We start from the raw sequence: 71,189 nt of genomic DNA, 5'->3' as shown, positions 1-71,189 counted from the left end.
GGCAAAAGTTCACTTACAGTAGGTGTTCCGTCACTCCACTCATAGTTGCTGTTGTTCCTACGGAGTCCTACGGAATGATATGGTCCGCAATATTTAAGGAGGAGGGGCCATAACCTGCCTGCCACCTTCAACTGAAACGAGTGAACAAATTGAATTATTGAACAAATCGGAAACACCTCCAAGCGAGCGGAAGAGCAAGACTTGGATTCAAACATTCATTTCTTGCATTTTTGTGCAAAATTTTTTCTACAAAAAACTCCGATCATTAGCGTTCCGGAAAGCTAATTTGGGTTTTTATATCTTCAACAGTCATTGAGACAGAAGCTCACAAAAAGTGCACAATATTTGGTGTGCTCAGATCCCCTCATCTTATCTGCCATGGCGTCGACATTCACTTTGAAGCCAAGGACTGAAGTGTACCTTCTCATATGACATCTTCACTTGGGCCAAATGGCAACTTTTTGGGAGCACTGCAAACATTTCACTTACTGTAGGTAATCTGTCACTCCACTCATACTTGCTGTTGTTCCTACGGAGTCCTATGGCATGACTTGGTCCAAAGTGATCTTGAGGAAAAGCACAACAAGAGCGTTAGCAAAAGAGCAGCATCCAACTTGAGGGGCACATATGGGATTTTGGAACTGGGCTGGGGGGTGTACATAATAAAAACCTATTACGCAATTCTGTCATACTTGAAATTTGGGCTATACAATAATCATTAAAAAAAAACTGCACTTGATCAACTTTAGTCATACAGTACGTGACGAAACTGTCCTCCATAGACCGAACTTGAAGGCCACGACGTAACTTTGCGTTTGCCTCCACTAGGGCTGCGCAATTAATCGAAATTCAATTACGATTTGGTATATTACCCTCCACAATTGCAAAGTTGGCATAATTGTACAAAAACAATTATTAATAATACAGCTGTATCGAGTCCTCGTCATTTCTGCCTCGGACACGCGGCAAGATATTCATAGTCAAAGCTAACGGCAGTATGAATGACAGTACACGGGGCTAACGCTGAGAGAAACCCAATTTCAAAATAAACCTTACCTTACCACGTAGTATAAGTAGATCAATGCATTGCAGCGCTTTTATTTTGAAGTTGTTTCCGAAAGCATGTCGTCGCGGTATAAGGGCTGACGACGTGCTCGTCTATTCAGAGTTTGTGAACAACGGCAATAGAAATGCCCCAAACTGTTGCGACAGACGTCAGTAACACAGCTTAGTCCTGAAGTCATGTTCAAGCTCCAGTTGAGAGCGCTAAGACATAATTATGATGACGTTATATTGTACGGCGCTTTGTTGCCAGCGTTTAGCGGCGACTGCTATCTAACAGCGAGCTACCAACAGCAAGCAGCAAGCTAGCCGCGCTAGCTAGCAGCGGCAAAGTGCTCCAGCCGTCTGATTACTTTACAAAGGCGCAAACACTACAGTCCGTGGACAGCTGCGGTAGGCTTCAGCGCGACCCTCGTGAGGATTAGCGGTTCCGAAAATGGATTGATGGACTGTGCACACTTTGATGCTGACGGCCTGACTGATTTGCCGTTCCTACTGATCACGTATTAACAAACCAGGCTTACTCAACTGTGCTATTTATTTAGCCGACAAAATCGCTATTGTGGGTCTGACGTCACTTTAGTTCCATTGACCAAAATCGATGGGGAGAGATTTGTCTAAAATCTCAGTTTCAGAGGAAAATAGTTTGCTGACAAGCAGTTTAAGTCAAAAGAAAAAGGAGAAAAAAAAGTTGATGATCTAAAAATGAAAACCAGTTGGTTCATTATTACATGCAAATGTGAGCGAAGAAGAGGAAAGGCCGTTGGCCGTTTCGGTCTGTGGAGGTTGTCAATCTTGGATCGTGAGAGTGACTCGGCCTTACACCTCATTTTTTACAGTGTGCGACGCTATGTTCAAGTTCCACTGAGAGTTGGAATTAAGAGCTTGCACCAGTGGTGAAGTGGGTATACTCTCAATTGGCTTTCTTTTAAAAACAATGACATGTAAGAATTAAAAATCTGTTATTTGTACTTGCTCACAATAATGAAGTCATCATGACTTGTTAAGGACAGTTTGATAACACAAGCAACCTGAAATCATGTCAAATGTATTTATCATGAGGCAAACAAAGTATATGTTATAAAAGAAATGACCATATTTAGTGAATAATAGGGCTGGGACAAAATATCGTTTGGCAATACATCGCGATACTTGCTCACACGATCGGCAGTATCGATCCATTAAGTGGTATCGCGATACTTAATTGATAGCATACATTGCCGTGCAGGCGCAGCGCATCCGCCGTGCAGCGAGGCTGCATTACAAGTAGCCAGCTATATGTTAATCTGCCAATCCCAGAGGGGGAGCAGCATTGCGCCACCGCAGTTTAGAGGCAACTCAAACAAAGACAAACGGCGCTTTCCTTCTTCACTCACTGCTATTGGTCAGTTTCTTTTCCTCTCCTTTTAGTAATGTGCTTAAATTCAGCAGGTGGTCAGCGAGGCAGTCGGCGGTGTGAGGGATTCGCCAGCGTCCAGGTTTCAAAGTGGTCCCCTGGGGCCGCGGCTTGAATATACCGTCCTTCACCGACAGCCGCCGCTTTAGTAATACATTTCAACTCCGCGGGAGAGGCTTGGAGGCGGCCACCTCAGCAGCCGCGACGTGGGCTGCACGCGAGGGAACGGGTCGTCTGCACCGGCATTCGCCAGGAGCTCAAATCGGCCTGCCACAGCACCAGCCCAACGGCGAGGCGCCCCGCTCTTGATCCATGGGAAAGCCACGCTCAGAACAAGACAGGTGCGTTACAACTTCCAAGTGTCCATGATCAACATGTCTTGCAATTTGTTTTTCCCCCTGAATTTCCAAAACAGATGGAAGGATCAATCAATCCATCAAATCTTGATTTCACCTTTCATACTTTGAATGCAACACATAAAAAAGAAAGAAAGAAAGAGAACAAACACTAGGAAAATCCAAAACACAAACAGATTCCCTCCCACCCCCTGTAATCTGTGGTTCCCTGGAATGCCCCACACAAAGTAGGTGCAGCTTAAAATGCAATGTATAAAGCATGGCTGCAGATGAAATTGAAAATGCATGCTAATATCACTTTCCTGAATTTGAGTTTGAGTGAAAAATGGGCCATCCTGGCAGGATGATGATCCCACATTTACCAGGATCCCGACTGGATCGTGACAGAAGTGGATCGTCCCAGCCCTAGTGAATAATCAACAAAAATAGTGAAAAACTGTTGTGAGACTTCAGTACTGTTTTGTGCGGAATCTTCAACTATTTGTCCCCATTCTTGTGTTTTAATTGACCGATACTTCAAAACCAAGTACCAGCCTATAGCAACTGTTAAACTTAACTAGAGCATTTGGTTAGTGTGTAACCGGCAGCGTCCATCCCAGGAACATGATCAAGTATCCCGTGTACGAGGGCAAATCAGTTCACCTGAGCCACATTTCTGGGTCACTGTTGAAGGATAGTTTTCCTGGACATGACCCGCCCTACTCTGCCTCTGATTGGCTCATCAGTCCTCATGCCAAAAGTTAGCCAATCTAATCAGTGTCGGCAGGGGGCGGTAGGCCATGGCTGAACGGTGTGCATCACGGGGGGAATTAGAAGCGGCTATACTCAATACTGACTGAAAAATAAATGGATATACCGGCGTATACCCTGGATTACACCACTGGCTTGCACCAAATCAAACCTGGGGTCGTCCTTTGGCGCTGTTACGGCCTGGGGGGCCCTGAGGTGTTGCGCTTGCTCTGTCCTGGCAGAGGTCGACGGCTCCCCTCTTTGATGGAGATTTTCATGCACGCCAGATCCACCACACCAGCATCTATCGAAATTTAGACACAATCTGCTTCTTCCTCAGGTCGTTGAATCGGTGGAGGCTGGTGTCTGTGGATCTCACTCTGCTTCGTCTGTCTTTCTTTCCTTTCCTCAGTCTCTCCTTTGGTCTCTTGAGGTCTCCCTGATTTGTTGAAATTTTGATGTTTCTGGGGTTGGTGAAGGACTCGAGTTGGTGGCCCGGTGGGTGGTGGGTGGTGTCTGGTCAGTGCTGGATTTCACTTTCCTTTCTTTTCTTTGGTCCTTCCTCGGGTCTCCTGACGGCCTCACGACTCTGGCTGGAAGTGTTCGGTTTAGGTGAACGGTATGGGATTTTTTAATAGGTTTTAGGTGAACTAAAGAATACACACACACGCACATACACATACAAAATAAAAAATAAATAAAAATTATAAAAAAGAGAGAGCAATGATGATGACATGCCAAATCGGTAAAATTACCGAATGAACAATACTAAGCTCTCCAGAAAAAAATTAATTAAAAAAAACTCTGCCTCTGATTGGCTCATCAGTCCTCATGCCAAAAGTTAGCCAATCTATTCAGTGTCGGCAGGGGGCGGTAGGCCATGGCTGAACGGTGTGCATCACGGGGGGAATTACAAGCGGCTATACTCAATACTGACTGAAAAAGAAATGGATATACCCGCGTATACCCTGGATTACACCACTGGCTTGCACCAAATCCAACCTTAAACCCCCCCATCCTCCACAATGCCATCTGCGCCCATGAATGCTGTGAAGCATTGTGGGACTACAGCTGGCATCATCGGTTGGTTGGTCGGTCGGTCGGTTGGTCGGTTGACACTCACCAGACAAGAACTTAGCCTCATGCTCTGAGTGGACACTGGCCAGGTGACCTTTCCGTGCTTGGCAAAAGTCCTCAGCTGCCTGCCAAGTTTTACGCGAGTCCCCAACATAATAGCAAGAGTCACCGTACAGGAAGCCGCCAGGGTTGCAGTCGAAAGCTGAAGCCACAAACAAACTTTTGGTTAGAAAACCGTGACGAGACGGTGCAAGTATAAAAAATGTAAATAAAAAAAGCGTTGCCGAGACGCACTGTCCACTCGATTGTAACCGTAACCGTAGTCTTTGTAGGAACACATCCGTCCGTCCGGGCAGTCTGCAGGAAGACGACACGATTGCACTTTTCTCCTTTCAAAGTCAACATGGCGGACATGCAGGTTTACCGTTCAGCGACCGCTCGCACATGTACGTCAACGGGAATGTGCACAGGCCGTGTCTCCAACTGCCATTGAGGACGTACGTGCAGGACTCAGTTCTGGAGCTGTCGGGAGAAGTGGTGGAAAGCGAGACACGCATCTGACAAACGGGACAAATTGGGAGACTTTTCTCTCCTTTCTGATGAAAAGTCAACAAAAGCCTTTTTCTTCCTTGTCACATTTTGGAAACGGGTTCCAAAATCTTGATGTTGTCCCGCCTGACAATCAAAGGACGCCAGGCTTCTTACCTTCCGACATGACCTCCGGCCCAGTTGGCGTAGGTCGCCGTTACGCGGGCGTTGGACCACGTCAGAGTCTCTCTTCCCGCTTCATATTGACACCAGGCCCTGTCGCATTTCTGTGGAGACCAATCCCGGTTGTCAATGGCATACCAGCAGAGAGTAGACTCTTGCGCTTCCGTCTCACCAGATTGGAGAGTCCGATCCAGAACAGCGTTTCGTAGCCCATTTGCTCCTTGACGAAGGTTTCCTGGTCCGCCGAGGTGATGGAGACCAGGTCGCCGCCTTCCCAGACGCAGTGGTGACGGGCCCCCAGCCAACCGTTGAAGGCCTTCATCTTCTTGTAGCAGCTGGAGCCGTGCCGGTCCCACCCGTTGGCCATATCGCATGTTGACCTCCCATCGGCTGGTGACACTTTTGGAGATTATTCTGACATATTAGCACAATTGCCTTGCGCATGCACAAGTCAATACACCCCATGGCATTATGGGGAAAGGGGAGAATGCTATGCTTGTAGCATTTAGCCTACAAGTATGTTTGGTTCGAAAGCATTTTCGATTCCAGCTCCATCGCTGAGGGGGTCATTTGGGGATAGAAGCAGGTTCATAAATGGCCGTCACTCCATTAGTTTGGTTACACGTACGTCCGCTGGCAAGCCTCGTGATTGCTTCTGTCCGTTCCCTCGGTTTCAGGATATTGACAAAATAAATGAAAGAAATGTTTCCATTTTAGCCTCTTTTAAGTCCGTTTGGATCTTCCTTTTCTGTCTGGAAATTGGGAAGAGTGAACGGAGGTTTACAAGCATACACTTCCGTCTTCTCGAGCTTTGCAATGGTGTTTTTGTTTTTTTGCCTAAAAACTCCATTAGGACAGTTAAAAAGTACCTGTCGTTTTGGCACTTAAGGCTGAAAGTCGGCTGAAAGTCGGCTGAAAGTCGGCTGAAAGTCGGCTGAAAGTCGGCTGTAAGTCGGCTGTAAGTCGGCTGAAAGTCGGCTGTAAGTCGGCTGGCTGAAAGCCGTTAAACAATGGTTGCAAGCAAACTGAAATCAGATCAATAGAACTTTGTCTGAATTTTATAAAATACTTTTGCCCATTACATTCAAAAAAAAATAATACTCAAAATGTCTAATATGGCCGGATTTAGCAACACAACTTTAAGTGCAATATAAGACGAGATGCATACTTTTCTTTTTTTTATACATGGTGCTGTATAAAATAACAAGGTATCCTGCCTTAAGTTATATTGCACTTGAAGTTGTGTTCCTAAAATCCAAATGGTCATATTGGACATTTTGAATATTTTATTTTTTAAAGCTAGTGTTTTATAAAATAATTATAAATGAAGGCAAAGTTCCATTTATTTGTTTTTAAGAATGAAAAATACATCCAAGTGCAATTTAAGGCACATTCCCTTCGTTTAAACAGGGAGAATGGATTACAAACGCCGGAGAATTGTACCATATCGTGCAATGACGGCGTAATTAACTTGTGGTTTCTTCGTGTCCTAAATTAGCTATTTAATATACTGTCGGGGTGGCATTACGATCATGGTGGTAGAAAATATGTAATTTCAATAAAAACGTCGATAATGCAGGCCAAAATGTCAAAGGGAAGTAGTCAAGCGAGCGTTCACGCCACCATGTAGGCAGACTTCAAAGTCAAATCCGGCAAGGCTGTTGCATTGGTGTCAATGTATTATTTGGCCAGCTTTATTTTGAAGTTTGCCTTAGAGTAGGCGGCGTGTGTTTGACACAGACAAGAATATCTTAAACAGCATTGTCAAAGCGTGTTCCAAGATTATTGGAGCTTGTCAGAGAGACTTGGGCACAATTTGGGAAGACCAAGTAGCTAAGCTAGCAAGAAGAATTATTAGCCAAAATGATCATGTCCCATCTCAGGAATTCTCTCTTATGCCTCCAGGCAGACGTTAAAAGTGCCCCAAAGGAAAACCAATCAGTATTCAAAGTCCTTTATTCCCTCTGCTATTAAGCTCCTAAACGCAGACCATGCTCATTTTAAATGATTGTTATTTTACATTCTAAAGGAATAATTGAGTGAATTATTTCTTCAACAGTTTTTATTGTTCTTATTATTTAGGGTCCCATGCTTTGATGTGTGTCTTGATGTATGCTGCTCATTCACTTATCCGTTAATGGACTGATTGTACATGGGTGTGCAGACTGGGAAGCTACAAATGAATTGCCCCTTGTGGGATAAATGAAGTTGTCTGAATCGAACTCCGAACCCTCCAAATGGATTCCAAGAGCACGCGAGTGGATGTGAAAAAAACGACAGGTCCAAAGTTAGCACCACGAGCAGGCTCCACTCCACGTGAGTGATTTCCTCTAAAGTGAATCTCACCTCACCTGTACAAAACAGGACGAGCATCAGGAGCGCGGCCGGCGTCCTCGTCCTCATCGTCAAGGAAGGAAGAAGCAGTCCTGCCCGATGCCGGCAGGCCACCAGAGAGGAGATTCCGACGCACGCGCGCGCGCGCGCGAGCACGCACGCAGCTCAAGGCTCGAGTGGTTCTGCGAGTGGACACGTCAACTGTCGTAGATTAAAAGGCCGCAGTGTGGTGACGGGCGTGACGTCACCCACGTGACATCTGACGCACACAGAGTTCAGCGCCAATCAACTTTATTTACTTTGAAACAACACTATACAAAGTGAAAATTAGTCAGGGCCTTTACTAAATCTGATTACCAAAGGCCATTTAGTAATCTGATGGCCAGTATTTAGCGTCGTGAGTTTTTATTTTTATTTAAATATATATATATCTTAAAAGCAAGGTCTCTGGAATGGTTTGAGCTGACATCGATGCTCCTTCAAACGGACCACTTGGTTTCACCTTCATGCGTTCTCCTGATTGCTATAGTACACAAAGTCCAAGGCTTCAATCAGTCTTACAAAGACATGTGACAAACTTCCGTTCTTTGGCTAATCCAAATGGACACAAACATCGGAGACAGAGCAACCTGTTAAAAAACACAACATTGTATTGTCCGTTGTAGTCTGTTCCAACATCCGAATAAAAATAACGACCAATGATGAGTGAACGAACAGTTCTTCACGCTAGTTCAGATTCCCAGCGCCTCCTGGTTTTCCCACACCTACATTTCCAATAAATATAATAAATATATGTGCCATAATAGTGCGTGTGCTTAATACACCGATTGGCTGCGCGAATGCTAGTATTTCACACTACCGTCCAGAGTGCAACCAGGGTGAGAAACGAAGAGAGAAAGTGTGAGGGAGGTCTAGATTAAAACAGCAGTATTATTATAGTTTGCTTGACTTTAAAACAACTTATTTTGTTAGCCTCAATACTTCATTGCAAGCTTAAAACAAATAGAGCTCAAATTCTTTTTCATATTTTCGAATGAGTACTAACAGTCAGTTGGGATGAGAAATTCGAATTACCTTCTGCAGCGCAACCAAATCTGACTTAACATACAGGTGCTTGCTTGCCAACAAATCTGAATATCCTCGAAAATTTCAATCATTTCTGTAATTCCATTTACAAAGTCAAACTTTCATAGATTATAGATTCGGGGCCCGCAACGCAAGTGATTTCAGGCATTTGTTTATCTTTACATTATTTGGGCTTCCAGCTCATAAAACCCACAAAAACAGCATGTCAAAAAATTTAAACAATGTGAAGAAATCACCATGCATACGTCCCAGTGTTTTGCATGCGAAAAAAAGTATGGATGGGCGGATGATATTTTCAAGACGATATGTCAATCTTGAGTAATTCCCTTTTGCCTTGATCACTTCCTCAATGCGCGGTGGCATTGCCTGGGGGTCTTGGAAGCCCACGCAGGCTTTCTTGATGCTTGCTGTCAGCTCTTTGTTTTTGGGTCCGGTGGCCCTCATTTTCCTCTTGATAGTACTGTATTGTGGCCCTTTGTCATGATTATTTATAGCTTTTGGGGCCACGGACATACTGATCTGGCCCACGTGAGATCAAATTTGAGTGAAAATAGCCCCTGAATTAAAATGAGTTTGACACCCCTGTTTTACAGGCTTTATGGTCAAAAACAAAAACAACAACTATATGGATAAGTGATCATCAATGATGAAGGCAAGAGAGGATGAAGCACAGCAGCAGATCCGGGGATGATCCATGATGGTTCTTTGGACAGCTGAAAGTCAACACAGACACTGAAGCAGTCAATCGGGAGTTCTTTTATGTGAGAAGACCAATAAAGTTTCAGGACACCAAACGACTTTTTATATTACTGCCATGCACTATATATATCTCGTTTAGCTCTTTCACAGACCTCCAACTTCGAGGAGGGCACATGCTATGTCTACTTGAACTTGCAAAACTTCAGCAGAGTGGGTCTGGGTGTGCATGAGATCTCTTTTGCAAAGATTTTCTTCCGCAAACTGTAATGGCATTTTAGGCATTCTGTTACATATTACTTCCAAACAACAACAGCAACAACACAAGTTCATTACAGAGACCGTTCATTAAAATCTTCACCTTTAATACCAAAACCCCACAGCTACTGCCGTCCTGCCGTTTATGGGGGACAGTTTTTATAGTCCAGGTTTCTCGTTGGACCTCACAGCCCGCCACCCTCCCTCAAGAAGTTCCTAATTATTGTTTAAAAAGCATGAGAAGAATGAATAGGAGACACATTCTCATCATATATATAAAATAAAAATAAAAGACCAAGAGCCTCAAACTTTGAACTTCCATCTTAATACATGACCTATGCTTTTAAATGTCAAACTTTACAGTCTCTATTGAGGATTTTTACTTTTCAAAGCAAGTGTCATAATTAGGCTCCCAAGAAACAATATTGTGAAAAGCTGAGTGAGGTTAAATAAAACAAGCAAACTGCTATCTGATAAAACTAATGATAAATAAGCCATTACGACATTTTCTATAGTCTTTTAAAAAAAAACATACTCACCGGCACCTGTATGGCAATTTCAGAGGGGAAAAAAACACTGAAGCCATTTGCATTATTTTCATTTGGCTTCAGTGTTGAAGGCAAATGTGTATGTTTAAGAGTCTAAGAGCCTTTTTTTTTTTTAACTGTTTGCAAAGCATACATTGCAAAAATACTGACATTTATCAAGAAATTGTAATATTTAAAATCAAATGATTAAATACAGAGGATAAAGGGTTGAGGTTCAAATACCTGTAGCGGCTTAAAGATTCACTTGCAGTAAAAACGTTTCGTTTTCATTTTATTATGATAGTAAGAGTACAGATACTTGAATATAATGTTAGTCAAAAGCAAGTAGCTGAGTACTGTCCACTTTTGGTTATCTTGTAAAACATTCAATAGGGTTCTGTAGCTCTATAGCAATTTTCACATCTAAGCACTAAGTAGCAGTTTATGAGGTATTTTTAGATTTTATTTTATTTTTTTACACGTACAAGCTATTGATCGTATGTTTACACTGGTAGGCTTCAAATCTTGAAATAAAAATCGTGATTGATCGTATGTTGACACTGTCTCAGCTATGACAATACAAATGGCCCAGGTAAAAGGAAATACATTCAGGACAGAAAGTCACAGTCCAAAGGTAGGCTTCAAATCCTGAAATGAAAATCGTGACTTCAATGTGTTCAGTTTTCGTGACAATTAACAACACGAGATGAGCTAGCAAGCACCGGATTACGAGCTTTGATCCTCCAATAAACTAATAAACTCTCATACTAAAACGTCTTTCTTTCTGCCCACTTGGAGTGCTCTGCATGTCAACCAACGTTTAAGCTGTTCCACACGTTGTTCGTATATATTGAACCATGTTGACATTTTCACGCCTGGGACGTCCTCTTCTTCCAAAATGACGCGTAAACTGGTGTGGCTACTCTGTTTGGAATTTCGGATTTGTGCATATTAATGATAAAAACGTGGCGTCATTTGAGTTCAACCCACTGTCGGTCTCTCAACCAATGAAGATCCTCCAGAGCCCGCCCTCTTCTTCTACGAGTACAAATCACGGTGCTCTACAAGTACAAATCAGTTTTGCACCATTTGTAGCGAGAGATTTGATGCAAAAGTCACGTGACTGGACAGCAGCAGAAAAAAACACTTGTGACTCCTAGTGGCGACTTCTTTGACTGCAGCAGAAAAAACACTTGTGACTCCTCGTGGCGACTTCTTTGACTACAAGTGGTCATTTCTACAGGTACAAATCACAACTTTTACAGATACAAATTTACACTTTTTTCTACAAGTACAAAAAAAAATTTGTACAGGTACAAATCATGGTTTTTACAGATAATTTTTTTTTTACAAGTTACTTTTGCACCATATTTACCTCCATACCAATGTTCTTGATCTTATCTTCTATTGTGTCTTTCTGATTTCATGTAGTTCACGGCGACCATTAACACACTTTCACACAATACTTTTTATTATTACTATCATTATTATTATCATAAACAAAAACTCCTATCAATATTTCATTGTGTTTATAATGATGATATGCGAACAAAAATATTCCGTCCTTATTTTATGCAGTATTTAAAAATGTGATTTGTATGCAGTTCTATATATATAATATGTGAATCTAACCTCCTGTACGGAGTTTGCATAAGTAGCCCAAACTGACGTAGAAAGACATTCTTAAATTGCCTATAGGAAATGAGTAGTCCTGGCTTGCAGGGTTCCATGAATTTTCTGTAATAGGTAGAAGTGTTGATTTTGTCCAGTTAATAGAATCATCTGATAACTGTGAGAATTTAGTTCCCCTAACGAAATAGCAGGCTTTTCTAAATAAAGTAAAATATCATCGGCATATAGATTACTTTTATGTTCTGTTACCCCAGAGTGAATTCCTTGAATCCTTCTTTCCTGGCGTATACCTAATGCAAGCGGTTCAATAAATATTGCAAATAATAAAGGGGACAGTGGGCATCCCTGTCTTGTGCCTCTGTAGAGTAAAACTCTGAGATATAATCCCATTAGTAGTAACTGTAGCTTTAGGAGAATCATATAATACTGACACCCAGTGAATAAATGACTTCCCAAACCCAAATTGATTTAAAACAGCAAAGAGGAAGGACCAGTTAACTTTGTCGAAAGCTTTTTCTGCATCCAATGATTTAATAACTGCCTTTTTATCATGCCGCTGTGACATGCTAATAAGGTTAAAGAGCCTCCTAATATTATTAGTAGAGTGACGCTCTTTAATAAAGCCTGTTTGGTCGCTATGAATGATTGTCGGGATTACTGTTTCTAGTCTAGATGCGAAAGCCTTAGTGATAATTTTAATATCAGTGTTAATTAGTGAAATCGGACAGTAACTTGATGGTAGGGTGGGGTCTTTTTCTGGCTTTAATAAAAGTTTAATTGCTGCTGTATTCATGTGTGGGCGTATGTGACCATTAGTTTTAATTTCTGTTACTACTCTTAAGAATAGTGGAGCAAGCATTAACCAGAAGTGCTTAAAAAATATAGCCGGATAACCATCCGGGCCAGGTGCTTTGCCATTTGGCATACTATCTAGAGCACTGTACAACTCGTTTATAGTAAGTGCCGCATCTAACATATCTTTATATTCAGTAGTTAACTGAGGTATATTTAAGCTACTGAGGAATGCCTCAATATGCTCTGGGTTAGGCTTGTTAGTTTCTGAGTATAGGTTGTGATACTAGTTGTAAAAAATGTGATTAATTTCTTCTGGTGATTGTGTACATTCACCAGTTGTCCCTTTAATAGCGGTTATAAGCGATTTTTCCCGATTGCGTTGAAGTTGGTTTGCAAGAAATTTACCTGATTTGTTATTATATTCAACGTTGTTGTATCTCAATTGTTGTATTATAAACGCTGTCTTTTTAGTTAGCATATCGTCTAACTGTATTTTTGTATTTTGTAAGTCAGTCCATATTTGGTTATTTGGGTTTATTGCGTACTCATCCGTCAGTTGTTTAATTTTATCTTCCAAGTCTTTTTCTAATTTTTGATCCTGTTTCTTTTTATAAGATGAATATGATATCATTTTACCTCTAATTACTGTTTTCCCAGCTTCCCAGAGAAGAGATGGAGATAGGTCTGGAGAGTCATTTATTTCCAAAAAGTCTGCCCACTCTTTTCTTATAATTTTGTCAAATTCTGCGTCGTTTAGCAGTGAGATGTTAAAACGCTATGTCGGTGGTGGTTTAAAGGTATAATCAACTTGTAGGGAAAGGGAGACTGGTGCATGGTCGCTAATAATAATAGGATGTACTTTTGTAACAGTTTTATCAGCGTTAGAGTTATTTGTAAGAAAAAAATAAATTCTTGAAAAAGACCGGTGCACAGCGGAAAATAAGGTAAATTCCTTCTTATTTGGGTTTTTAAGTCTCCAGCTGTCGATGAGGCCAAAGTCATCCATATATTCCCCTATTACTTTTGTAGATTGTAATCGTCTTATACATGTTGTATTATTAGAACGATCTACTAATGGATTTAAGACTGTGTTAAAGTCTCCTCCAATAATAATAGTAGAGTTCGCTGCTAATTCAAACAGCTTAGAGAAAAATTCTTGGAAAAAGGCCGGATCATCATTATTAGGGGCATATAAATTACCAAATGTATATATTTTATTAAATATAGTCACCTGAATAATAATGTATCGGCCCTCTGGGTCTGTTATTGTATTATTTAGAGTAAAGAGTCAATTCTTATGTATGAGTATACAGACTCCTCTTTGTCTACTGTTATAAGGGGCAGAGTACGCTTGGCTAAAATTCTTATCAATAAGTAATTTTTCTTCAGATTTTTGTAGGTGGGTTTCTTGTAGGAGGCAAATATCTTGCTTTTAATTTTAAGAGATGGTCTAAAGTTTTTATTCTTTTTGCCTGTGAGCGAGCGCCACAAACATTCCAGGAAACCAGAACTCATTTATGCATACAAACAATATAAAGTCAGTCCTGTGTATATATCTGTATAGGCCATTTGTCAATACTGGCATGTTATAGGATAGAATCAAAGTGGTTAGGTGATTTATGTAATTTGTGTAAAATATGAGGTAACGTGTAAGTAAATATAACAGTGAAAAAACGAGTAGGGAGGTGAAAGTGAAGGAAATTAGCAGGGGATTAAACATAACAATACACCAGTAACTGGTAACCTAAGCGAGATTTTTTTGTTTAAATATACTTTAGATATAGTTGTGTATTAATATTATATTTATAATATAGCCTAAACATAATGAGTATTCATATTTTTGGTTTTATAACCACATATACAGTATATGTATACATCTAATAATCAAACTAAGTTTAGTTCCACCAATGCCAATTAGAACAGCCAGGGAGTGGAATTGGGGTTCCGGAATAGTTGGCCATCGATATATAACTTATCAACGGCTATCGTAGTCCGTTTACCCTCCTGCCTATTTTGTTTCATTATAGGAAACAGTACCTTTCGCCGCTCATTGATCTCTCTCGGGAATTGATCATTCATTCCAAATGAGGTCCCTTTAAGCTCCCGTCCTTTACTTTTAACAAATTATTTCTGTTTAAAATGCTCAAACTTGGCGATAATAGGACGAGGTTTGTTGCCCCTACGGGCTCCAAGCCGATGTACCCGGTGAAAAGAGATGTTATTTACCGTCTCCTGAGGAATTTTTAACGACGTTGTCATACATTTTTTTTATCTCAACGTCTGGGTTGTCAGAGGTATTCTCAAATATGCCTGAGAATATTAAATTCTCCTGCATGCTACGGGATTGGACATCCAGAACAGTTTCTTTTAGCGTTTTATTCTCCTTTTTAATAGTTTCCAACTCGGCTGAAACAGCCGCGAGTGAAGAGCGTAACTCGGCATTATCCCGTTGGAGGTCACTTACCTGTTGGCTGACTAATTCCAAGCTTACCTTTAATTCTTTGACGTCCTCGCGGATGAGGCAGAGGACATCAAGTTTTTTATTTATGGACTCCAGCATACTGACTGAAACGTCCGTAGTGGTTAGGTTGTCCGTGTCCGTCGCTGAGTAATTTTTCCTCTTCTTCGAAGGTTTCTCGACGGAAGGATCCTCCATCGCGCAGCTGTAAAAATATCCGTCGATGAAACGTTCAAGGTCCTCCACGCTGGGTGGTATTCCAAATCTGCCGGATGAAAGAGAGAACAGAAAAGCCAAGATATATGATGGTTAAATTCGGATTAGTTTAGCATAATAGAGCTAGTTCTATTTTAGCAGCAGGGTGCCGCCATGTTGGGGTTTTCCCGGTCTCGCTGTAGGTCTCGCGATAGTCAAAGCAAACTGGAAATCTTAATGCGATCATTTGGCGAATTTTTACTTTTAGAACTACCAAAAATAACTTGGCAAAAGATGCAGATGCACATAAAAGTACTCAAGCTTTATTTTCAATTTTTTTCTAAGAAAGACAGAAAGAAAGACAGAAAGAAAGACAGAAAGAAAGACAGAAAGAAAGACAGAAAGAAAGACAGAAAGAAAGAAAGAAAAAGCTTGTTTTTATTGTCAGAGATAGGTGGTATGGGAGGTTCATCCATCTTATTATCACCTGTTATAGAAAATAATTATTTAGCATGTGTTAACATAAGTTTATACTGTACTGTATTGTGGACACCTGTATTTTCTTGAACTCTGGGCATTTCATTTCTTGTACATGGAGCAATAACAAAATGACCTTGACTGACAAGCCTGCTGAGAACAGACTGCTTGCTTTCCTGTTTAGCTGACCTCCCTTTCTCCTCCCAAAACCTAACCAGGCATCTTAAAGAATCTTTCCATGATTCTTACTGCGCACTCTCTCACAGACCACTGTCTTGTAGACTGCTCTGTTAGACCTGTGTACCTTTAAAGCATCAAATATAAAGAAACCCAAAAGACAAATTGTTTTCCAGACTGTTTCTTTCATCTCGCCTAACTGCTGAAAATTCCACAACAAGCCGTATCAAACCTGAAGTTTTCCTGGAAATTCAACAATAGTAAAAATAATTGATATCTCAGCTCCTGAACCAGAGATTAGAAAACTATTTTTTTTTATTGACAAATTCTTTCAGTGGTCGTTTATTTGAAAATGTACAATGGTTAACAGCTGATTATCACATCACTTTGAACAGCTGGAGGCAAAGACAGAGAAACTGTCAGTGCCGTACATTAATTCATCATTTAACATCCCACCCTGCCTTTACAGTATAACATCTTTCTGTACACCAGTGGCCAAATGTTTTGAGAATGACATTGATTTCCTAAAAATCTGCAGTGCTGACTTATTATTATTGTTTTTTTATGATGGCAATTTGCATGTACTCCAGAATGTTATCGTGATTAGATGAATTGCAAAGTCCCTATTTGCCATGAAAATTAAAGTAATTTCCTTTAGTGACCTTACAAACTTTAAATGGGCACCCAAGAAAATCCAGCAAATGCCAGGACTATCTCCCAAAGTTGATTCAGCTGCAGGATAAGGACATCACCACCAGTATAGAGCTTGCTCAGGAATGGCAGTAAGAAGGTATGAGTCCATCTACACCCATGGTGAGGGAGTAAGACTTTTGGAGGATGGCCTGGTGTGACCAGTGAAAAAGGGATTCCATAAATACAGACCAAAATAAGGAGGAAAGGGTTAAAGTTATTTTTTTCTGATTAACCCCCTTTCCATCTGTTTGGGGCATCCGGAAAAATGCTTGTCTGGAGAAGAAAAGGTGAGCGCTACCATCAGTCCTGCTTCATGCCAACAGTAAAGCAGCATGTGACCATTCATTTGCAGGGTTGCTTTTAAGCCAAGGAATTGGGCTCGCTCACAATTTTGCCAAAGAACGCATGCATCCATTACTCAAGTATAGTACCAAAACATCCTCGGACAGCAACTGTGTGACAGCAGCAAGGTTATTTTATTTACTAAAACAAACATTTTCATTAATGGAAAAAAAAAAAACTTTAAAAAACAGAAACTGAAATCACATTTTACGATTACAAAATGATCTATAATTCTAGCAATAATATCCTTTGTTTTCGTCTGTGGTAATTCATTTAGTATATGAGCCTTTGGGGTTAATTTTAAATGTGATCTTTTTTTTCTTTTTTTTTGACACTGTAAATCATAGAACAATAGCCACTCTTATCAACAATGTTCATAATCCAACGACTGAACCAATTTTTTGATTTAAATGTGATTTATTAGATTGCCCGGAGTACGGAAGTGACGTCATCTAGCAGCCCGATAGAGAACCGCCCCCGGCTCTAATTACGTCACGAGACGTGATGGCGTGCAGCTGTGCTGAGGTAGGTTTGAAGCTCAACATTTTCCCTCCAGAAACTTGTTTCGGAAACTTTTTTTTTTAATGTTGGTTGCTTGTGTACATTGCTCCCTCGTGCAATTTCGCGAAAATGAATCCTAATGCAAGTCCAGTGTAAGTGCAGCTATGCTAACGTTAGCATACCTAACCATCTGTTGATTATGATGGATGCAGCTAATTATTTAGAATTGCTACGCTTTTGTAAGCGACGATTAGCATAGCATAGCATAGCAGAGCTAACCGTCTGTTGAGTAAGATAAATATGAAGTGAAATTATTAAGAGGAAAGCAATAACAGGCTGGTTTAATAGGCTGGTTTGTGATGTGAAAATATACAATGGTTTAGTATTACCAGTACAGTATAAATGAAGTATTGGTAAATTGCTGCATTTGTGTTTACTTAAATTTGTTCTTTCAATAGAAATATTTCAGTAAAGTCTGTTAGTGTTCATTACATTTAATTTATGCAAATCTTTAGCAGGGCTGTGCTATCCCCACTGTATTTTATTTTCGTTGGCACATTTACTGCACACTGCACAGGCTATTATGGTAGGCTGAAAGTCAACTTCAAAACATCTGCACCAAGTTACCGATCAAACTGATTGAAACTCATTTTTTGCTATAGCTTTAGATCATTATCTTCAGTGAGATATGTCAGTCATGAAGCCACAGAGGGCAAAAGTTAAACCCCAAAGAAGAGGCAGCATACTTTTCATCCTTAGGTAAAGACAAGGATGGCTTCACCATAAAATAAATTAATTCATTCAAAGGTGAGTATTAGTGAAAGATTCTTTAGTATGGGCCTAGTTTTCATTATTGTTATAATGAAATATTTCTGTTGTATCCTTTAAAGGTCGAGGAGTGTTCAGTTCCTGCTCCTTTCAGAAGGGAGACTTTCCTACTGAATATCGAGGAGAAGTTATAAGCAAACAGGAATGTGAAAACAGGCTGAGAGTGTATCATGATGCCCACAAGCTAAAAGCACTATGGTATGTTTATATGGTGTGTTGTCATACTTAATTTTGTTTTTTTGGGGGGATATCGTGCAAGGTTTGACAAAACATAAAGGATTATTATATATTATATAATATTATACAGTAAAACTTTGAACCACTGAGCCAATAGAAACACCCAACGGTAAAAATACTGGCCGACTCTTTTGTCACTGTTATGTACAAAAGCACCTTCTTTTCTCAATATCATTTTTTTTGTTTTTATTTCATTTTTTACAATATTGTGAATTACTGGTCGCACATTCATGACGACATTACATTATAGCAGTCTAGTCTTAGTAAGAATTTAATGGTATTGGTATTTTTCTATTCATCTGCCCTAGGTTTCCACTGAAGCACAACCTGATGAAGACACAGCTATCACAGACTGCGCCAAAGTTGACCAGGTGACTAGATTTATTTTTGAATGTTGTTGAAATGAGTTTTCAGAAGAAAGACATTAGTGGAGGGTTGAGATACTAGGGCTGCACAATATGTGGGAAAAATCTTGGCGCACGAATGGCTCATGCAATATGTGTATTGCAAAGACGTGCAACAAATAAATATTGGATTGATTGTATACTTTAGTCTGAGGCTAAGCGATATGGCCAAAAAATAAAATAAAAAGTATTTTAAACCAACCATCCAGCATTCTGCCACCACTTGTGCAAAATTACAACTCACATTAACATCTGGATGTAACAGAACATAATAACAGCTTTTAATAATCCAGAAGACAAAATAAATTTCACGATTTAGCAAATTTTCAACGATTCAATTTTAATTAAATTTATTAAATTAATTTGATTTATTGCCCAGCCCTACTTGAGTCAGATTTTGACCAATCAGAGACAACCTTAATTGCGCATCGCCATACAAGAGAATTGTATCGGGGGGCATTACTAACAAAAAATAACTTGTTTGGATAAGACTAGATCACAATGAGCAGGATTATTTTTCCGCACGTGTACGGAAATACGTGTATTTCTTTAATCAGATTATAAAGATATATATATTAGGTCCATGTTCAATGTCAAAATAATCTCCATCACTGTATAAAACACCCATGTCGCATGTTTTGTCAACACTGTGCAGCCCTCGCAGATACATAGTCCTCACAATGTCGTAGTTGTGAATAACTGACTCTCTGAGGACAGTGTATTTATACACTGAGTGTAAAATAAGTTTTCAGGGCTTGGAGTTACAGATACAGTCCTCACAATTCATACTCTGGTCAGGTATGGACTCTCTGAGGACTGTGTATTTTCTGTTAATTGTTTCATTGTGAAAAATAGACATCACCAATTTACACAAACCGCTAGTGCTGACGGATTATTTATTTTTGTAATGGCAAATAAAATGTGTTTGCATTCACAATACTTTAACCTATTCATTGTTCTGTATGTACTGTAAATGCACAGGTATAGTCTTGTGTGTTACTAAGAATTGAATTTTATTTGTATTTTTCTCTTTATCGGTACCAGGTTTCAACTGAAGCACAACCTGAAGACATAGCTGAAGACATAGCTGTCACAGACAAAGTTGACCAGGTGACGAGATTTCTTTTTGAATATTGATGTTAAAATCAGTTTTCAGAAGCAAGACGTTAGGAGTGAAGAGTGTAGAGTAGATGCTAGGGCTGAACTATATAACTAACAAATATAATCACAACAATTGTTTATGCAATGTGTATTGCCAAGACGTTCAAAAAACTGTATCCAACAATAAGCTTGTATGGGACTAAAATTCCAACAAGTCAACATTAAAAATATCACAAATTGAAGATTTATTGGAAGATTGGTGATTTAGATTATGCACTGAACTCGCTATCACTTTTTTTTCTTTTTTAAACAGAAGTGTAAACATCAGGTGGTTTATTCGCTTCTATCAAGCTTGGATAAATGTGCTTTATGTTTTGGACCTTTCGCTGCACTAAAATGGACTGGCATGATGGGTATTTTATCTTGTGTGTTATTTGTATGTGCAATGGATCTTTGTTTCACGCAACCAGAATTAATAGTGCAGGCATTTTCATTGAATGAATAAAATTTAGTCAAGAGGATATATTATGACCCATGTTTATACCTCTGTCTTTAGTTGCAAGCAGCTAAATGTTGAGCAATTGTCTCAATCTTAACGACTGTCTGACTCGGTAAAATAGAAAAGTCTACTGTAACTGAAGGACTGTATCACACAAGACTTGTTTTAGGGGAAATGCCATAGCTTAAGCATATTAACTATCCCTCTTGTTAAATGCTTCATCTCATCTTTCGAATAAATGTGGTGACTAGATTTATAATAATCTTTAGTATATGCACAAACTTTAGGTTCTAAATGCTTTTCTAGTTTGCTCCAGCATCTGGCACATATCCCGTTTTAAAAATGCAAAACTGCTTGATGATGAAGACCACCTATTTTTGGTAAATTAACTTTAGCACATTAGCCCATCAATGGCGGGAGCTACTTCTGCCGCGAGCGCTCGACACTTGTCTCGAGCTTCTACTTGGAGCTGTTGGAAAATCGTTCTTTGTTTTCCCGTGCTCATAATGTTGATTATCAAACTCAGACAATGAGATCGGTGAAATCAGGATTTATTTTTACATAAGCTTATGGACACATGAGATCGGCTGAACGCCGCCATTCTTCTCCCTCATGTGTAACGCTCCTTCCCCAGATCCAGGCACTAGTATCCTTCCGTGACTCTTCAAACCCCTCCCCGTCTTCTTCTGCCAATCCACTCCTTCTCAGACAGTCACATGATACATCAATACGCGTCACCGAAATGCTCCCCCTCACTCACAAGATACAGATTTACGTTGTTTTCAGACCAAGAAGAGATGTCACCAAACCCCCCTCCTGCTCAACTAGTTGTAAAATACAAAGGAATCTATTTAACACATTCGCTTCAACCCCCCCACCCCAACTTGAATTCTCACACAGAGACATTCTGAGTAAATTAAAGCAGTTATGTCCACTTCTAAATAGTAATATTATAAATCAAACAGTTATAATTAAATTAAGTCACTAAAGAGCGTAACATCACTAATTAACAGCCAAGTAAAGCTAGTAAATATTTATGACCACCCGCCAAAATGAATTTTAACCCGCATCTGGCCGGTGTTCATTTTAGAGCCACTGTATATATGCATATGTGTGTGTGCGTCTACTCTATATTTGTATATCATTGCTGTCCTGTGAAAAAGACGTTTTCATTTTTAGGCCGCTGGCTGCTCTCTGGTAGCGATCCTTCTTGGCGACACGGCTTGTTTCACGGCGCGCTTTATAGTCTGGAATATATGGTGGAAGTGTTTTTCACAGGACAGCGACTTTATGTATATGTATGTCTGTATGTAATAATTGTTTTTGTTTAAAAAATGAGGTTGCTGATGTATCCAGTTCGAGTGAGGATTCATCAGCAGAGGAATATGTTTCAGATTCTCACAGTATTTCGGACACTTCCTATATTGAACCTCTTTCAGAAATCCAAAGGTAATCCAGGAATCAGATATGAGAAAACTGCTCATCCTTTAAGATGAGAGGTATTCATGTTTTGAAGAATAAAATGTTCATTGACTCTTTTGCATCTGGTTTCATGTCTAGCTTATCCATTCCAAAGCTGTACTTGACCAAAAAACCTGTTCACATAAGAAGCATTGTTTTATTAACATACCAGTTTCAGTCGGTCCTAAAATTTGAAGTTGTCACATGGTGCTCAAGGATCAGGTATGACTTTGCATTTCACAGTTTTGTTATGCACAACAATGTGTCCTCATGTCAGGTAAGTCATTACACATCAATGTCATTTTAGTTTGTGTAAAGTCCGAATGCCAGAACTTGTGTTGGGGGGGATATTTGGTTTCCTTTTAACAGGTGTCTGCTCTCTCGGGTTTGTTGGGATAGACCTGACATGACCTCTCCCAAAAACTGATGATGGCTTTCAGTACATTCTAACTGCCACTGATTATTTTTCCAAGTGGGTTGAGGCCTTTCCTCTAAAAACCAAAAACAGCTTCAGAAGTGGCATAACAGATCTGTTTCATTGTTTATAGACATGGCTGCCACCCCAAAAAATCCGTCTGACCAAGGAAGAGAATTTGTGAATGAAGTATGTGAATGATGTAAATGATTTTCACATTTGGAAATTGTTCTTACACTACTCACAAAAAGTTAGGGATATTTGGCTTTCAGGTGAAATTTATAGCTAGTGTAAAAAGTTGACGCTACAAGTCAAGGTTTCGCATGACCGATGTGAGCCGATCGTAGCGACTCTGTGCCGGAACGGGTTTATCGTGGGCGAGTAGCAGAAGAGTAGGAAGAGGGCTGGTGGCGGCCAAGGGGAACGACGCCAGCCACAAGGAGGTGGGCGATAAGAGTCAGTGACGAGCTGTTTGTCCGGTACCGAGTCCTCCAGGCGGGCCACATGGCCAAGCAGCTATAGTCGTCGTCTCCTGATGATGGTCAAGACAGGTGTGGCATAGACATCGGCATTGTTAACGAAGTGATACCAACAGATACCAAAGATGAAGCGCAGGCAGCGCCTATGGAACGCGTCAACACGGCGTTCGGCAGCTGCCAGGAGTGTCCAGGATTCGCTGGCGTAGAGGAGAACGGGAATAATAAGAGCGTTGAGGAGACAGTTTGGTGTGTAAACGGATGGAGGAGCTTAGCCAGACCCTGGAGAGTCTACCGAATGCACTGCGGGCCAGTTGAAGGTGGCGGAGTATCTCGGGTTCGCAGGAGATACTCAAGGCAAATTTCGACCGGAGGTACACAAACTCCTTGACGACCCCAACCTCTTGGCTTAACGTTAGCGAGGGTCACTTGCTGCGGCATCGCCAGCGAGTCGGACAGAGATTGTATTTTTGTCTTGGCCCAGCTGATCGTCAGCCCTAATGGGGACACCTCTTCCGAGAATTTCACCAGTGCATCTGAGAGAGTATCCAGGAGGGAAGCGAGAATTACAATGTCATCGGCGTTGTCCGAATCGGTTTGGGTTGAGTGAAGGCGGACACCTGCTTCCAGACAGCGAGCAAGGGACGAGCTGACCCAGTAGTCCACGACAACGTTGAACAGATTAGGGGCGACGACGCAGCCTTGGCGCACACCTGAATTAATGCGTATTGGCTCCAAATTTAGACTGTCTGCTCGAATCGTACATGTTGTATCCGTGTACAAGTCCCGCAGGATGGTATTTTAATTTCCGAGGGATTTCGATGCTCTGTAGCAGGAGCCAGAGGGCTTCGCGGTCAAGCGAGTCAAACACCGCCTTCAGATCAATGAATGCAGCAAGGAGAGGCTGTTGGTAATCTCTCCTCTGCTCGGCTAGGGTCCGAAGGGCGAGGATGCAGTCTGCTCTTGAGCGTTTGGGTGTGAAGCCGGCTTGTTGTGGGCGGCACTAAGAGACGAGGTATGGCAGAAGACGTCTGAGGATCACTGATGTTATGACTTTGAAAGGGATGGACAGGAGGGTGATAGGGCGATAGCTGGCAGGGTTCCTCTTGTCTGCCTTGTTCTTATAGGAGACCATGATGCCGGTCCTCCACTCTTTCGGGATGTGCTCGGCTGCCCAGAGCGCGACAGAGATCATGCTGCCGTGGGGCAGGGGACACCAGTGATGCCTTCAACATCTCACTAGTAATCCGGTCAGCTCCCAGTGCGCGGCCCAACAGGAGATTCTTGATGACACTCTCAATTTCGTCATTGGACGGGGGGATCTAGCGAGATGGTATCCGTTTTTCCGTCCCTGCACTGGCGAATTGCTGAAGGGAAGCGGAGGGTTGCGGCGCTGGCTTATTGAGGGCTACTGAGTAGTGCTCACGCCATTTCTCCAGCTTTGCGGAGGCTTTGTTTATGATGGAGCCGTCAAGACCGAGGAGTGGAGAGGACTGCTACCATAGGCCGGCGTCGCACTGTTTCCTGATGTTCAAGAAGGCCGATCTTGTGTTGCCTCTATGGAGGTTTTCTTCTGCTGCCCTCGCGATGTTGCTCAGCCAGGACGCCTTGTCCCTTCTGAGGCTTCTCCTGCGTTGAAAATTCAGGGTCCTATAGAAGTGGGTGTTGCCCTGGAGCCTCTCCTCGACACCTCTTCACAAGGAATATACTGGAGAACGGAGTTTGTCGTTGTCTGGAGGGCGGGCGGAGTTGACTACAGGTGTCGAGCGACGGTGGTGCAGGCGTAAGGTCGCGGCAAGGAGGCGATGGTCAGTGTGTCCAGTGATATCATATCATGAAAGTAGAGCATTGAAGTAGAAGGATGCACTCATCTCAATTAATTGAAACAAAAGTTAACAACAATGGTGGGTACACCACAACAAAAAATGTAAACGTCTCAATAACTGGTCATGTGCCCTTGGGCATCAATTACAGCTTGACGATGATGTCTTTTGCCCTTCACAAGGCAACTCAGTGCTGAGGCATGGCAGACCCTCAGGTCATTGAGGTTGTGGGGTGCAGAGTTTCCAGCCTCTACATGGCAACTCAGCTGATCCCACAGGTTTTCAATAGGATTCAAGTCTTTTCACAGGTGTCTGCTCTCTCAGGTTTGGTGGGATAGACCTGACATGACCTCTCCCAAAAACTGATGATGGCTTTCAATACATTCTCACTGCCACTGATTATTTTTCCAAGTGGATTGAGGCCTTTCCTCTAAAAACCACAAACAGCTTCAGAAGTGGCATAACAGATCTGTTCCATTGTTTATAGACATGGCTGCCACCCCAAAAAATCTGTCTGACCAAGGAAGAGAATTTGTGAAGGTTGTAAATGATTTTCACATTCGGAAATTGTTCTTACACTACTCACAAAAAGTTAGGGATATTTGTCTTTCAGGTGAAATGTATAGATAATGTAAAAAGTTGCTTGTGAATTTTGCCGTTAAGCTCCTCGTTGGAGAACAGCAACTTACAGAAACATTTAACAGTCGGACATGTGCATTGAAAAGCTTCGAGAAGGTCACATTAAGTTCACCTGGAAAGGTTTCAATGCATTTTAGGCTCGTCCTGAAATTTCACCTGAAAGCCAAATATCCTAACTTTTTGTGAGTAGTCGATATACATTTGATCTATTATGATGTTTCAGCTCAACAACGACCTCTGTGCCATCCTGGGCATTGAAAGGAGTGTCACAGCTGCATATCCTCACCCTCAAACGAATGGCCTGGATGAAAAAACGAATGACAACATAAAACGGCAAGTCGTTTATTTCCAACCTCGTACCGACACCTGTACCTCTCTCTATACCCGAAACATTTTTCTCATATACACACAAATACTCACTCTCCACACACTGAACTCTCAGCACTCCCTTTTATCGAACACGTACAGTTGTGTGTCCACAATTCAGTAAATGGTTAAGCTCCTGCTCAGAAGTAACAGTAAGTTGGTGCTTTCACATTTATATTTTGAATTGTACTCTTGTACTTCTTATAGCTCTTACAAAAAGGGTGACTGAGCGGCAGGGCAACTGAGATGTGTTCTTGGATCCAGCATTATTTGCATTAAGATCCAAGACTAACACAACCACAAAGCACTCCCCTTTTTCATTGACCTATGGGAGGGAGGCAATTTTCCCCTCTGAAATTGCCATACAGGTGCCGATGAGTATGTTTTTTTTTAAAGACTATAGAAAATGTTGTAATGGCTTATTTATCATTAGTTTTATCAGATAGCAGTTTGCTTGTTTTATTTAATCTCACTCAGCTTTTAAAGGCTGTAAAGGCCCTGACTAATTTTCACTTTGTATAGTGTTGTTTCAAAGTAAATAAAGTTGATTGGCGCTGAACTCTGTGTGCGTCAGATGTCACGTGGGTGACGTCACGCCCGTCACCACACTGCGGCCTTTTAATCTACGACAGTTGACGTGTCCACTCGCAGAACCACTCGAGCCTTGAGCTGCGTGCGTGCTCGCGCGCGCGCGCGCGTGCGTCGGAATCTCCTCTCTGGTGGCCTGCCGGCATCGGGCAGGACTGCTTCTTCCTTCCTTGACGATGAGGACGAGGACGCCGGCCGCGCTCCTGATGCTCGTCCTGTTTTGTACAGGTGAGGTGAGATTCACTTTAGAGGAAATCACTCACGTGGAGTGGAGCCTGCTCGTGGTGCTAACTTTGGACCTGTCGTTTTTTTCACATCCACTCGCGTGCTCTTGGAATCCATTTGGAGGGTTCGGAGTTCGATTCAGACAACTTCATTTATCCCACAAGGGGCAATTCATTTGTAGCTTCCCAGTCTGCACACCCATGTACAATCAGTCCATTAACGGATAAGTGAATGAGCAGCATACATCAAGACACACATCAAAGCATGGGACCCTAAATAATAAGAACAATAAAAACTGTTGAAGAAATAATTCACTCAATTATTCCTTTAGAATGTAAAATAACAATCATTTAAAATGAGCATGGTCTGCGTTTAGGAGCTTAATAGCAGAGGGAATAAAGGACTTTGAATACTGATTGGTTTTCCTTTGGGGCACTTTTAACGTCTGCCTGGAGGCATAAGAGAGAATTCCTGAGATGGGACATGATCATTTTGGCTAATAATTCTTCTTGCTAGCTTAGCTACTTGGTCTTCCCAAATTGTGCCCAAGTCTCTCTGACAAGCTCCAATAATCTTGGAACACGCTTTGACAATGCTGTTTAAGATATTCTTGTCTGTGTCAAACACACGCCGCCTACTCTAAGGCAAACTTCAAAATAAAGCTGGCCAAATAATACATTGACACCAATGCAACAGCCTTGCCGGATTTGACTTTGAAGTCTGCCTACATGGTGGCGTGAACGCTCGCTTGACTACTTCCCTTTGACATTTTGGCCTGCATTATCGACGTTTTTATTGAAATTACATATTTTCTACCACCATGATCGTAATGCCACCCCGACAGTATATTAAATAGCTAATTTAGGACACGAAGAAACCACAAGTTAATTACGCCGTCATTGCACGATATGGTACAATTCTCCGGCGTTTGTAATCCATTCTCCCTGTTTAAACGAAGGGAATGTGCCTTAAATTGCACTTGGATGTATTTTTCATTCTTAAAAACAAATAAATGGAACTTTGCCTTCATTTATAATTATTTTATAAAACACTAGCTTTAAAAAATAAAATATTCAAAATGTCCAATATGACCATTTGGATTTTAGGAACACAACTTCAAGTGCAATATAACTTAAGGCAGGATACCTTGTTATTTTATACAGCACCATGTATAAAAAAAAGAAAAGTATGCATCTCGTCTTATATTGCACTTAAAGTTGTGTTGCTAAATCCGGCCATATTAGACATTTTGAGTATTATTTTTTTTTGAATGTAATGGGCAAAAGTATTTTATAAAATTCAGACAAAGTTCTATTGATCTGATTTCAGTTTGCTTGCAACCATTGTTTAACGGCTTTCAGCCAGCCGACTTACAGCCGACTTTCAGCCGACTTACAGCCGACTTACAGCCGACTTTCAGCCGACTTTCAGCCGACTTTCAGCCGACTTTCAGCCGACTTTCAGCCTTAAGTGCCAAAACGACAGGTACTTTTTAACTGTCCTAATGGAGTTTTTAGGCAAAAAAACAAAAACACCATTGCAAAGCTCGAGAAGACGGAAGTGTATGCTTGTAAACCTCCGTTCACTCTTCCCAATTTCCAGACAGAAAAGGAAGATCCAAACGGACTTAAAAGAGGCTAAAATGGAAACATTTCTTTCATTTATTTTGTCAATATCCTGAAACCGAGGGAACGGACAGAAGCAATCACGAGGCTTGCCAGCGGACGTACGTGTAACCAAACTAATGGAGTGACGGCCATTTATGAACCTGCTTCTATCCCCAAATGACCCCCTCAGCGATGGAGCTGGAATCGAAAATGCTTTCGAACCAAACATACTTGTAGGCTAAATGCTACAAGCATAGCATTCTCCCCTTTCCCCATAATGCCATGGGGTGTATTGACTTGTGCATGCGCAAGGCAATTGTGCTAATATGTCAGAATAATCTCCAAAAGTGTCACCAGCCGATGGGAGGTCAACATGCGATATGGCCAACGGGTGGGACCGGCACGGCTCCAGCTGCTACAAGAAGATGAAGGCCTTCAACGGTTGGCTGGGGGCCCGTCACCACTGCGTCTGGGAAGGCGGCGACCTGGTCTCCATCACCTCGGCGGACCAGGAAACCTTCGTCAAGGAGCAAATGGGCTACGAAACGCTGTTCTGGATCGGACTCTCCAATCTGGTGAGACGGAAGCGCAAGAGTCTACTCTCTGCTGGTATGCCATTGACAACCGGGATTGGTCTCCACAGAAATGCGACAGGGCCTGGTGTCAATATGAAGCGGGAAGAGAGACTCTGACGTGGTCCAACGCCCGCGTAACGGCGACCTACGCCAACTGGGCCGGAGGTCATGTCGGAAGGTAAGAAGCCTGGCGTCCTTTGATTGTCAGGCGGGACAACATCAAGATTTTGGAACCCGTTTCCAAAATGTGACAAGGAAGAAAAAGGCTTTTGTTGACTTTTCATCAGAAAGGAGAGAAAAGTCTCCCAATTTGTCCCGTTTGTCAGATGCGTGTCTCGCTTTCCACCACTTCTCCCGACAGCTCCAGAACTGAGTCCTGCACGTACGTCCTCAATGGCAGTTGGAGACACGGCCTGTGCACATTCCCGTTGACGTACATGTGCGAGCGGTCGCTGAACGGTAAACCTGCATGTCCGCCATGTTGACTTTGAAAGGAGAAAAGTGCAATCGTGTCGTCTTCCTGCAGACTGCCCGGACGGACGGATGTGTTCCTACAAAGACTACGGTTACGGTTACAATCGAGTGGACAGTGCGTCTCGGCAACGCTTTTTTTATTTACATTTTTTATACTTGCACCGTCTCGTCACGGTTTTCTAACCAAAAGTTTGTTTGTGGCTTCAGCTTTCGACTGCAACCCTGGCGGCTTCCTGTACGGTGACTCTTGCTATTATGTTGGGGACTCGCGTAAAACTTGGCAGGCAGCTGAGGACTTTTGCCAAGCACGGAAAGGTCACCTGGCCAGTGTCCACTCAGAGCATGAGGCTAAGTTCTTGTCTGGTGAGTGTCAACCGACCAACCGACCGACCGACCAACCAACCGATGATGCCAGCTGTAGTCCCACAATGCTTCACAGCATTCATGGGCGCAGATGGCATTGTGGAGGATGGGGGGGGGGGGGGGGTGGGGGGGGGGGGGGGGGTTAAGGTTGGATTTGGTGCAAGCCAGTGGTGTAATCCAGGGTATACGCGGGTATATCCATTTCTTTTTCAGTCAGTATTGAGTATAGCCGCTTGTAATTCCCCCCGTGATGCACACCGTTCAGCCATGGCCTACCGCCCCCTGCCGACACTGATTAGATTGGCTAACTTTTGGCATGAGGACTGATGAGCCAATCAGAGGCAGAGTAGGGCGGGTCATGTCCAGGAAAACTATCCTTCAACAGTGACCCAGAAATGTGGCTCAGGTGAACTGATTTGCCCTCGTACACGGGATACTTGATCATGTTCCTGGGATGGACGCTGCCGGTTACACACTAACCAAATGCTCTAGTTAAGTTTAACAGTTGCTATAGGCTGGTACTTGGTTTTGAAGTATCGGTCAATTAAAACACAAGAATGGGGACAAATAGTTGAAGATTCCGCACAAAACAGTACTGAAGTCTCACAACAGTTTTTCACTATTTTTGTTGATTATTCACTAGGGCTGGGACGATCCACTTCTGTCACGATCCAGTCGGGATCCTGGTAAATGTGGGATCATCATCCTGCCAGGATGGCCCATTTTTCACTCAAACTCAAATTCAGGAAAGTGATATTAGCATGCATTTTCAATTTCATCTGCAGCCATGCTTTATACATTGCATTTTAAGCTGCACCTACTTTGTGTGGGGCATTCCAGGGAACCACAGATTACAGGGGGTGGGAGGGAATCTGTTTGTGTTTTGGATTTTCCTAGTGTTTGTTCTCTTTCTTTCTTTCTTTTTTATGTGTTGCATTCAAAGTATGAAAGGTGAAATCAAGATTTGATGGATTGATTGATCCTTCCATCTGTTTTGGAAATTCAGGGGGAAAAACAAATTGCAAGACATGTTGATCATGGACACTTGGAAGTTGTAACGCACCTGTCTTGTTCTGAGCGTGGCTTTCCCATGGATCAAGAGCGGGGCGCCTCGCCGTTGGGCTGGTGCTGTGGCAGGCCGATTTGAGCTCCTGGCGAATGCCGGTGCAGACGACCCGTTCCCTCGCGTGCAGCCCACGTCGCGGCTGCTGAGGTGGCCGCCTCCAAGCCTCTCCCGCGGAGTTGAAATGTATTACTAAAGCGGCGGCTGTCGGTGAAGGACGGTATATTCAAGCCGCGGCCCCAGGGGACCACTTTGAAACCTGGACGCTGGCGAATCCCTCACACCGCCGACTGCCTCGCTGACCACCTGCTGAATTTAAGCACATTACTAAAAGGAGAGGAAAAGAAACTGACCAATAGCAGTGAGTGAAGAAGGAAAGCGCCGTTTGTCTTTGTTTGAGTTGCCTCTAAACTGCGGTGGCGCAATGCTGCTCCCCCTCTGGGATTGGCAGATTAACATATAGCTGGCTACTTGTAATGCAGCCTCGCTGCACGGCGGATGCGCTGCGCCTGCACGGCAATGTATGCTATCAATTAAGTATCGCGATACCACTTAATGGATCGATACTGCCGATCGTGTGAGCAAGTATCGCGATGTATTGCCAAACGATATTTTGTCCCAGCCCTATTATTCACTAAATATGGTCATTTCTTTTATAACATATACTTTGTTTGCCTCATGATAAATACATTTGACATGATTTCAGGTTGCTTGTGTTATCAAACTGTCCTTAACAAGTCATGATGACTTCATTATTGTGAGCAAGTACAAATAACAGATTTTTAATTCTTACATGTCATTGTTTTTAAAAGAAAGCCAATTGAGAGTATACCCACTTCACCACTGGTGCAAGCTCTTAATTCCAACTCTCAGTGGAACTTGAACATAGCGTCGCACACTGTAAAAAATGAGGTGTAAGGCCGAGTCACTCTCACGATCCAAGATTGACAACCTCCACAGACCGAAACGGCCAACGGCCTTTCCTCTTCTTCGCTCACATTTGCATGTAATAATGAACCAACTGGTTTTCATTTTTAGATCATCAACTTTTTTTTCTCCTTTTTCTTTTGACTTAAACTGCTTGTCAGCAAACTATTTTCCTCTGAAACTGAGATTTTAGACAAATCTCTCCCCATCGATTTTGGTCAATGGAACTAAAGTGACGTCAGACCCACAATAGCGATTTTGTCGGCTAAATAAATAGCACAGTTGAGTAAGCCTGGTTTGTTAATACGTGATCAGTAGGAACGGCAAATCAGTCAGGCCGTCAGCATCAAAGTGTGCACAGTCCATCAATCCATTTTCGGAACCGCTAATCCTCACGAGGGTCGCGCTGAAGCCTACCGCAGCTGTCCACGGACTGTAGTGTTGGCGCCTTTGTAAAGTAATCAGACAGCTGGAGCACTTTGCCGCTGCTAGCTAGCGCGGCTAGCTTGCTGCTTGCTGTTGGTAGCTCGCTGTTAGATAGCAGTCGCCGCTAAACGCTGGCAACAAAGCGCCGTACAATATAACGTCATCATAATTATGTCTTAGCGCTCTCAACTGGAGCTTGAACATGACTTCAGGACTAAGCTGTGTTACTGACGTCTGTCGCAACAGTTTGGGGCATTTCTATTGCCGTTGTTCACAAACTCTGAATAGACGAGCACGTCGTCAGCCCTTATACCGCGACGACATGCTTTCGGAAACAACTTCAAAATAAAAGCGCTGCAATGCATTGATCTACTTATACTACGTGGTAAGGTAAGGTTTATTTTGAAATTGGGTTTCTCTCAGCGTTAGCCCCGTGTACTGTCATTCATACTGCCGTTAGCTTTGACTATGAATATCTTGCCGCGTGTCCGAGGCAGAAATGACGAGGACTCGTTACAGCTGTATTATTAATAATTGTTTTTGTACAATTATGCCAACTTTGCAATTGTGGAGGGTAATATACCAAATCGTAATTGAATTTCGATTAATTGCACAGCCCTAGTTGAGGCAAACGCAAAGTTACGTCGTGGCCTTCAAGTTCGGTCTATGGAGGACAGTTTCGTCACGTACTGTATGACTAAAGTTGATCAAGTGCAGTTGTTTTTTAATGATTATTGTATAGCCCAAATTTCAAGTATGACAGAATTGCGTAATAGGTTTTTATTATGTACACCCCCCAGCCCAGTTCCAAAATCCCATATGTGCCCCTCAAGTTGGATGCTCTTCTTTTGCTAACGCTCTTGTTGTGCTTTTCCTCAAGATCACTTTGGACCACGTCATGCCATAGGACTCCGTAGGAACAACAGCAAGTATGAGTGGAGTGACGGAACACCTACTGTAAGTGAACTTTTGCCCATTAAATAATAATATTAAAAAATCAACTCAATGTCGTTTTAGGATATGATGGGATAGGAACACAACTTTAAGTGCAACAAGAAGCAGATACATTTATATTTTATACCTGGTCCATGTAAAAAATAACAAGGTATTAATGGCTTAAAGTTGTTTTCCTAGAATTTGAACATCAATATTTGACAAATGAAGACAAAGTTCTGTTATTCCATTCTTCCCATGGGCTCACCACCGGTGAGAGGGGCCAAAGGGGTCGGATGCAGAGTGGGTTGAGCGGCAGCCAAGGGCGGGGACTTAGGCGGACTGCAGTTCAATGATCGACCTTTTTTAGACTTTGTCATCAGATTTGTGGCCGCATGTTTTGGACACTCGGGTGAAGAGAGGGGCGGAGCTGTCAACTGATCACCACCTGGTGATGTGTTTGCTCCGATGGTGGGGAAGATGCCGGCCAAACGTATTGTGAAGGTTTGCCGGGAACGTCTGGCGGAATCCCCTGTCAGAAAGAGTTTCAACGGCCACTTACGGCAGAACTTCTCCCTTGTCCCGGAGGAGGAGGGGGACATTGAGTCAGAGTGGGCCACGTTCTGCGCCTCCATTGTTGAGGCGGCCGATCGGAGCTGTGGCCGTAAGGTGGTAGGTGCCTGTCGTGGCGGCAATCCTCGAACCCGCTGGTGGACACCAGCGGTAAAGGATTCCGTCAAGCTGAAGAAGGAGTCCTACCGGGCCTTATTGGCCTGTGGGACTCCGGAGGCAGCTGACAAGGTACCGGCTGGCCAAGCGGACCGAGCGGGAGATCGACAGCCGGATTGGTGCAGCGTCTGCAGTGATGCGGACTCTGTATCGGTCCGTTGTGGTGAAGAAAGAGCTGAGCCGAGAGGCGAAGCTCTCTATTTACCAGTCGATCTACGTTCCTACACTCACCTATGGTCGCGGGGCCCGTGACCAAAATAACAAGATCCCAGATACAAACAGCCGAAATGAGCTTCCGCCGTAGGGTGTCCGGGCTCTCCCTTAGAGATAGGGTGAGAAGCTCGGTCATCCGGAAGGGACTCAGAGTCATCTGGTTCGGATGCCTCCTGGACGCCTCCCTGGAGAGGTGTTCCGGGCATGTCCCACCAGCGGGAGTCCCCGGGGACGACCCAGGACACATTGGACAGACTATATCTCTCGGCTGGCCTTAGAACGCCTTGGGATCTCGCCGGTGGAGCTGGTTGAAGTAGCTGGGGACAGGTTAGTCTGGACTTCTCTCCTTAAAGCTGCTGCCCCCGCGACCCAACCTCGGATAAGCGGCAGAAGATGGGATGGATGGATAGATGGAAAGTTCTATGACGTTTTTTTTATTTATTTTTTTTATAATGAAAAAGACAAAGTGCAATTTAAGGCACATTCCCTTCCTTTACACATGGAGAGTGAAATACAAGGTAGCATAGGCCCAGGATATTGAAAAAGTAAGGAAAGCAAGCCAGTCGGTGTCACTCATTACTGTTGCCAGCCCTTTTTTGCACTTTAGGGCCACCGTACCAGCCAGGCATTAATGCTAACACTAGCTGCTAGCCACTAACGTCGGAGACTTGCGGCGCATCATACAATTGACGACGTAATTAAGTAGCGTTTTTTAGCATCCTAAATTAGCGATTAAATATACTTTGATATGTAAGCCAACACATCGAAGAAGGAAGTCAAGCTGGCGGTCACGTCGTTTTTACTGCTAAACAAAAGCCCACCAAGGCTATTGCACTGGCGTCAATGTATTGTTTGATAAAGCTTATTTTTTAAGTTAGCCTTGGTGTAGGCGGTGTGTTGCGTTGTGTATGTTTCCAGCTTCATTGGCATGTCTGGATGACGGGGTAAATCCATTATGTGCTTTGCGCTGGTGTGCCGTCATTTATTGATGCTGCCGTTAGTGTATCGATGTATTTATTGCAACAAAAAGCACAACAATATATTGCAATATCGATTTTTTCCCTTTATCCCTAGCGACGACATATATTTAAAGTGTGAAAAAGTATAAATAAAGAATTACAAAAAAAACAACCAATTACATTTCCCTTCTGGCCTTGGCAGCTCGCCACTTCAGGGACATTGCAGTCAGTGGTGAGTTCGATATGGACACCTCAGAACAAATTGTACAAAGTGTCCTACCCCGTGCACCTACAGATCTACGCTATCCGTGTAGGGTCAATATTAAATACGAATGAATATACAAGTCAGTATTCTCAAGAAAAGAATCATTAAAGTTGTTTAGGAGGAAATTCGGTGAGTGCAACATCAAATGCGCTCAAGTCACGTCTGCCATGTCGTCCACAGGACTGGATGCGTTGGTTTTGGGAGGAAGACAAATGCGTAGAGGGGGATTGCGTATTGCTGTATAATGGAGAATTTCTGGGCGTCAACTGCAACTACAATCAGTCATTCATCTGTAAAAACGGTACGTCAGAAACGCAGCCTTTGCACTTTGCTCTCTAGTATCTGATCCCTCTCGCATCCTTGCAGAAAATATCCGAAGGTCTCGTCCTCTTCTTCGGCCGCCAGGTGGGCGTCCTACCCTGCAGTCAACACGTATGCGGTCTCGGCACATGTGCCCTCAAGTGACTCGGTCTAGCTTGCAGGCTGGAGTGACAAGTGTGGCTGGTGGTGGGTGGACAACCCCTCCAACGACTTCTGCTACCTGATGAGCCGCAAGCCCACCAAGACCTGGAAGGAGGCGCGAGACGAGTGTGTCCGCCGCCGAGGCGACCTGCTCAGCATCACCGACTCACACGAGCAGGCCTTCATACAAGGTACGCTGTCTGCCCGCCCTTCCGTCCGTGTGTCTGGTCGCCATCGGCAGTGTTGGGTTAGTGTTTAGGATACCATCCAAAACAAAGTGAGGCGTGTCTCCTTCCCACATCAACATAAGTGCATTGCACCATAAAGATAACGGAAGTGAACCCCAGGAAGAGTCCTTGGAAAACCTGGGTTACCCAGAATCTTATTTCTGTATAAAAGGAAAATGGTAATAGAGATTGATAAAAATAATAATAATCCAACATTGGAGCCATTACTAAAGTTTTGGGACTCCAGCAGACCACAATGAGAGCCATTATCCACAAATGGTGGAAACCGACAACGGTAGCCAACTTTCCAAGAGTGGCTGGCTGGCCAACCGACCAAAATGACCAAAAACATCCAAAGAACTGCAGGGCTCCCGAAATTCCCGATGGCCACCCAATGATGATTGTCGTTTTTTTTTTTTTATTCCAGCAGTTTTTCTCCATGAACGTCATCTCTCACTCTCTGTTAGACGCACACACGATGCAATAAGTTGTTTGTCAGCTGCGTCAATGACTTGCTCCTATTTTGCCTTGGATCCAAAGGTCTCTTGGCATTTCTGCCGAGCGCACCCTCTCTGTGGTTGGGCGCATACATCACCATCGCTGAAGACGGCGGCAAGTGGACTGATGGATCCCCGTTTAGTTACGTCCACTTAAATGCAGGTCAGTCTAAAACCCGGCCGATGTTTGACAGCGTGGAGGAAGGGAGGAGTGTTCAGTATCTGTCGCCTCCTTCCAGATAATCCTGGTGACCCCCCTGGTGGATGCTGTCTTTCCTTACTCACTGCCAACGGCCGCTGGAAAGTTGACGACTGCCAGAAAAAAAGCGGCTACATCTGCAAGAGAAGAGGAAAAGGTCAGATGTGTGACACGCGGCCGATTCTCATGGCGTGTTGATGCCCATCTTTGGCTTTTGTCCTGCAGGAAAAACTCCAGAACCTCCACGGCCTCATGACGGTAAGTCTCTTTCAATGGTGACTTGAAAAGAGACAGAAATGACAAGATGGTTCTCTCGCAGGCTTTATGGAACGCCTTGTCTGCCAGAACTCGCCCCTCAAACTCTGGTGTCTGGGTGAAGATCAGGATGAAAGGGTCATCCGCATCCAGTCGGCCTTTTACGGACGAAGGAGTGGATCCGTTTGTCCAGCCGTCGGAGGATCCAACGGTAAGATGCGAAAGTCCACGAGCAATCTTCAAGGTGCTTCGTCTTATCATGTGAGGGTTCAGTTCTTGTTATCCCAAAATGTGAACGAGTTGGAGGAGTTTGGTTTGTCAAAGACGTTCAGTTGCAACGCCGGCCGTGGTCCCGGGAACATCAACTGGGCTTAAGAGGTGTGTTGTGACTTGCAGGGAGCTGCACAGTGGAAGGAGTCCTCTCTCACTACAGGAGACATTGTGACAAGCGTCGCAAGTGCCACATTGAGCTTTTGAAGGAGAAGACCTGCCCTGCCGTCTCCAAATACCTGGAGATGGTCTACAGCTGTGAAGAGAAGGGTGGGCTTCACGTCTCACTGTCTGCTGTTGGTCTGTTGAAATGCAAAACAATCGATAAGTCTGAACAATCCCCAAAAGAAGGAATCTGCCGAGGGGCAGATGGCCAGGGCCAGACATTTATTGAATAAGGCCCTTAAGCATCTGTTTGGCACCAATATGACTTTTGGTTGTCTGCAGTGTGTCTTGACAGTCTGGGCGTCGCAAACAGAAGCATCGCAGACTGGCAGTTTAAAGCCTCCTCCTCTATGAGCGCCTTCACCCCCGAGAAAGCCCGCCTGAACGGGAAGTCCTGCTGGAAGCCGTCAGAAGATGGTATGTAGTAAATTGAGAGCTATCCCGCCTTCCGTGCTGGCAATTTGGTGTCCTGAGGGATCTAATGTCCGCCTCCTCCAGCCAACGGCAGCTGGATCCAGGTGGAACTCGATGACATGACAAAGGTTACGGGGATCGTGACCGAGGGCTGTTCTGAGTACTGGGGCTTCAAACTGGAGATGAAGCTGAGTGTTGATGGGAGAACTTGGGCTACGCACCCGGACGGGCAGGTGAGCGGGCGGCCAGTCAAGTGTTGAGTATTTAACCTCTAAACTGCTTGTTTAGGATTAATTAGCCACCACAGGGCACTCCGGTAAGAAAGAGTTGCAAGTCTTCAGTTCAACTCAACCATTTAATCAACTCAAAATGCAGCCTTATTTGCATGGGCAGATTTACAGTTTGTCGTCATTTACTACTTGCACGCTGCAGGCTGAATGATGAACGGAGGACGGAAAAACAGGAAGCGGAAATACGGCGCGGCCTTTCAAATGAAAAGCATTCGTTTCACAATAAGACAACCGGTTTTCAGCCTCGTCGTCCAAACTGTTGTCATGAAATGCAAAAATGGAGATGTTCTATTTGTAGTTTATCGGCGGGGGAACTCGCGTGTTTGGCACACCCGTGTCCACAAAGTACATCCGCATTCTACCGCTGGAGGTGGGTGTTGACTTCGGCCTTCGCTTTGACATCTTAGGATGCGCGCTTGACGGTGAGCAAGACGAGACGTCACCGCTATCATTGCTGGGAAAAACAACAACAAACGTGCTTTATGTTCATCTTGTGTCCGACAGATGCGGCACCCTGCAACAGAAAGTTCAACAGCCTCCACTTCACCAATTGGAAGATGTGAGACACACTTGACACGACGTTTCATGACGAGGTTGATTTCACCCCATCCATGTCTTCTGCTAGGTTCCACTGTCCACCAGAATGTGCCAATGCCAACCACAAAGTCTTTGGAACGTTGATCTACGACGAGGTACATGCTCGCATGACCCGCTAGTTGATTTCTTGGTGACTGCGACTTTGTGTGAGTGCAGGATAGAGATAGACCTATGTGGGGCCAATACCGATTATTGGTAGTCAGACAGGCCGATAACCAATATTTGTAGCCGATATTTATGTTCACTATTCACTTTCACTAATATTGGAATAGAAAAAAACCTCCAACGATATGCCACTTGCAAAAAGATTGGAGGTATTTTTTCCCCATCTTTGTCTATAGACTATTGCATTCACTGTAAAATAAATAAATAAATAAAATTAAAATTAAAATCCTGTTGTATTGGATTTTTTCCCCTGTTTTATTTTATATATATATATATCTATATATATATATATCATAAAAAAATTCAAAAAGAAAAAAAATCTTAAAAACATGGGGAGGAATTATTTACTGAAACGGAAAATTTAAAAAAAATACTCAAACCCAACACACAATAACAGAAATTGCTTCGAATTTTATTTTTTATTTTTCCTAAGTAAACAATACTTTTCCGTACTAGACATGCATAACAAAAAGTTCAGGGACCTCCCAGAGTCATTAGTCCATCTTAAAAAGTTTAACAAAAACTGAAAATATCAATAAATGCTTCCCTGAAGTTTTAAATGAATCTATTATCAGCCATAGGATTCTTCAAAAAGGCCGACGCCGATATTCGTCAAACTGCTGAATATCCGAGCTAATAATCCTTACCTCGTACAGGACTCCAGTATCTGCGCGGCTGCAATTCACGCTGGTGTCATTCGGAACGAGGTCGGAGGAGATTGCATCGTGATGAGGGCTCCGGAACCGAAGGTCTACGAGGGCTCCACCAGGAACGGGATCACCTCCAGACAGTGAGTGGCTAACTTCTCAAGCTTTTAACAAAATGCCAAAATAATGACCAGGACATGCAGACGGCATTAGTAGGCAGCCGTTCATACTGTTTGCCAGCAAGAGGGGGCGGGGGGAGTTGATTTGGCAAGAGGCCCATCTAATTATGCCTTTCATCTCTGCAGTTACGACGGCCCGACAGCTTTGGCCTTCACATTTGCAGAAGGAGGTGAGAACTTCTAAACCATTCCTTCATGTTACCAGATCAACTCTTAGTGACTGCTAAACCCACACGGAAACTCACCTGCAGAGCTGAGATGCCCGGAACCTGACTGGGGCGAATTTGTGGGCTTCTGTTACAAAACTTTTGAGGACAAAAAGACGTGGGCCCATGCCCAACACGCCTGCAGGGGTCTTGGTGCCGAACTGGTATCCATCCGCTCCAAGGTGGAGCAGGCGTGGGTGAAAAGGGCCTCCAATTTGGGTGAGCATCCCAAGATTCAACTCTGTAGAACTACCAGATAGGTGGAATATCTGAGAACCGGATGAGAGATCTGTTCAATCCCATCCGTCCTTTGCAGACATCAGCGACATGTGGATCGGACTCAACGACCTGGTAGATCTGGGCAGATTCTTGTGGTCAGACCGCCAAAACGTGACCTTCACCCACTGGGCCCCGGGAGAACCCAACAACCGTGTCGGCCTCGCCGAGGACTGCGTGGCCATGTCGCGAAGGGTGCGTGCAGGAAGGAGCAGTTGGAAGAACACCCGCACCATTCACTGAAATGGATCTCTGGTGTCTTTCAGACTGGAAGATGGAAGCAGATGTCCTGCGCGCAAGTCAACGGCTTCATGTGCAAGATGGCCACAGCGCATTATGGAATTAGTCAACATGTTGATTTAACAAAATGAAATTCAAATGAAAACGCGTAAAAAAACAAAAAGGGCGATGTTGTCCTTGTTTTAAAAAACAACCCCTAGCAACAACCACCCTTTCCTGGATCTTCACAGAAGAAAGAAAACAAAGAGTCTGGAAATAAATGATCACATAACTCTCTGGCAGTCTGGGTTCTTCGCAGAAAAAAAAAGTCTGGAAAAAATAAATACAAACAAAATAACTGTCTGGGAGTGTGGGATCTTCACAGAACAAAAAGTTTGGCAATAAATAAATACAAATCTAATAACTCTCTCAGAAAAATAAAGTCTATAGAAAATTTAATTTTTTTTGTGCCGTGCACAATCTTACCAGGTCAAAGTTGGAACTTCTCAGAGCAGAACCTCTTACTTAAATGACGAATATGCATTCTCTTTGGGTTCCAGTAGGCTTGTAGACGCCGTCGTTTGCCACTCTCTCATCAACTTCCCTGTGAAGATCACAAAGCAAGCAGACTGAGAAACACAGTTGATTTGATTGTATTTGGTTTATATTATGAAACTAAGAATAACAGTTTATATTTCATTTGTATACTGTGGTGATATTTTCTTTAAATCGGAATTACTCATTCAAGTTAGAAAAGTGAGCATACCTATGTATGTTCATCAGTGTTGTTCGAAAACATATTTCTGTTTTCTTGCGTGTTGAAATAAAACTCAAAGTTGAGATCATAGTGAAGAGGCTTTACTTGCAAGTATTTTATTTAGAAATTTCTAAAGTCATTCAGGACCCTTACTGAATCAGAAGTGGTCGCCAAATGTGCCCTCCTTCTGGGCTCATCCCACCTTATACAAAACGGTGTTTACAGAAAATAGTCTCCCCCTCCTGTCCTTGTGTCCTTGTGGAATACAAAAACAGATAATAAATCTTCAGCTCGTATCTTAGTCCACTCCAGATGTAGGAAAATTATTTGTCCCGGCACCTCCTGGACCAGATAAGTTATGGACAGACTTCCAAACATTCCTCATTTAGATAACTCAGAAACCTTACTAGACATTCCTTTCCCAGAGAAGAGAACAATGGACTATAGATTGAATAACATTTGAATTAACTGTTGTCTTATTATTACACAGCTCTAACTAAAATCAAAACTGTTAAAATATAAATCGAAACAGTAAAATAATGTTAACATTCCTTCAATTGGGCTCGAAATAGCCCACAATAAACATTTAAACATTTTTTTTTTTTGAGGAAAATACCAGCAGGATCTTCATCCCCCACATTGGATGCAATAGTAGGCATGAATGGGTTAGCAGAAGCAACCATCATATAAGACGACTTATTTTGTACGTCCTGTTTTTCAATAGCAGTGGTAATAATTATTTGGCAAAGAGAACGAATACATGGAATACAGCAACACCCGCACGTGGTTAACAAAGCAGCGAAAACAGCAACAGATATCAAAATTGAGGAAACTAGAGCTTTATAGCGCCCAAATACAGCCATCCAATTATCCCGTACAGAAGTATCCACACCGGAATGCTCTTTCATTTTCTTATTGAGTGTCCGCAGTCCTTCAATTGCAATGGTTAAACTTCCATATGGTGCAGTGTTGTTAGGAATAAAAGTGCAACACTGATCTCCAAACATTGAGCAAACTCCGCCCTTTTCTGCCAGCAACATATCTAGTGCAATTCGATTTTGGAATATCATCAAAGATGTGGCAGCGAATTGGCCGCGTACAGCCTCAAAACCAGATTGAGTCCAATTTCCTAGCCTTTGGACATTATAATGTACATAATTAATTCTATCTACGTTTTTGTTAATGGTGCACCACCAGCAAATTAGAGATTTGAATCCTGAGAGTACTTGATCAGCTAATTTGTACTCATCTGGCACACTCTTGGTACTCCAATTGCATCAATGTAGGTGGGGACATTCTTCTCTTGCCAAGAATACCGTTTGGTTCTCTGAAAAGAAGGAGGAGATTTAGGTTCCCAATTATCAATCATTTGTAGTTACGCTCAAAGTTGGAGCAAGGGGGTTACAGAAATACCAAATCAAATCAACATCAACATGAGAAAAAGTGTCATGATGTGACAGCGTGTGGAAATGCGTTCCCGCCTCGAAGCCATCTCGTGATGAAGTTCTTTGTTGAATGAAAAGAGTGTCGTGTTAGTTATTTTTTCTTCCAGGACCTCAGGGTAGACTGCCCAAGGTCCTTTTGTTTGTCACCGGGATTATTCTGCCCGCAAATGTGACTCTTCGTGGAATGATGCCCAAGAAAAAGGGCACTTCACTCAATCTCCGTTGAATGATGTCCTCTGACTCGACAACCGGGCACTGGATTCAGCAGATGTTGTTTTCCCGGTCTGAGGTGGTGAGATTGATGAGCCTGGGATGGATCCAGCGGCCTTGTAGACAAGATGTGGAATGATCTCTCCCCCTCCTCTGTTCATTTGAACTCCAGATAACCTCTCCATCACCCCCTGGGATCCAGACCCTCTGGGTGCAGAACATTTTCATTTAGTCACTTATAAACATACATATTCTTTATTTTGAAAGAGCATCTGGTAGTTTTTGTTAGTTGGGATTAGTAAATGTTATTTAATTAAGATCCGTAGGTCCTGTGCTGTTGGAACAGGAAAAGGTCTATTTGTGTGACATTGAAATAGAGCCCAGCCTTTGACTGAGTTTAATGACATTCGCACATTCATTAATACAACAGAAAGAGCTTATAAATATTTATTTTTCAAATGGGTTCCATCGTCTGATCAAATTTTTTCTAGGAAACCCATATAATAGTATGTAATGATTAATCAAATGTTTTATATGCTTCATTATTGTCTCCTCTCAAACTTACTTTTTCTGTCCCATCTTGATCCTCCTCTTGTGAATTTATCACATTCAGAATCACTTACAGTCAGTTGGGGTATAGGCCGATACCCCGCAACCTTTTCATTTTTTAATCTACTAATTCGTCTACATTAATTAATTTTTTAAACATGAACTATCATGTGTACACACCCACCTTTTGACAAAGATCCACTCTGATCTTTTCAAACACGTCAAGATAAAATCATCAAAGATATAGCGGTAAACAGATGGTATTTCAAAGGGAGTACATAGTGAGACTTCGTAGCTCATAAATAAGGAATACCAGACTATGGCTATCAGCAAAAGACGTCGTAAATAACAAAAGCCTTTAAATCAGGCGATTGTGAGGCACACGAGAGAGAGAGAGAGCTTCAGGTCACTACAATTAAAATGAGCACAGATAGATACAATTTAAGACACCAGTATATAAGGACTTTGGGGTCATGAAAAAAATAGAGGTAGCCACATTAATCTATTTCAGGTTACGAATTACACGAAACTTACAAATATATACCTTCTCAACGGGTAAAATAAGCATATTATAATTAGAGCCGAAAATAACACAACAGGGGAGTCTCTACAAAGAATAACATAAATTGGAGTTATTTTACACATTAATGTAAAAAATCAAAATGAACCAACAAACTCGCTATTATTTGTTAAATTCCCGTTGTGCTGATTCAGAAACTAATGCTCCCAAGAAAATAGGCAAAAATTTAGTAGGCTAAACCCAATAATCATCAAGTAACGGAAAATAGAGTAATTAAGATTGAAATAAATTTTACCAATCATCCTATTTCAAATTCACATATGTTATTTTCAATTTCCTGAAATACCTTGCTATAGATCACATCTCCCCATCCGACACATTAAAATGCCTTGCATACAACCAGTTCACCATATCAATGATCGGAGGTGTCGCATCCCAGATGAGACCATAAGCTTTGAGTAGTCAATGTTCAGTCCTGGCCAGCAGATGGCAGGGCGGCGGATGTTTCAGGCAATGTTCAAAGCAGGCATTGAGATGTTCACTGGAGTCAAAACAGCCGTAATCATGGCAGCAGTGATGAGGAGATGTCTCTGTAACGAGTCTTGTGCACAGTCACTGGGCATTGTGAAATTGAGCACCATCATTGTCGGTATGGCACAGGGGAATGTCTTTGCTGCGGCGTGAAGCTCTTTGACGTCTGCCACGTCCACCCAGACGCTGGAGGTTGCTGTCTGCAATCGTGGACCCGATGACACACATCGGCCCTCCCAAGAGAGCGCCTCGGCCAATGAATGCACCTGCTTGATCCAATGCACTCAACTGACAGACAGAGGAAGATGAGATCATAGCAAGATAGTTCACTTCCTACTTTCTCAAAAATGTTTCAACGATACCAAAGCTTGTTTTTTGGGAATGCCCTTCAAAATAGCTACTCGAAATACTTGCGAATACAATGTAGCAGCAGCTGGGGGCGTATCCCGTTTACAGGTTGTAATCAGTGAGGGCCATCAAGCCCCCATCTGCTTTGGAACTTTAGCATCCGTTCTGAAATGACACACTCAGAGAAAAAACAAATATTAAAAATTATTATAATTATTTTGTCTTTAAAAACATTTATTACTTTCCATTACTCATTCCACTTAAATCTAGCCACAGCTGTACAGATGTAGGTATAATTATGTTAACTCAATATAGCTTGATACAAAATGCTATTATTCTTTTATTTTTCTTTATTCACTTGCCTAGAAAAGAGAAAGTTAATAAGTTTATTTTCTGTATCAAAAGTAGTACAGTTTTAAAGACTTTCTATTCAGTCACTAAAAAAAATCTAATCTAATTTTTTTTTACAAGATTTCAGCAATTTCCTTTAATACTGTTGTTATTTTCTTATCATTCTTTTCTTACCTAGAAAAGAGAAAAACTCCATTATGAGGACACATTATACTCTAACTCCTATCTCACACACACAAAGCCCCCCCCCATTTGAGACACAGGGGAGGAAGAGGGAAAAAGAAAAAATCTTAGCATTATCACATCGCAAAACCTGTTTTACCACATTCCCATTCGAAAAACAAACGCCATTATCACACCAGTCTTTATCTACTCAAAAACACCACCAAACATACAGTTAAAGATATTGAAGAAAAACAAATATTCATTAATACATTCTCACTCCCAGTTAAATCCCAATCCACCAGGGTGGCCCCCACCTTTTTTATCTAGGTCTCATACAATTACTCAACAATTCTCTCAACTTTTCAAACTTTTGCAGGCACATATCAGATCAGCTAATTTTTTCTGAAGTTCTACAATTTGATCGCTATTCGCCAATGCATTAGAAGCTTCATTAGTCATATCACGTACACGTTGTCGAAACAATTCGTCACGTTCCGCCTTTAATAAACGGTTTTGTTCTGTCAATTTGTCGTCTACAGCTTTTTCAAAGCGAGAAAGAATCGTACGCCATTTGCTACGAAGTACCTGGGGCACTTCAGCGTGTCTAGTCAGTTCCAATTTAAAAGCTTCCGCCTGGTTCAATTTTTCCTGCGGGTCATCCTTCATAGCCAATATTTCGTCTAATTTTTTCTCCAATTGTTTCACAGAGGCGTTTACGCCAGCTGCCAAGCCGTCAGCCGCGGCCTGCAAAACAGATCGATGCGGTCGAGGATTCGCATCACAATTTTCACCATTCCAATCCACAATGAGATTACCGCCATTTAAAGTCAATATAGGCGCCTACAAATTTTACAACATCTAAATAGCAGTATTGTATAGTAATTCAGTAAACGGGTTTATAGCTTCAAACATATTTCCCGTAAGCGGCTCAGCATACGCCGTTGGAGCTGTTAGTTTAGCATCAAAATCAGCCACTTTATCATCACCAGCTTCTATCATAGCCATCCGAGCTATTTTAACGGAACTGCCCAAAGCCAACATTCTAGCATTTCTCCTCATTCAATCCACTTTTTTTACAATTTCGTCTGACTCTTCTACCATTTAAAGAAAATACAAAAGTCTCTCGTACAAATTTTGTCCAGCGATTAAGGTTTTTTACACGCATGCCAATTCCACCGCTTTCATCAAAGATACCAAGCAAACTGCGGATGTCAACGGTGGAAACCAACCTTTTTCACAGCAAGCCGTCATCCAATCAGTCAATAGTATTTTCATTTTTCGTCGATGTTTTTCGGGCATGGCTCCGACTGAAACCTCGGAAGCATTCTTAACTTGTACATCCAAGAATAAGTTCCGACTATGAACCGGAAGTACTTTTAGGTCAAACCATTCGGTGTCGCGATCAAAACCGCCCTCCATTATTTATTTTAATTATTCACCTCTTTAGTTATTATTATATTCAAGTCTTATTAATATTTATCAATTCAGTGACGTCTCACTTGTAGTATGATAGTTCAATAGGTTAAATTTATTCGACAACGTTACTCGTTCCTCACCTCAAAATAAACATTTTCACAAGAATAACCACAGACAACCATAACTCATACACACATAGCAGACATTTAACATACATAAATAACGAATCACGTAATCTCTCGATCGATCAACGGCGGTAAAAACCAAATCCGATTGCGTCAACCTGACCTCACTCTTATTACTGCTCAATTTCAGCAGGCGCGCATCTTTAAAATAACCATTACGTGCTAGCGAATAATCACTAGCGGCAAAAAACAAATCCGCTGCGTCATTCTGACCTCTTATTACTGCTATATTTTAGCAGGCGCGCATAACTATCATGATCTCTAGATTGCTTAGCGGCAGCGTAAAACCCCCGCGTCTATCCGTATTCCTCTCAAAATTCATAAAATAACCATCATGATCTAACGATTGCTTCACAGCGGAGAGACTCCCGTCCCAAAAACAAAATAAAACCGCTTGCTTCAACCTATATATCTCAAAAAAGCAAAACGGTTAAAATATAAATTGAAACAGTAAAACAATGTTAATAATGTTAACAGTGTGAACTGTGGGCCTGCATCTGGCTGGTGAGAAGTTGAATGTCAGGTTCCGTTCTTGTCACAGCCAATCTCGCCGCTGCAGATGTTCATCCGTCAATCGTGATCTCAACGGAGTTCTCAGATGTGTGAAAAGCTTTGTTCGCAGATATACGCCATATAAGCTTTTATACCAACTGTCCTGGGAAAAATACAAATCTCTCCCAGGACACAATTTGTCCCGTTTTTTAGGAAGAATGCCAAGAGCTAATTCGATTTCCTTAATTCTGTAGGCTAAAAATGCTACTGTGTAACACTTTGTTACTGAGCGTGCCGCCGGTGGCACATTTCCGTAGGTGCACTTTGGATTACCGTAACTCTGGCACCATCTGTGCTTTCTGAAAAATGTCAATGGTGTCTGAAAGTTAAGCCCTTGCGCTTTACAGAAAAGTACAGTCATTACGGTAATTTCAGTCCTCCTCTCACAGGGGCCAGCAAAATCAGTGAGTCACAACGAAAGAGTGCAGAGAGAAACATCGGGATTTTCAGACATTTCTACATCAATTTGAACAAAAATGTTAACAAGAAGGTATGTATGCTTATTGTTTTTTAGAAGTGTATGCCTTGTTTACAGTGTGTGTGACTAGCTGAATAATGAGTATTCCACTAAGTTCAGACATTTTAACAAAAAGTGGCACGTCCAAAATTATTCATACCTTTCTCCTCAAAATCAACAGAAAAGCCTTTATTGGCTGATTTAGTAAAGGCCCTGACTAATTTTGCTGCTTGTACAAACAGTTTGTATAGTGTTGTTTCAAAGTAAATAAAGTTGATTGGCGCTGAACTTTGTGTGCGTCAGATGTCACGTGGGTGACGTCACGGCCGTCACTACACTGCGACCTTTTGATCTACGACAGTTGACGTGTCCACTCGCAGAACCACTCGAGCCTTGAACTGCGAGCGCGTGCGTGCGTCGGAATCTCCTCCTTTTAGCTGATGAATAGTGGTTTCCTTAAGGCATACCACTATTCCGCCTAAAATCTATTGTTAGCACCTTAGTCGTTTGTACATTTAAATTTAAGAAATTATCTACACACCAATTGACAAATGCAAGTAAGGCTTGGCCATGATCTGAGGCTTGCCCTTGAAGAAGGCTCAAGAGTGCGGCGTCATCTGAAAATGTTCTTCCTGTGATGTCCTGCAACGGTCTGTGTACATGATGAAAAGCAAAGGACACAACCCTGGGGGTGACCCTGTACTGGAAAGCCTGGTGCTGAACATATGTCCATTCACCAACACCTGCTGGATTCTGTTTGTTAAAAAGTCTAAAAGCAGCGCTAAAAACTGAGCAGGTATCTTCAAATAAGATTTGTAGCAATTAAAATATGAGGCTGCAGATGGACTCTCGAGCCTGTGAGTGACGCGTGTGAATGTAAACGGCCGTAAAAAACAACTGCTGAAACTCCCGTGGCAGATAATAAGGACGGAGAGAGATGGGCAGCAGTTGGATACTTCTATAAAACACTACCACCAAGAATGAAAAAGTGTTTTTTGATAGCAAAATACGTTTATTTACATTCAACAGTGTAACAATTTGACAACAATTTGGCAAACTATTTACAAATGTGTGCAACTGTGGTGCTATTTACAAATATGTGGATGTTTCAACGACAGTTTTTCTTTTAGTGTAACACTCTCCTGCGTGCAAGGAGACGCAACAGCATTTGCACAACAGATTGCCTCTTCGCGTGCTCCACTTTCTTGCCGGCCGTTTTTTCCGGGGAATAGCAAGTATATGCTGCAGTGTGTGTTGCCATCAAGTCTAATATCAGGATCATGCTACGGTTACGTTACGGTGGTGTTACGTCTGGCTTCCTCATGTCCTTCAGTTGCTATACCGGGTTGTAAGAGATGTTCTGATCCATCTTATCCACTCCATTCATGGTGGCATCGTAGTACAGAAACTGTCTTCTCCGTGATCAGACTGTTCCCGCTCCTCCGATGAATATGCATTGGACTCTGGGACTTCATTGTCTGACAAAATGTCCACTTGTGCAGCTACGGCATTAGCAGCGCTAGCCGGTGATGCTTTATGACGTGAGAATAAAGGCCGCGTCCAACTGTGGCGTCAACCTCGGGATTCACCATCATCATCATCATCAATGCATTGGTCGATGCTTTTCGACAACTCTCGAATGTCCGATTGTGTAGAAGTACCCGGTCGGTTATTGTGCGCGTTTTCCGGCGTTAGCAGCGCTAGCCGCGCTTAGCCGGTGAGGCTTACTACGTGATCATAACGGTCGCGTCAAGGCTTCCAACTTTGGCGTCAAGCTCGGAGTCATCATCATCGTCGACATCAATGCGCTTTTTAGTATTGATCGATGCTTTCCGTCTTTGAAAAAAATGCTCAAGCGTGAGATGCTTGCAACCGGTCGCCATTGTGGCTTCATCAGCCATTGTCTCCTCAACACTCTAGCTCCGCCTCACGTCTTCTACTGACGCCCACGGTGGGCGGCCCATCCAACCTTGTGCAAAGAGAGTCATCGCTGCCATCTAGGGGCCAAAACGAGTCATTATACTAACCAGATCTGCTTGATACTTTCAGCACAGCTGCCCAAGGCTTTCCTCCACCCGTTTCCAAAAAAAAACAAAAAAAACATAGTGAACGTCTTTTAACGTCCTCGGCGCCCTTCCGTAGGTTTATGCTAAACGTTTTATAACGTTTATGGCGGTCAAAGAGTTAAGAATAGTGGCGCAAGCTTTTCTAACTTGAATGAGTAATTCCGATTTAAAGAAAATATCACCACAGTATACAAATGAAATATAAACTGTTATTCTTAGTTTCATAATATAAACCAAATACAATCAAATCAACTGTGTTTCTCAGTCTGCTTGCTTTGTGATCTTCACAGGGAAGTTGATGAGAGAGCGGCAAACGACGGCGTCTACAAGCCTACTGGAACCCAAAGAGAATGCATATTCGTCATTTAAGTAAGAGGTTCTGCTCTGAGAAGTTCAACTTTGACCTGGTAAGATTGTGCACGGCACAACAAAAATTAAATTTTCTATAGACTTTATTTTTCTGAGAGAGTTATTAGATTTGTATTTATTTATTGCCAAACTTTTTGTTCTGTGAAGATCCCACACTCCCAGACAGTTATTTTGTTTGTATTTATTTTTTCCAGACTTTTTTTTTCTGCGAAGAACCCAGACTGCCAGAGAGTTATGTGATCATTTATTTCCAGACTCTTTGTTTTCTTTCTTCTGTGAAGATCCAGGAAAGGGTGGTTGTTGCTAGGGGTTGTTTTTTAAAACAAGGACAACATCGCCCTTTTTGTTTTTTTACGCGTTTTCATTTGAATTTCATTTTGTTAAATCAACATGTTGACTAATTCCATAATGCGCTGTGGCCATCTTGCACATGAAGCCGTTGACTTGCGCGCAGGACATCTGCTTCCATCTTCCAGTCTGAAAGACACCAGAGATCCATTTCAGTGAATGGTGCGGGTGTTCTTCCAACTGCTCCTTCCTGCACGCACCCTTCGCGACATGGCCACGCAGTCCTCGGCGAGGCCGACACGGTTGTTGGGTTCTCCCGGGGCCCAGTGGGTGAAGGTCACGTTTTGGCGGTCTGACCACAAGAATCTGCCCAGATCTACCAGGTCGTTGAGTCCGATCCACATGTCGCTGATGTCTGCAAAGGACGGATGGGATTGAACAGATCTCTCATCCGGTTCTCAGATATTCCACCTATCTGGTAGTTCTACAGAGTTGAATCTTGGGATGCTCACCCAAATTGGAGGCCCTTTTCACCCACGCCTGCTCCACCTTGGAGCGGATGGACACCAGTTCGGCACCAAGACCCCTGCAGGCGTGTTGGGCATGGGCCCACGTCTTTTTGTCCTCAAAAGTTTTGTAACAGAAGCCCACAAATTCGCCCCAGTCAGGTTCCGGGCATCTCAGCTCTGCAGGTGAGTTTCCGTGTGGGTTTAGCAGTCACTAAGAGTTGATCTGGTAACATGAAGGAATGGTTTAGAAGTTCTCACCTCCTTCTGCAAATGTGAAGGCCAAAGCTGTCGGGCCGTCGTAACTGCAGAGATGAAAGGCATAATTAGATGGGCCTCTTGCCAAATCAACTCCCCCCGCCCCCTCTTGCTGGCAAACCGTATGAACGGCTGCCTACTAATGCCGTCTGCATGTCCTGGTCATTATTTTGACATTTTAGTGCATGTTTGTTAAAAGCTTGAGAAGTTAGCCACTCACTGTCTGGAGGTGATCCCGTTCCTGGTGGAGCCCTCGTAGACCTTCGGTTCCGGAGCCCTCATCACGATGCAATCTCCTCCGACCTCGTTCCGAATGACACCAGCGTGAATTGCAGCCGCGCAGATACTGGAGTCCTGTACGAGGTAAGGATTATTAGCTCGGATATTCAGCAGTTTGACGAATATCGGCGTCGGCCTTTTTGAAGAATCCTATGGCTGATAATAGATTCATTTAAAACTGCGTTGACTTCAGGGAAGCATTTATTGATATTTTCAGTTTTTGTTAAACTTTTTAAGATGGACTAATGACTCTGGGAGGTCCCTGAACTTTTTGTTATGCATGTCTAGTACGGAAAAGTATTGTTTACTTAGGAAAAATAAAAAATAAAATTCGAAGCAATTTCTGTTATTGTGTGTTGGGTTTGAGTATTTTTTTTTAATTTTCCGTTTCAGTAAATAATTCCTCCCCATGTTTTTAAGATTTTTTTTCTTTTTGAATATTTTTTATGATATATATATATATATATATATATATATAAAATAAAACAGGGGAAAAATACAACAATACAACAGGATTTTAATTTTAATTTTATTTATTTATTTATTTTACAGTGAATGCAATAGTCTATAGACAAAGATGGGGAAAAAATACCTCCAATCTTTTTGCAAGTGGCATATCGTTGGAGGTTTTTTTCTATTCCAATATTAGTGAAAGTGAATAGTGAACATAAATATCGGCTACAAATATTGGTTATCGGCCTGTCTGACTACCAATAATCGGTATTGGCCCCACATAGGTCAATCTCTATCCTGCACTCACACAAAGTCGCAGTCACCAAGAAATCAACTAGCGGGTCATGCGAGCACGTACCTCGTCGTAGATCAACGTTCCAAAGACTTTGTGGTTGGCATTGGCACATTCTGGTGGACAGTGGAACCTAGCAGAAGACATGGATGGGGTGAAATCAACCTCGTCATGAAACGTCGTGTCAAGTGTGTCTCACATCTTCCAATTGGTGAAGTGGAGGCTGTTGAACTTTCTGTTGCAGGGTGCCGCATCTGTCGGACACAAGATGAACATAAAGCACGTTTGTTGTTGTTTTTCCCAGCAATGATAGCGGTGACGTCTCGTCTTGCTCACCGTCAAGCGCGCATCCTAAGATGTCAAAGCGAAGGCCGAAGTCAACACCCACCTCCAGCGGTAGAATGCGGATGTACTTTGTGGACACGGGTGTGCCAAACACGCGAGTTCCCCCGCCGATAAACTACAAATAGAACATCTCCATTTTTGCATTTCATGACAACAGTTTGGACGACGAGGCTGAAAACCGGTTGTCTTATTGTGAAACGTATGCTTTTCATTTGAAAGGCCGCGCCGTATTTCCGCTTCCTGTTTTTCCGTCCTCCGTTCATCATTCAGCCTGCAGCGTGCAAGTAGTAAATGACGACAAACTGTAAATCTGCCCATGCAAATAAGGCTGCATTTTGAGTTGATTAAATGGTTGAGTTGAACTGAAGACTTGCAACTCTTTCTTACCGGAGTGCCCTGTGGTGGCTAATTAATCCTAAACAAGCAGTTTAGAGGTTAAATACTCAACACTTGACTGGCCGCCCGCTCACCTGCCCGTCCGGGTGCGTAGCCCAAGTTCTCCCATCAACACTCAGCTTCATCTCCAGTTTGAAGCCACAGTACTCAGAACAGCCCTCGGTCACGATCCCCGTAACCTTTGTCATGTCATCGAGTTCCACCTGGATCCAGCTGCCGTTGGCTGGAGGAGGCGGACATTAGATCCCTCAGGACACCAAATTGCCAGCACGGAAGGCGGGATAGCTCTCAATTTACTACATACCATCTTCTGACGGCTTCCAGCAGGACTTCCCGTTCAGGCGGGCTTTCTCGGGGGTGAAGGCGCTCATAGAGGAGGAGGCTTTAAACTGCCAGTCTGCGATGCTTCTGTTTGCGACGCCCAGACTGTCAAGACACACTGCAGACAACCAAAAGTCATATTGGTGCCAAACAGATGCTTAAGGGCCTTATTCAATAAATGTCTGGCCCTGGCCATCTGCCCCTCGGCAGATTCCTTCTTTTGGGGATTGTTCAGACTTATCGATTGTTTTGCATTTCAACAGACCAACAGCAGACAGTGAGACGTGAAGCCCACCCTTCTCTTCACAGCTGTAGACCATCTCCAGGTATTTGGAGACGGCAGGGCAGGTCTTCTCCTTCAAAAGCTCAATGTGGCACTTGCGACGCTTGTCACAATGTCTCCTGTAGTGAGAGAGGACTCCTTCCACTGTGCAGCTCCCTGCAAGTCACAACACACCTCTTAAGCCCAGTTGATGTTCCCGGGACCGCGGCCGGCGTTGCAACTGAACGTCTTTGACAAACCAAACTCCTCCAACTCGTTCACATTTTGGGATAACAAGAACTGAACCCTCACATGATAAGACGAAGCACCTTGAAGATTGCTCGTGGACTTTCGCATCTTACCGTTGGATCCTCCGACGGCTGGACAAACGGATCCACTCCTTCGTCCGTAAAAGGCCGACTGGATGCGGATGACCCTTTCATCCTGATCTTCACCCAGACACCAGAGTTTGGGGGGCGAGTTCTGGCAGACAAGGCGTTCCATAAAGCCTGCGAGAGAACCATCTTGTCATTTCTGTCTCTTTTCAAGTCACCATTGAAAGAGACTTACCGTCATGAGGCCGTGGAGGTTCTGGAGTTTTTCCTGCAGGACAAAAGCCAAAGATGGGCATCAACACGCCATGAGAATCGGCCGCGTGTCACACATCTGACCTTTTCCTCTTCTCTTGCAGATGTAGCCGCTTTTTTTCTGGCAGTCGTCAACTTTCCAGCGGCCGTTGGCAGTGAGTAAGGAAAGACAGCATCCACCAGGGGGGTCACCAGGATTATCTGGAAGGAGGCGACAGATACTGAACACTCCTCCCTTCCTCCACGCTGTCAAACATCGGCCGGGTTTTAGACTGACCTGCATTTAAGTGGACGTAACTAAACGGGGATCCATCAGTCCACTTGCCGCCGTCTTCAGCGATGGTGATGTATGCGCCCAACCACAGAGAGGGTGCGCTCGGCAGAAATGCCAAGAGACCTTTGGATCCAAGGCAAAATAGGAGCAAGTCATTGACGCAGCTGACAAACAACTTATTGCATCGTGTGTGCGTCTAACAGAGAGTGAGAGATGACGTTCATGGAGGCTCAGACAAACAACGGGTAGAGAAAAACTTCTGGAATAAAAAAAAACAAAACTACAATCATCATTGGGTGGCCATCGGGAATTTCGGGAGCCCTGCAGTTCTTTGGATGTTTTTGGTCATTTTGGTCGGTTGGCCAGCCAGCCACTCTTGGAAAGTTGGCTACCGTTGTCGGTTTTCACCATTTGTGGATAATGGCTCTCATTGTGGTCTGCTGGAGTCCCAAAACTTTAGTAATGGCTCCAATGTTGGATTATTATTATTTTTATCAATCTCTATTACCATTTTCCTTTTATACAGAAATAAGATTCTGGGGAACCCAGGTTCTCCAAGGACTCTTCCTGGGGTTCACTTCCGTTATCTTTATGGTGCAATGCACTTATGTTGATGTGGGAAGGAGACACGCCTCACTTTGTTTTGGATGGTATCCTAAACACTAACCCAACACTGCCGATGGCGACCAGACACACGGACGGAAGGGCGGGCAGACAGCGTACCTTGTATGAAGGCCTGCTCGTGTGAGTCGGTGATGCTGAGCAGGTCGCCTCGGCGGCGGACACACTCGTCTCGCGCCTCCTTCCAGGTCTTGGTGGGCTTGCGGCCCATCAGGTAGCAGAAGTCGTTGGAGGGGTTGTCCACCCACCACCAGCCACACTTGTCACTCCAGCCTGCAAGCTAGACCGAGTCACTTGAGGGCACATGTGCCGAGACCGCATACGTGTTGACTGCAGGGTAGGACGCCCACCTGGCGGCCGAAGAAGAGGACGAGACCTTCGGATATTTTCTGCAAGGATGCGAGAGGGATCAGATACTAGAGAGCAAAGTGCAAAGGCTGCGTTTCTGACGTACCGTTTTTACAGATGAATTTCAAATTAATATGGCAGTCGACGTCCAGAAATTCTCCATTATAATACAGCACTATGCAATCCTCCCGATTGTCTATGTTTTTTTGAAAAAAACAACACATCCAGTCCTGTGGACGACATGGCAGACGTGACTTGAGCGCATTTGATGTTGCACTCTGGATGGCTTCCCACCGAATTTCCTCCTAAACAACTTTAATGATTCTTTTCTTGAGAATACTGACTTGTATATTCATTCGTATTTAATATTGACCCTACACGGATAGCGTAGATCTGTAGGTGCACGGGGTAGGACACTTTGTACAATTTGTTCTGAGGTGTCCATATCGAACTCACCACTGACTGCAATGTCCCTGAAGTGGCGAGCTGCCAAGGCCAGAAGGGAAATGTAATTGGTTGTTTTTTTTGTAATTCTTTATTTATACTTTTTCACACTTTAAATATATGTCGTCGCTAGGGGTAAAGAGAAAAAAATCGATATTGCAATATATTGTTGTGCTTTTTTTTTTTTTTTTTTTTTTTATTATAAAGAGCTCAGTATTGTTCATTCGGAAATGTCATCATCATTGCATTGAATTCTTCCCCAACCCAAGAAACATCTAAATTCCAACAAATCCCAAAAAAAAAAAAAAATCAGGGAGACCTCAAGAGACCGAAGGAGAGACTGAGGGAAGGAAGGAAGGACAGACGAAGCCGAGTGAGATCCACAGACACCAGCCTCCACGATTCAATGAGGAAGAAGCAGATTGTGTCTGAGTTTCGGTAGATGCTGGTGTGGTGGATCTGGCATGCATGAAAATCTCCACCAAAGAGGGTAGCCGTCGACCCCTGCCAGGACAGAGCAAGCGCAACACCTCAGGGCCCCCCAGGCCGCGGCAGCGCCAAAGGACGACCCCCGGGCCCCGCCAGGGCCACCGGCCGGAGAGCAAACCCAGGAGCAGGAGCGCCCCCCACCCCAACACGGCCCGCTTTCCAACCACCTCAGTGACTTCAAACCCAGAGATAGGAGAGCTCACCTCAGAGTCCCCAGACTCTGCTTCCTCAAAGTAAGACGTGTCAGTGGAATTGAGAATGTATTCGAAGTATTCTCCCCATCGATTCACGACGTCCCGAGTCGAGGTCAGCAGCACCCCATCTCCACTATACAGAGTGTTGATGGTGCACTGCTTTCCTTTCCTATGAAGCCGGATGTTGGACCAGAATTTCCTCGAAGCTGTCTGGAAGTCATTTTCCATGGCCTCACTGAACTCCTCCCATGTCCGAGTTTTTGCCTCAGCGACCGCCGAAGCCGCGTTCCGCTTGGCCAGCCGGTACCTTGTCAGCTGCCTCCGGAGTCCCACAGGCCAATAAGGCCCGGTAAGACTCCTTCTTCAGCTTGATGGCATCCTTTACTGCTGGTGTCCACCAGCGGGTTCGAGGATTGCCACCACGACAGGCACCTACCACCTTACGGCAACAGCTCCGATCGGCCGCCTCAACAATGGAGGCGCAGAACGTGGCCCACTCTGACTCAATGTCCCCCTCCTCCTCCGGGACAAGGGAGAAGTTCTGCCGTAAGTGGCCGTTGAAACTCTTTCTGACAGGGGATTCCGCCAGACGTTACCGGCAAACCGTCACAATACGTTTGGGTCTTCCAGGTCTGACAGGCATCTTCCCCACCATCGGAGCCAACACATCACCAGGTGGTGATCAGTTGACAGCTCCGCCCCTCTCTTCACCCGAGTGTCCAAAACATGCGGCCACAAATCTGATGACAAAGTCTACAAAAGGTCGATCATTGAACTGCGGTCCGCCTAAGTCCCCGCCCTTGGCTGCCGCTCAACCCACTCTGCATCCGACCCCTTTGGCCCCTCCCACCGGTGGTGAGCCCATGGGAAGAATAAAATAACAGAACTTTGTCTTTATTTGTCAAATATTGACATTCAAATTCTAGGAAAACAACTTTAATCCATTAATACCTTGTTATTTTTTACATGGACCAGGTATAAACTATAAATGTATCTGCTTCTTGTTGCACTTAAAGTTGTGTTCCTATCCCATCATATCCTAAAACGACATTGAGTTGATTTTTTAATATTATTATTTAATGGGCAAAAGTTCACTTACAGTAGGTGTTCCGTCACTCCACTCATAGTTGCTGTTGTTCCTACGGAGTCCTACGGAATGATATGGTCCGCAATATTTAAGGAGGAGGGGCCATAACCTGCCTGCCACCTTCAACTGAAACGAGTGAACAAATTGAATTATTGAACAAATCGGAAACACCTCCAAGCGAGCGGAAGAGCAAGACTTGGATTCAAACATTCATTTCTTGCATTTTTGTGCAAAATTTTTTCTACAAAAAACTCCGATCATTAGCGTTCCGGAAAGCTAATTTGGGTTTTTATATCTTCAACAGTCATTGAGACAGAAGCTCACAAAAAGTGCACAATATTTGGTGTGCTCAGATCCCCTCATCTTATCTGCCATGGCGTCGACATTCACTTTGAAGCCAAGGACTGAAGTGTACCTTCTCATATGACATCTTCACTTGGGCCAAATGGCAACTTTTTGGGAGCACTGCAAACATTTCACTTACTGTAGGTAATCTGTCACTCCACTCATATTTGCTGTTGTCCCTACGGAGTCCTATGGCATGACTTGGTCCAAAGTGATCTTGAGGAAAAGCACAACAAGAGCGTTAGCAAAAGAGCAGCATCCAACTTGAGGGGCACATATGGGATTTTGGAACTGGGCTGGGGGGTGTACATAATAAAAACCTATTACGCAATTCTGTCATACTTGAAATTTGGGCTATACAATAATCATTAAAAAACAACTGCACTTGATCAACTTTAGTCATACAGTACGTGACGAAACTGTCCTCCATAGACCGAACTTGAAGGCCACGACGTAACTTTGCGTTTGCCTCCACTAGGGCTGTGCAATTAATCGAAATTCAATTACGATTTGGTATATTACCCTCCACAATTGCAAAGTTGGCATAATTGTACAAAAACAATTATTAATAATACAGCTGTAACGAGTCCTCGTCATTTCTGCCTCGGACACGCGGCAAGATATTCATAGTCAAGCTAACGGCAGTATGAATGACAGTACACGGGGCTAACGCTGAGAGAAACCCAATTTCAAAATAAACCTTACCTTACCACGTAGTATAAGTAGATCAATGCATTGCAGCGCTTTTATTTTGAAGTTGTTTCCGAAAGCATGTCGTCGCGGTATAAGGGCTGACGACGTGCTCGTCTATTCAGAGTTTGTGAACAACGGCAATAGAAATGCCCCAAACTGTTGCGACAGACGTCAGTAACACAGCTTAGTCCTGAAGTCATGTTCAAGCTCCAGTTGAGAGCGCTAAGACATAATTATGATGACGTTATATTGTACGGCGCTTTGTTGCCAGCGTTTAGCGGCGACTGCTATCTAACAGCGAGCTACCAACAGCAAGCAGCAAGCTAGCCGCGCTAGCTAGCAGCGGCAAAGTGCTCCAGCCGTCTGATTACTTTACAAAGGCGCAAACACTACAGTCCGTGGACAGCTGCGGTAGGCTTCAGCGCGACCCTCGTGAGGATTAGCGGTTCCGAAAATGGATTGATGGACTGTGCACACTTTGATGCTGACGGCCTGACTGATTTGCCGTTCCTACTGATCACGTATTAACAAACCAGGCTTACTCAACTGTGCTATTTATTTAGCCGACAAAATCGCTATTGTGGGTCTGACGTCACTTTAGTTCCATTGACCAAAATCGATGGGGAGAGATTTGTCTAAAATCTCAGTTTCAGAGGAAAATAGTTTGCTGACAAGCAGTTTAAGTCAAAAGAAAAAGGAGAAAAAAAAGTTGATGATCTAAAAATGAAAACCAGTTGGTTCATTATTCCATGCAAATGTGAGCGAAGAAGAGGAAAGGCCGTTGGCCGTTTCGGTCTGTGGAGGTTGTCAATCTTGGATCGTGAGAGTGACTCGGCCTTACACCTCATTTTTTACAGTGTGCGACGCTATGTTCAAGTTCCACTGAGAGTTGGAATTAAGAGCTTGCACCAGTGGTGAAGTGGGTATACTCTCAATTGGCTTTCTTTTAAAAACAATGACATGTAAGAATTAAAAATCTGTTATTTGTACTTGCTCACAATAATGAAGTCATCATGACTTGTTAAGGACAGTTTGATAACACAAGCAACCTGAAATCATGTCAAATGTATTTATCATGAGGCAAACAAAGTATATGTTATAAAAGAAATGACCATATTTAGTGAATAATAGGGCTGGGACAAAATATCGTTTGGCAATACATCGCGATACTTGCTCACACGATCGGCAGTATCGATCCATTAAGTGGTATCGCGATACTTAATTGATAGCATACATTGCCGTGCAGGCGCAGCGCATCCGCCGTGCAGCGAGGCTGCATTACAAGTAGCCAGCTATATGTTAATCTGCCAATCCCAGAGGGGGAGCAGCATTGCGCCACCGCAGTTTAGAGGCAACTCAAACAAAGACAAACGGCGCTTTCCTTCTTCACTCACTGCTATTGGTCAGTTTCTTTTCCTCTCCTTTTAGTAATGTGCTTAAATTCAGCAGGTGGTCAGCGAGGCAGTCGGCGGTGTGAGGGATTCGCCAGCGTCCAGGTTTCAAAGTGGTCCCCTGGGGCCGCGGCTTGAATATACCGTCCTTCACCGACAGCCGCCGCTTTAGTAATACATTTCAACTCCGCGGGAGAGGCTTGGAGGCGGCCACCTCAGCAGCCGCGACGTGGGCTGCACGCGAGGGAACGGGTCGTCTGCACCGGCATTCGCCAGGAGGTCAAATCGGCCTGCCACAGCACCAGCCCAACGGCGAGGCGCCCCGCTCTTGATCCATGGGAAAGCCACGCTCAGAACAAGACAGGTGCGTTACAACTTCCAAGTGTCCATGATCAACATGTCTTGCAATTTGTTTTTCCCCCTGAATTTCCAAAACAGATGGAAGGATCAATCAATCCATCAAATCTTGATTTCACCTTTCATACTTTGAATGCAACACATAAAAAAGAAAGAAAGAAAGAGAACAAACACTAGGAAAATCCAAAACACAAACAGATTCCCTCCCACCCCCTGTAATCTGTGGTTCCCTGGAATGCCCCACACAAAGTAGGTGCAGCTTAAAATGCAATGTATAAAGCATGGCTGCAGATGAAATTGAAAATGCATGCTAATATCACTTTCCTGAATTTGAGTTTGAGTGAAAAATGGGCCATCCTGGCAGGATGATGATCCCACATTTACCAGGATCCCGACTGGATCGTGACAGAAGTGGATCGTCCCAGCCCTAGTGAATAATCAACAAAAATAGTGAAAAACTGTTGTGAGACTTCAGTACTGTTTTGTGCGGAATCTTCAACTATTTGTCCCCATTCTTGTGTTTTAATTGACCGATACTTCAAAACCAAGTACCAGCCTATAGCAACTGTTAAACTTAACTAGAGCATTTGGTTAGTGTGTAACCGGCAGCGTCCATCCCAGGAACATGATCAAGTATCCCGTGTACGAGGGCAAATCAGTTCACCTGAGCCACATTTCTGGGTCACTGTTGAAGGATAGTTTTCCTGGACATGACCCGCCCTACTCTGCCTCTGATTGGCTCATCAGTCCTCATGCCAAAAGTTAGCCAATCTAATCAGTGTCGGCAGGGGGCGGTAGGCCATGGCTGAACGGTGTGCATCACGGGGGGAATTACAAGCGGCTATACTCAATACTGACTGAAAAAGAAATGGATATACCCGCGTATACCCTGGATTACACCACTGGCTTGCACCAAATCCAACCTTAACCCCCCCCATCCTCCACAATGCCATCTGCGCCCATGAATGCTGTGAAGCATTGTGGGACTACAGCTGGCATCATCGGTTGGTTGGTCGGTCGGTTGGTTGGTCGGTTGACACTCACCAGCCAAGAATTTAGCCTCATGCTCTGAGTGGACACTGGCCAGGTGACCTTTCCGTGCTTGGCAAAAGTCCTCAGCTGCCTGCCAAGTTTTACGCGAGTCCCCAACATAATAGCAAGAGTCACCGTACAGGAAGCCGCCAGGGTTGCAGTCGAAAGCTGAAGCCACAAACAAACTTTTGGTTAGAAAACCGTGACGAGACGGTGCAAGTATAAAAAATGTAAATAAAAAAAGCGTTGCCGAGACGCACTGTCCACTCGATTGTAACCGTAACCGTAGTCTTTGTAGGAACACATCCGTCCGTCCGGGCAGTCTGCAGGAAGACGACACGATTGCACTTTTCTCCTTTCAAAGTCAACATGGCGGACATGCAGGTTTACCGTTCAGCGACCGCTCGCACATGTACGTCAACGGGAATGTGCACAGGCCGTGTCTCCAACTGCCATTGAGGACGTACGTGCAGGACTCAGCTTTGGAGCTGTCGGGAGAAGTGGTGGAAAGCGAGACACGCATCTGACAAACGGGACAAATTGGAGACTTTTCTCTCCTTTCTGATGAAAAGTCAACAAAAGCCTTTTTCTTCCTTGTCACATTTTGGAAACGGGTTCCAAAATCTTGATGTTGTCCCGCCTGACAATCAAAGGACGCCAGGACGTGAGCTTCTTACCTTCCGACATGACCTCCGGCCCAGTTGGCGTAGGTCGCCGTTACGCGGGCGTTGGACCACGTCAGAGTCTCTCTTCCCGCTTCATATTGACACCAGGCCCTGTCGCATTTCTGTGGAGACCAATCCCGGTTGTCAATGGCATACCAGCAGAGAGTAGACTCTTGCGCTTCCGTCTCACCAGATTGGAGAGTCCGATCCAGAACAGCGTTTTGTAGCCCATTTGCTCCTTGACGAAGGTTTCCTGGTCCGCCGAGGTGATGGAGACCAGGTCGCCGCCTTCCCAGACGCAGTGGTGACGGGCCCCCAGCCAACCGTTGAAGGCCTTCATCTTCTTGTAGCAGCTGGAGCCGTGCCGGTCCCACCCGTTGGCCATATCGCATGTTGACCTCCCATCGGCTGGTGACATTTTTGGAGATTATTCTGACATATTAGCACAATTGCCTTGCGCATGCACAAGTCAATACACCCCATGGCATTATGGGGAAGGGGGAGAATGCTATGCTTGTAGCATTTAGCCTACAAGTATGTTTGGTTCGAAAGCATTTTCGATTCCAGCTCCATCGCTGAGGGGGTCATTTGGGGATAGAAGCAGGTTCATAAATGGCCGTCACTCCATTAGTTTGGTTACACGTACGTCCGCTGGCAAGCCTCGTGATTGCTTCTGTCCGTTCCCTCGGTTTCAGGATATTGACAAAATAAATGAAAGAAATGTTTCCATTTTAGCCTCTTTTAAGTACGTTTGGATCTTCCTTTTCTGTCTGGAAATTGGGAAGAGTGAACGGAGGTTTACAAGCATACACTTCCGTCTTCTCGAGCTTTGCAATGGTGTTTTTGTTTTTTGCCTAAAAACTCCATTAGGACAGTTAAAAAGTACCTGTCGTTTTGGCACTTAAGGCTGAAAGTCGGCTGAAAGTCGGCTGAAAGTCGTTAAACAATGGTTGCAAGCAAACTGAAATCAGATCAATAGAACTTTGTCTGAATTTTATAAAATACTTTTGCCCATTACATTCAAAAAAAATAATAATACTCAAAATGTAGCAACACAACTTTAAGTGCAATATAAGACGAGATGCATACTTTTCTTTTTTTTATACATGGTGCTGTATAAAATAACAAGGTATCCTGCCTTAAGTTATATTGCACTTGTAATGCACTTGAAGTTGTGTTCCTAAAATCCAAATGGTCATATTGGACATTTTGAATATTTTATTTTTTAAAGCTAGTGTTTTATAAAATAATTATAAATGAAGGCAAAGTTCCATTTATTTGTTTTTAAGAATGAAAAATACATCCAAGTGCAATTTAAGGCACATTCCCTTCGTTTAAACAGGGAGAATGGATTACAAACGCCGGAGAATTGTACCATATCGTGCAATGACGGCGTAATTAACTTGTGGTTTCTTCGTGTCCTAAATTAGCTATTTAATATACTGTCGGGGTGGCATTACGATAATGGTGGTAGAAAATATGTAATTTCAATAAAAACGTCGATAATGCAGGCCAAAATGTCAAAGGGAAGTAGTCAAGCTCGCGTTCACGCCACCATGTAGGCAGACTTCAAAGTCAAATCCGGCAAGGCTGTTGCATTGGTGTCAATGTATTATTTGGCCAGCTTTATTTTGAAGTTTGCCTTAGAGTAGGCGGCGTGTGTTTGACACAGACAAGAATATCTTAAACAGCATTGTCAAAGCGTGTTCCAAGATTATTGGAGCTTGTCAGAGAGACTTGGGCACAATTTGGGAAGACCAAGTAGCTAAGCTAGCAAGAAGAATTATTAGCCAAAATGATCATGTCCCATCTCAGGAATTCTCTCTTATGCCTCCAGGCAGACGTTATAAAGTGCCCCAAAGGAAAACCAATCAGTATTCAAAGTCCTTTATTCCCTCTGCTATTAAGCTCCTAAACGCAGACCATGCTCATTTTAAATGATTGTTATTTTACATTCTAAAGGAATAATTGAGTGAATTATTTCTTCAACAGTTTTTATTGTTCTTATTATTTAGGGTCCCATGCTTTGATGTGTGTCTTGATGTATGCTGCTCATTCACTTATCCGTTAATGGACTGATTGTACATGGGTGTGCAGACTGGGAAGCTACAAATGAATTGCCCCTTGTGGGATAAATGAAGTTGTCTGAATCGAACTCCGAACCCTCCAAATGGATTCCAAGAGCACGCGAGTGGATGTGAAAAAAACGACAGGTCCAAAGTTAGCACCACGAGCAGGCTCCACGTGAGTGATTTCCTCTAAAGTGAATCTCACCTCACCTGTACAAAACAGGACGAGCATCAGGAGCGCGGCCGGCGTCCTCGTCCTCATCGTCAAGGAAGGAAGAAGCAGTCCTGCCCGATGCCGGCAGGCCACCAGAGAGGAGATTCCGACGCACGCACGCGCGCGCGCGCACGCACGCACGCAGCTCAAGGCTCGAGTGGTTCTGCGAGTGGACACGTCAACTGTCGTAGATTAAAAGGCCGCAGTGTGGTGACGGGCGTGACGTCACCCACGTGACATCTGACGCACACAGAGTTCAGCGCCAATCAACTTTATTTACTTTGAAACAACACTATACAAAGTGAAAATTAGTCAGGGCCTTTACTAAATCTGATTACCAAAGGCCATTTAGTAATCTGATGGCCAGTATTTAGCGTCGTGAGTTTTTATTTTTATTGAAATATATATATATCTTAAAAGCAAGGTCTCTGGAATGGTTTGAGCTGACATTGATGCTCCTTCAAACGGACCACTTGGTTTCACCTTCATGCGTTCTCCTGATTGCTATAGTACACAAAGTCCAAGGCTTCAATCAGTCTTACAAAGACATGTGACAAACTTCCGTTCTTTGGCTAATCCAAATGGACACAAACATCGGAGACAGAGCAACCTGTTAAAAAACACAACATTGTATTGTCCGTTGTAGTCTGTTCCAACATCCGAATAAAAATAACGACCAATGATGAGTGAACGAACAGTTCTTCACGCTAGTTCAGATTCCCAGCGCCTCCTGGTTTTCCCACACCTACATTTCCAATAAATATAATAAATATATGTGCCATAATAGTGCGTGTGCTTAATACACCGATTGGCTGCGCGAATGCTAGTATTTCACACTACCGTCCAGAGTGCAACCAGGGTGAGAAACGAAGAGAGAAAGTGTGAGGGAGGTCTAGATTAAAACAGCAGTATTATTATAGTTTGCTTGACTTTAAAACAACTTATTTTGTTAGCCTCAATACTTCATTGCAAGCTTAAAACAAATAGAGCTCAAATTCTTTTTCATATTTTCGAATGAGTACTAACAGTCAGTTGGGATGAGAAATTCCAATTACCTTCTGCAGCGCAACCAAATCTGACTTAACATACAGGTGCTTGCTTGCCAACAAATCTGAATATCCTCGAAAATTTGAATCATTTCTGTAATTCCATTTAAAAAGTCAAACTTTCATAGATTATAGATTCGGGGCCCGCAACGCAAGTGATTTCAGGCATTTGTTTATCTTTACATTATTTGGGCTTCCAGCTCATAAAACCCACAAAAACAGCATGTCAAAAAATTTAAACAATGTGAAGAAATCACCATGCATACGTCCCAGTGTTTTGCATGCGAAAAAAAGTATGGATGGGCGGATGATATTTTCAAGACGATATGTCAATCTTGAGTAATTCCCTTTTGCCTTGATCACTTCCTCAATGCGCGGTGGCATTGCCTGGGGGTCTTGGAAGCCCACGCAGGCTTTCTTGATGCTTGCTGTCAGCTCTTTGTTTTTGGGTCCGGTGGCCCTCATTTTCCTCTTGATAGTACTGTATTGTGGCCCTTTGTCATGATTATTTATAGCTTTTGGGGCCACGGACATACTGATCTGGCCCACGTGAGATCAAATTTGAGTGAAAATAGCCCCTGAATTAAAATGAGTTTGACACCCCTGTTTTACAGGCTTTATGGTCAAAAACAAAAACAACAACTATATGGATAAGTGATCATCAATGATGAAGGCAAGAGAGGATGAAGCACAGCAGCAGATCCGGGGATGATCCATGATGGTTCTTTGGACAGCTGAAAGTCAACACAGACACTGAAGCAGTCAATCGGGAGTTCTTTTATGTGAGAAGACCAATAAAGTTTCAGGACACCAAACGACTTTTTATATTACTGCCATGCACTATATATATCTCGTTTAGCTCTTTCACAGACCTCCAACTTCTAGGAGGGCACATGCTATGTCTACTTGAACTTGCAAAACTTCAGCAGAGTGGGTCTGGGTGTGCATGAGATCTCTTTTGCAAAGATTTTCTTCCGCAAACTGTAATGGCATTTTAGGCATTCTGTTACATATTACTTCCAAACAACAACAGCAACAACACAAGTTCATTACAGAGACCGTTCATTAAAATCTTCACCTTTAATACCAAAACCCCACAGCTACTGCCGTCCTGCCGTTTATGGGGGACAGTTTTTATAGTCCAGGTTTCTCGTTGGACCTCACAGCCCGCCACCCTCCCTCAAGAAGTTCCTAATTATTGTTTAAAAAGCATGAGAAGAATGAATAGGAGACACATTCTCATCATATATATAAAATAAAAAAAAGACCAAGAGCCTCAAACTTTGAACTTCCATCTTAATACATGACCTATGCTTTTAAATGTCAAACTTTACAGTCTCTATTGAGGATTTTTACTTTTCAAAGCAAGTGTCATAATTAGGCTCCCAAGAAACAATATTGTGAAAAGCTGAGTGAGATTAAATAAAACAAGCAAACTGCTATCTGATAAAACTAATGATAAATAAGCCATTACGACATTTTCTATAGTCTTTTAAAAAAAAACATACTCACCGGCACCTGTATGGCAATTTCAGAGGGGAAAATTGCCTCCCTCCCATAGGTCAATGAAAAAGGGGAGTGCTTTGTGGTTGTGTTAGTCTTGGATCTTAATGCAAATAATGCTGGATCCAAGAACACATCTCAGTTGCCCTGCCGCTCAGTCACCCTTTTTGTAAGAGCTATAAGAAGTACAAGAGTACAATTCAAAATATAAATGTGAAAGCACCAACTTACTGTTACTTCTGAGCAGGAGCTTAACCATTTACTGAATTGTGGACACACAACTGTACGTGTTCGATAAAAGGGAGTGCTGAGAGTTCAGTGTGTGGAGAGTGAGTATTTGTGTGTATATGAGAAAAATGTTTCGGGTATAGAGAGAGGTACAGGTGTCGGTACGAGGTTGGAAATAAACGACTTGCCGTTTTATGTTGTCATTAGTTTTTTCATCCAGGCCATTCGTTTGAGGGTGAGGATATGCAGCTGTGACACTCCTTTCAATGCCCAGGATGGCACAGAGGTCGTTGTTGAGCTGAAACATCATAATAGATCAAATGTATATCGACTACTCACAAAAAGTTAGGATATTTGGCTTTCAGGTGAAATTTCAGGACGAGCCTAAAATGCATTGAAACCTTTCCAGGTGAACTTAATGTGACCTTCTCGAAGCTTTTGAATGCACATGTCCGACTGTTAAATGTTTCTGTAAGTTGCTGTTCTCCAACGAGGAGCTTAACGGCAAAATTCACAAGCAACTTTTTACATTATCTATAAATTTCACCTGAAAGACAAATATCCCTAACTTTTTGTGAGTAGTGTAAGAACAATTTCCGAATGTGAAAATCATTTACATCATTCACATACTTCATTCACAAATTCTCTTCCTTGGTCAGACATATTGTTTGGGTTGGCAGCCATGTCTATAAACAATGGAACAGATCTGTTATGCCACTTCTGAAGCTGTTTGTGGTTTTTAGAGGAAAGGCTCCTGCTACAGAGCATCGAAATCCCTCGGAAATTAAAATACCATCCTGCGGGACTTGTACACGGATACAACATGTACGATTCGAGCAGACAGTCTAAATTTGGAGCCAATACGCATTAATTCAGGTGTGCGCCAAGGCTGCGTAGTCGCCCCTAATCTGTTCAACATTGTCGTGGACTACTGGGTCAGCTCGTCCCTTGCTCGCTGTCTGGAAGCAGGTGTCCGCCTTCACTCAACCCAAACCGATTCGGACAACGCCGATGACATTGTAATTCTCGCTTCCCTCCTGGATACTCTCTCAGATGCACTGGTGAAATTCTCGGAAGAGGTGTCCCCATTAGGGCTGACGATCAGCTGGGCCAAGACAAAAATACAATCTCTGTCCGACTCGCTGGCGATGCCGCGACAAGTGACCCTCGCTAACGTTAAGCCAAGAGGTTGGGGTCGTCAAGGAGTTTGTGTACCTCCGGTCGAAATTTGCCTTGAGTATCTCCTGCGAACCCAAGATACTCCGCCACCTTCAACTGGCCCGCAGTGCATTCGGTAGACTCTCCAGGGTCTGGCTAAGCTCCTCCATCCGTTTACACACCAAACTGTCTCCTCAACGCTCTTATTATTCCCGTTCTCCTCTACGCCAGCGAATCCTGGACACTCCTGGCAGCTGCCGAACGCCGTGTTGACGCGTTCCATAGGCGCTGCCTGCGCTTCATCTTTGGTATCTGTTGGTATCACTTCGTTAGTCTATGCCACACCTGTCTTGACCATCATCAGGAGACGACGACTATAGCTGCTTGGCCATGTGGCCCGCCTGGAGGACTCGGTACCGGCCAAACAGCTCCTCACTGACTCTTATCGCCCACCTCCTTGTGGCTGGCGTCGTTCCCCTTGGCCGCCACCAGCCCTCTTCCTACTCTTCTGCTACTCGCCCACGACAGACCCGTTCCGGCACAGTGTCGCTACGATCGGCTCACATCGGTCATGCGAAACACCTTGACTTGTAGCGTCAACTTTTTACACTAGCTATAAATTTCACCTGAAAGCCAAATATCCCTAACTTTTTGTGAGTAGTGTAAGAACAATTTCCAAATGTGAAAATCATTTACAACATTCACATACTTCATTCACAAATTCTCTTCCTTGGTCAGACAGATTTTTTGGGGTGGCAGCCATGTCTATAAACAATGAAACAGATCTGTTATGCCACTTCTGAAGCTGTTTTTGGTTTTTAGAGGAAAGGCCTCAACCCACTTGGAAAAATAATCAGTGGCAGTTAGAATGTACTGAAAGCCATCATCAGTTTTTGGGAGAGGTCATGTCAGGTCTATCCCAACAAACCCGAGAGAGCAGACACCTGTGAAAAGGAAACCAAATATCCCCCCCAACACAAGTTCTGGCATTCTGACTTTACACAAACTAAAATGGCATTGATGTGTAATGACTTACCTGACATGAGGACACATTGTTGTGCATAACAAAACTGTGAAATGCAAAGTCATACCTGATCCTTGAGCACCATGTGACAACTTAAAATTTTAGGACCGACTGAAACTGGTATGTTAATAAAACAATGCTTCTTATGTGAACAGGTTTTTTGGTCAAGTACAGCTTTGGAATGGATAAGCTAGACATGAAACCAGATGCAAAAGAGTCAGTGAACATTTTATTCTTCAAAACATGAATACCTCTCATCTTAAAGGATGAGCAGTTTTCTCATATCTGATTCCTGGATTACCTTTGGATTTCTGAAAGAGGTTCAATGTAGGAAGTGTCCGAAATACTGTGAGAATCTGAAACATATTCCTCTGCTGATGAATCCTCACTCGAACTGGATACATCAGCAACCTCATTTTTTAAACAAAAACAATTATTACATACAGACATACATATACATAAAGTCGCTGTCCTGTGAAAAACACTTCCACCATATATTCCAGACTATAAAGCGCACCGTGAAACAAGCCGTGCCGCCAAGAAGGATCGCTACCAGAGAGCAGCCAGCGGCCTAAAAATGAAAACGTCTTTTTCACAGGACAGCAATGATATACAAATATACAGTAGACGCACACACACATATGCATATATACAGTGGCTCTAAAATGAACACCGGCCAGATGCGGGTTAAAATTCATTTTGGCGGGTGGTCATAAATATTTACTAGCTTTACTTGGCTGTTAATTAGTGATGTTACGCTCTGAAGTGAATTAATTTAATTATAACTGTTTGATTTATAATATTACTATTTAGAAGTGGACATAACTGCTTTAATTTACTCAGTATGTCTCTGTGTGAGAATTCAAGTTGGTGTGGGGGGTTGAAGCGAATGTGTTAAATAGATTCCTTTGTATTTTACAACTAGTTGAGCAGGAGGGGGGTTTGGTGACATCTCTTCTTGGTCTGAAAACAACGTAAATCTTTATCTTGTGAGTGAGGGGGAGCATTTCGGTGACGTGTATTGATGTATCATGTGACTGTCTGAGAAGGAGAGGATTGGCAGAAGAAGACGGGGAGGGGTTTGAAGAGTCACGGAAGGATACTAGTGCCTGGATCTGGGGAAGGAGCGTTACACATGAGGGAGAAGAATGGCGGCGTTCAGCCGATCTCATGTGTCCATAAGCTTATGTAAAAATAAATCCTGATTTCACCGATCTCATTGTCTGAGTTTGATAATCAACATTATGAACACGGGAAAACAAAGAACGATTTTCCAACAGCTCCAAGTAGAAGCTCGAGACAAGTGTCGAGCGCTCGCGGCAGAAGTAGCTCCCGCCATTGATGGGCTAATGTGCTAAAGTTAATTTACCAAAAATAGGTGGTCTTCATCATCAAGCAGTTTTGCATTTTTAAAACGGGATATGTGCCAGATGCTGGAGCAAACTAGAAAAGCATTTAGAACCTAAAGTTTGTGCATATACTAAAGATTATTATAAATCTAGTCACCACATTTATTCGAAAGATGAGATGAAGCATTTAACAAGAGGGATAGTTAATATGCTTAAGCTATGGCATTTCCCCTAAAACAAGTCTTGTGTGATACAGTCCTTCAGTTACAGTAGACTTTTCTATTTTACCGAGTCAGACAGTCGTTAAGATTGAGACAATTGCTCAACATTTAGCTGCTTGCAACTGAAGACAGAGGTATAAACATGGGTCATAATTTATCCTCTTGACTAAATTATATTCATTCAATGAAAATGCCTGCACTATTAATTCTGGTTGCGTGAAACAAAGAGCCATTGCACATACAAATAACACACAAGATAAAATACCCATCATGCCAGTCCATTTTAGTGCAGCGAAAGGTCCAAAACATAAAGCACATTTATCCAAGCTTGATACAAGTGAATAAACCACCTGATGTTTACAC

The 71,189-nt window shown here is 43.2% G+C and overlaps 3 protein-coding genes across 5 annotated transcripts in view; 1 reads left to right on the top strand and 2 right to left on the bottom strand.

The window, feature by feature from the left end:
* Positions 1–7,866, bottom strand: part of LOC147180145 (macrophage mannose receptor 1-like) — a 16,634-nt gene extending 8,768 nt beyond the window's left edge. Inside the window, exons 1-8 of the mRNA XM_086069330.1 lie at positions 7,683–7,866; positions 5,504–5,730; positions 5,326–5,435; positions 5,045–5,142; positions 4,915–4,977; positions 4,667–4,822; positions 490–566; positions 18–131 (exon numbers count right to left, since the gene is read on the bottom strand). Coding sequence (XP_085925456.1) covers positions 18–131; positions 490–566; positions 4,667–4,822; positions 4,915–4,977; positions 5,045–5,142; positions 5,326–5,435; positions 5,504–5,730; positions 7,683–7,734 — 897 coding nt within the window. The 5' untranslated portion in view covers positions 7,735–7,866. The remainder of the gene's footprint in view (positions 1–17; positions 132–489; positions 567–4,666; positions 4,823–4,914; positions 4,978–5,044; positions 5,143–5,325; positions 5,436–5,503; positions 5,731–7,682) is intronic.
* An 18,524-nt stretch (positions 7,867–26,390) lies between these two features.
* On the top strand, positions 26,391–40,463 carry LOC147180144 (C-type mannose receptor 2-like). Of its 2 annotated transcripts, XM_086069336.1 has the most exons (25): positions 26,391–26,567; positions 28,520–28,746; positions 28,815–28,924; positions 29,108–29,205; positions 29,273–29,335; positions 29,428–29,583; positions 32,880–32,956; positions 35,279–35,399; positions 35,465–35,503; positions 35,581–35,751; positions 36,328–36,447; positions 36,524–36,640; positions 36,709–36,741; positions 36,803–36,949; positions 37,135–37,278; positions 37,456–37,590; positions 37,672–37,820; positions 38,176–38,299; positions 38,382–38,436; positions 38,503–38,569; positions 39,296–39,429; positions 39,592–39,635; positions 39,717–39,890; positions 39,988–40,142; positions 40,214–40,463. In XM_086069336.1, the coding sequence occupies exons 1-25, from the start codon at positions 26,516–26,518 to the stop codon at positions 40,316–40,318; spliced, it is 2,817 nt and encodes a 938-aa protein (XP_085925462.1). In that variant the 5' UTR covers positions 26,391–26,515; the 3' UTR covers positions 40,319–40,463. The 2 variants fall into 2 exon arrangements, with proteins under 2 accessions (XP_085925462.1, XP_085925463.1); XM_086069337.1 differs by lacking the exons at positions 39,592–39,635; positions 39,717–39,890; positions 39,988–40,142; positions 40,214–40,463 and having other exon boundaries at positions 39,296–39,433.
* A 9,851-nt stretch (positions 40,464–50,314) lies between these two features.
* On the bottom strand, positions 50,315–64,468 carry LOC147180143 (macrophage mannose receptor 1-like). Of its 2 annotated transcripts, XM_086069332.1 has the most exons (26): positions 64,294–64,465; positions 62,205–62,422; positions 62,027–62,136; positions 61,740–61,837; positions 61,610–61,672; positions 61,362–61,517; positions 58,016–58,092; positions 57,544–57,657; positions 55,424–55,547; positions 55,320–55,358; positions 55,072–55,242; positions 54,352–54,471; positions 54,159–54,275; positions 54,058–54,090; positions 53,850–53,996; positions 53,521–53,664; positions 53,209–53,343; positions 52,979–53,127; positions 52,500–52,623; positions 52,363–52,417; positions 52,230–52,296; positions 51,360–51,493; positions 51,143–51,186; positions 50,888–51,061; positions 50,636–50,790; positions 50,315–50,564 (listed from the first exon to the last, which is right to left on the bottom strand). In XM_086069332.1, exons 1-26 carry the CDS (start codon positions 64,343–64,345, stop codon positions 50,460–50,462), a joined length of 2,925 nt encoding a protein of 974 aa, XP_085925458.1. In that variant the 5' UTR covers positions 64,346–64,465; the 3' UTR covers positions 50,315–50,459. The 2 variants fall into 2 exon arrangements, with proteins under 2 accessions (XP_085925458.1, XP_085925459.1); XM_086069333.1 differs by lacking the exons at positions 50,315–50,564; positions 50,636–50,790; positions 50,888–51,061; positions 51,143–51,186 and having other exon boundaries at positions 51,356–51,493; positions 64,294–64,468.
* Positions 64,469–71,189: the final 6,721 nt, after the last annotated feature.

Source organism: Leptonotus elevatus, chromosome 2, assembly GCF_054856555.1.
Source record: "Leptonotus elevatus isolate MCC_2025b chromosome 2, RoL_Lele_1.0, whole genome shotgun sequence".
In the NCBI taxonomy this organism is placed as follows: Eukaryota; Metazoa; Chordata; class Actinopteri; order Syngnathiformes; family Syngnathidae; genus Leptonotus; species Leptonotus elevatus.
The sequence above is the reverse complement of the archived record's forward strand: the minus strand, read 5'-3'. Positions and strand labels throughout refer to the sequence as shown.

Excerpts from the sequence above, each read along its gene's own strand:
- LOC147180144 (XM_086069336.1), top strand. The coding sequence starts at position 26,516 with ATGAGGACGAGGACGCCGGCCGCGCTCCTGATGCTCGTCCTGTTTTGT. Across the intron at positions 35,400-35,464 it reads GTCATTCATCTGTAAAAACG|AAAATATCCGAAGGTCTCGT; the intron begins GTACGTCAGAAA and ends GCATCCTTGCAG. Across the intron at positions 36,641-36,708 it reads CTGCAAGAGAAGAGGAAAAG|GAAAAACTCCAGAACCTCCA; the intron begins GTCAGATGTGTG and ends TTTGTCCTGCAG.
- LOC147180143 (XM_086069332.1), bottom strand. The coding sequence starts at position 64,345 with ATGAGGACGAGGACGCCGGCCGCGCTCCTGATGCTCGTCCTGTTTTGT. Across the intron at positions 61,518-61,609 it reads CGGTTACAATCGAGTGGACA|CTTTCGACTGCAACCCTGGC; the intron begins GTGCGTCTCGGC and ends TTGTGGCTTCAG. Across the intron at positions 52,624-52,978 it reads CTACGCACCCGGACGGGCAG|TTTATCGGCGGGGGAACTCG; the intron begins GTGAGCGGGCGG and ends TTCTATTTGTAG.